Below are 72,089 nucleotides of genomic sequence, written 5' to 3'. Positions count from 1 at the left end.
TTATGAACAGCCATTCTAACAAATAGCTAATTATTTTCTCATTACTTTTGTTCCATCAAAAGGAGTACAGGTCTGCCTGTGTTTGGCTTTGAGGAAGGAATAAAAGCAGAGGAAATCCAGCACTACTTCATTGGTGGGGAACCTGTAGCCCTCCAGATATTGTTGGAATACACCGGGCATTATCCCTGAACATTGGCCATGCTGGCTGACGCTGTTGGGAGTTGGAGTCCAACAATACCGGTATCCAGAGAGCTGCAGGTTCCCACTTGCCCAAAATATGTGCAATTATATAGCGTTCTCCTTCAGCTTCTTCTGTATCATGTTAATAAGTGAGGCGTCGTCATGTTAATTCCAGGGGAAAGTATTTTGCCAGTCATCTCACCACTGTCATACTGGTGGCATTTTTTTTAGAGTAGAGTAGTGCTTAGGTGGGGCACCACTGGTTTAAATGGATGCCTCTCTTGCATTCTTGCCTCTCTTTCAGAAGCTAGAACCCAGCATGGACTAGGGGATAACTATGGGGTGCCAGTTTTGAATTGTTGCTTCGCAATGAAGCCCTTTACACTATCGTTGATGCATATTAATTGCAGATCTTTACTGTGGGTCCCTTTCAGGGGAAGGGGTGTACGTGTGATCCTGCTCTGGCATGGCGCAACTTAAAGTTGCTGTCCTTGTCCACCTATCTGTGCAAGCGCTGGACTTCCACTGCGATCCATTCCAAAGCTCGAGTGGGACTTCAGTGATGTGCGAGGCTTTGGCGTCAGAAAAAGCACCATTCAGCGGCCAGAGGCTTTGCAATAATAAAATGCCCTTCCATAACTTAGATAAATGTGTGTTCATCACACTGTATAGTGGAAAAGAGAGGAGGGATGCATCCATGTGTAGAATACTTTGGTCCATATCGCCCCTGACCTTACTTGATGTCTGCCTTAATGAAATGTGCAGTCGTATAGGCTGCTTCTGTCCAGCTGCTTGTAGAAAACTCCTGTATTGAATAATAATAAAAAAGATGACGGATTCCGGGCCAGTTAAATAACAACTGTAGAATAAACTTATCTCATTTTATTATGTATGTAATATATATTACATTTTGCCCCTTAGCGTCAGAGAAAAATACAGAAGGACCGACTTGTGAATGAGTTCACTACAGCACTGACAAACTTCCAGAGGGTCCAAAGACAAGCTGCTGAGAAAGAAAGAGAATTTGTGGCCAGAGTGCGAGCCAGCTCTAGGGTATCAGTAAGTATATACCAATGTATGTGTGATGTTTCCATTTACAGTTGTACCATGGAAGCCAAACGCCTTGGCTCCTGAACAAATCGGCTCCTGAACGATCAAAACCTGGAAGTGAGTGTTCCGGTTTTCGAATGATTTTTGGAAGCCGAACATCCGGCGCAGCTTCTGCGGCTTCTGATTGGCTGCAGGGTGCTCTTGCAGCCAATCGGAAGCCACACACTTGGGTTTTCGAACGGTTCTGGGAGTCGAATGGACTCCCGGAACACATTCTGTTCAGAAGCCTAGGTACCACTGTATAAAATCTGTTTCAGTATTTTAACTTTTGCATGTTTTAAAGTAGGTGTGTATATCTTTCTTGGTTACACTGTTTTACCTTTTATAAACCACTTTGAGGGTCTTCTTTGCAATCACATGGTGCATAAATTTTATAAAAGAAAAATAAATAAATTTCATAAAATAATGGAGGAATCAGGATAGAACATATCATTTATCTACTACTTTAGCAGTTATCTCCATATTAGGGTGCATGGGTCACAGCATCAGTGTATTTCACATGCCATCAGTTGCTAAGCTCCATTTGTGAAATGAATGGCAAGCTCTTGAATTTCACCTGCAACAAAAAGTTGTGGCTTTTTTAATGGTTATTATTAAAGCACCAGATAATCTAGGGCTGCAAGCAAGGGTGGAGCTTTTTGGTTGGGATGGAATAGAACACGGGAAGCTTTCATGTGGTCAAAGTTGGGTTTGAATACAATAGCATGCAGGACCCAGAAAACCCTGTCAGCATGCCTGATTCTGTCAACATGTGGCTTTGTGGGCAATTGCCTGGGGAACACGATGTGGTTTCTCATGTTTGTTGATCTGAAGCCGAGTGATATTTACGTGAGTAGGAATTACCATGTGATACTCCACATAATTGCAAACACGTCTCAGCTAGTAGCATCTACGGGCAGTAAAAACTAGCATAAAGGTGAAATAAGCTTTTGCAAGAATTGACACCCAAGGCGGGAGCTAGAAGCGTTTCAGTTTAAAGCGTTGTAAGTTTAAACAGGGGGAACAGGTAGAGAAAAACGGGACTCCACATCGCCAGCTGGTGGCACAATGTTATACCTCGCATACAACACATATAAACCACTTTTTCTTTACCTGTCTAGCTGAGTCCTAAGATCAGTGCTTTTTCTCTCGGCGTACGGAGGGGTACACATACCCCTAAACATTTTGCGAATCTAAGTTTGGCTTCATTGAGGGGCAGTATTTCAATATGAGTAGGAAAATGAGAGTACCCCTAAACATTTTATTTTAGAAAAAAAGCACTGCCTAAGACAATATAAATCCATCTTATTTTATCATGGCTGCTCTACTTTGTGCATTAAACATTCCATAACTGTTGGGTATGGTGGGTGTGCAGGTCTAGCAGGGCCCAGACCAGCCTAATGTGAGCAAGAAGTCAAGGTGGTTCTAAAAATTGTTATGGCACTGAAGTGGTCTTGCTTCTTTTCTGTTTGTAACTGAATTGGGGTGGGGGTGGGGCGACATTGACGGATCCTAAGATGAGTTAAGTTAAAGAAGTTCACATGAGGAAGTTTTCCCTCTTCTTTTTCCACTCCATCTACAGCCTCCCCAGAAACCTTTCTGGGGAGCCTTCCTGAACAATGTGGGAGGGATAGTCCTAAACTGGGGAAGAATTTATTCCAGTGTCATTTCCCCCCCTAGTGTAGAAACTTACACCGGCAACTGCATTACTTACCTCCCTTCAGGGAGTGCTAAGGGTATAACACGAATTAAATTGGGCTGATCCTTATACCTTCTTTTTTGTGGATGTGTCATACTGAAGCAGATGTAATTCCATGCCTCAGAATAAGTTGTTTTTCCATCTCTTAACTTTGCAGGGTGGTGCTCCAGAGGAAAGCTACAAAGAAGGAACACTTGTGTCCTGGGACAGGTAGGAAGTGCTATAAAACCTGACAGTGTTTCATTTATTGAATTAAGTAAACTCGGTAAAAAAAACTGCGTGCGGACATAATATTGCCATAAATTCTCAAATCACTCACAAGTAGGCAATAAAACCTGTTGAAGTTGTTTTTTTAATAATGTGGTGTCATAAATGTGGTGCTTTCATTGCCAAAGTGTGGTGTGATCTTAATCCTGCATTGTTCTCTTAGAAAAAAACTTAACAGCTTTTATATGTATTTTCTCTTAGGAGCTTACATTAATGACTTTCACTCAGTGGGTACTGTGTGTGGTATTCAGAAAGGTCCCAAAATGGTTGCCAGTGGCAGTTAGCAATCAATGTTCCCTGTGTAAAGTATATTGATTAATAATCTGCTTGGATATCCTGTGTGCTTTAACTTATAGCCAGCCTCAGACCCAAGTACTAGAAGAAGAAATCACAGAAGATGACCTTCGTCTTATTGAGGAGAGAGAGTCTGCCATCAGGCAGCTTGAGGTGAGCAGAGGGCAAAGTTTAGAAATGCACTGAGTGAGATCAAGAGCAGAATTTTTCTTTCCTTAATTTGACAGTGTATTAAAAAAAACAAAAACCTTCTCTTGTGGTATTGGTTCTCCTCACCTCCCAACCCAGTATTTGTTGCCCTTACGTTTTGTGCTTCCGTGTGTTTGATTGATTGAACGTCATCTTCTAAAACCAAAGAAAAGGTCTTATCCTACACCACCTAGTGAACCATGGTCACCAAAGTACATCTATATTTCAGAACTTTAAGTTTGTGTTCTAACTCTAAACCATAAATGGAGTGAAACTGTGTCTAAGTAAAGATAATGATTTTTAAATTATTTTTATTTTTTGCTAAATGGCACAGTCTAGGTCCACTTGATCCTACTGATTTCATTGGAGGAATTACAGCTCTGCTTTATCTAGCTAAAACAGGGAGACTAGATTGTACCTTAAAAAGGACATGGATTGCACAGGGTTAAACACTTTAGTGTCTTGTTAACACAAAGCTATCTGGACTGGAACTGATCGCAGTTATACCCTAATTAATCAGCTAAAACATTCCATATGCAAACACGTAACATCCAGTTTTCTTTTCCAGATATGTTGAAAGTAGCATGGTGAATGTTAAAAGGATTTATGTGTGCTGCTTGCTGTTTTGTGGTTTTGTAGTCCAACCATCTCTTTCCCCCATTTGTCCTGTCACTTTCTTCCATTTTTTCCCTACACGTTGCTGGGAGTGAATTCCTGCAGTTGTGCTAAGTGCTGTTGGGGGTGTATAAACATGAATATCTTCTGTGTTTGCAGGCAGACATTTTGGATATTAATGAAATATTTAAAGATCTGGGGATGATGATTCATGAACAAGGAGATGTGATAGGTAAGCAGAAATTAGTATTCTGGAGAGAGCTCCTTTTAACAGTTTGCGTAACATTTGGGCACAGTAGCTGGATTCAGTTAGCATCTAGAAATCTTCCAGGAATTTGTTAAAAGCTAGAGTTAGCTGTTTACCAATCATCTGGTTTGGCAAAATTTGGCTTGTGAAGAATCTGAATATGCCCATGCGCCTTCTGGATTTTATTATCTGACACGTAGCTGCCTTGTATTTCAGGCTAAAAGAGATACAATAAGAAATCTGCTTAAGGGGCTGTTCTGTTTTATTGTGGGGAAAGTGTATTCCAACTTGGTTTCTTGTATTACAACTTTTCAGCTTTTCAGATTTCGAAGGAGCTGTGCCCTCCTAGGATTAAATTCAGAGCATGTTCAGAATGAAGAGTTGACAGAAAAAGCATTATGCATAAGAAAAATCTATGTTTTAAGTATACATTTTATAGACCTATCCATTAAGCTCAGGAAGGAGCTGGACTTTTAAATAGATTTTTTTTAAAGAAAAACTGCCTGCATACAGAGTGGGTGAGCATTGCCACCATGGTGGCCTTAGCTGCAGTCATTTTTGTCCAGGATACAGTCTGTTTCCACAAGTTGGTTATGATCATATCTTGGGGGAAATAGCTTACGTTTTCCTTCTCTGCATGTGAAACAAAGCCTATTAGTTGGGGTGAAAAATCCTAAGCACATTTAGTAGGAATGGAATCACACCATTTTTTTAAAAAGAAGAAGAAGTGGGAGGACAGTAGAGGTATGCCGTTAAAAATGATGATCCTGCATTGAGTCCCACCCCCAGCCACTAAAAGTTACCCACTGTAATGTGTAGTCTCATGTCCCAATATCAGTACAATATGTATGTCCTTGCCAGTGCCTCATCTTTGACTACCACCGGCAGGAGCAAATAGTGCAAATTGTCATGATCTCAGCCGGAGGCTCAGGCCATTCCCCACTCCCATGTTGGAAGAAAGTGCAAGGCAGGTCAAAGGACTGCATGGGCTGCCTCTTGCTGCCGACACATGTAGCAGCCTCCCACCACAACTGCCTGTGCATCTGACTGGTATGTGAATCAGTCAGTTGGATCATCATAACCCTTCTCATGCTAGCCAGACACCAGGTTGCAGGGGTGTGATGGCAGTGTGTTGGTATTGTCAGGAGGGTGTATGTGTTAAGCTGAACGAGCCATTATCCGCCCCTTGTCCTTTGTTACCTGTAGTTTTATCCTGGTTTATTTCAGCTGAATGTTCTTGCAGATAAGTGTGCTTAGGGTTGCCCCCTCTTTCCTGTGTCATAGTCAACTAACAGGACTAAATATGTAAGGTTCCAGAGCAATCTGTATCTGTTACTGAGAATTTCACTCTGCCTTCAGATTAAAGTCTCTGTGGTTTATTTTTCTCCTCAAAGACAGCATAGAAGCCAATGTAGAAACAGCTGACGTCCATGTCCAGCAAGCAAATCAGCAGCTGTCCAGAGCAGCAGACTACCAGGTAAATATGAGCAGAAGCAGCTAGATTATGTTGGGAATTTTCCATCCTTTGATTAAAAAATTGAAGCTTATTTCTCAGACTTACTAAGAGGCTAGAAATGTGAGGTACAGGTGACTCACTCTCCTCTAGGCCATATTTTTAATGATCATTTTAATGCTCTGCTTTTCCAACAAAAAATCAGAGCAGTTTACAATCATATTAAAAAACAACAACCACATACTAAACATTCCATTTGTAATAAGGGAGTGCTATCGCAGGATGAGTTAAAGCACAAATATAGACCTCTGAAAATCATGCACGGACAGGAATATCTTTGTATGGTTCCTGAATGCTGACCTAGAAGGCAACAAGCAGACCTCTTGGTTCCACAGGCATGGGTTGCAGAGGTGTGGTGCTGAAACAGAAAAGGGCCTATCTTTCAACCCCCAAAGCACATTGCTCCATTGTCTCCAAACACAGATGGATGTCAGCAACAATTTAATCACCAGCTGCCTTATCTCAAAAAAGTGGAGGGATCCTGAGAAGGACTTTCAATTCAGATATGACAAAGGAATTATATGAGAAGGTGGTCCTTCAGATGCTTTGAGGCATGGCCATCTTGTGTTTTAAATCAAAACCAGCACTTTGAATTACACTCACAAACCAGAAGCCTTGCCAACTCCTTTTGGATAGGCAGAAAGCCTTTGAAGGCAGCTCCATGTAGAGTGCATTACGTTAAACCATGCCATGACCAGAAGTTAGATAACTGTAGCAAGCACTTTGTTGCAACTTTTCATGGATAGCCAAGTTGGGGAAATGCAGTTTGATCCACAGGTGCCACTTGGGCCTCTGAGAATAAGGCCCGATCTAAAAGCAGTCTCAAGCTGCAAACCTGATAATTTATTGGGAAACATTTCTCAGGCTGAGGGCTGCATTCCGTCATGGTCAAAGTTCAGGGGATACAGCAGAAGCAAAAGGTAGGTGAGAGCAGAGACCAAAGTGGGTAGAGCAACAAATGCGACTTTTACCTTTGTACAGTGAGAGTCGTGTGTTGCAGTCATAAGAAGGTCAAGAGATCTCTACACATGCAGCCAGGAGATCTCTACACACACAACCATCCTCTCTCCAGGCAAGCAAGAACTATGATCCCAGTTCAAGGATACATTTCAGCCATGCAAAAGCCCTCAAGGAAAGGGAAGCCCAGGACTGCTGACCTGGGGACAGCCCTGAGGCACAGATTGAAAACATTTGTTAACCGTAATGACCATGAACCTATTTAATACACTGCACTGAAATGGAAAGCAAATGGCTTTTAACAGGTGTGCTCTCATGTTTATTGGACAGACTGTCCCATCACATGTATAGTATTTATAAAAAACTAACTTTAGCACAGTTGTGAATGTTACACTCATCAAACCTACTTAGTTCTGATTCCCCAGTAGTAAGATTATTCTTTTTATGAGCAGAATAAGTCATAATCTAAAAAGTTGTTGAGAGATTTAAGTACCACAAATTTTAAAAAGTTTCCCTATGAGCTGGGGTATTTCAGGTTTTAAAAGCAAACTATTGAGTGTCTATAACTTAGTCTTTTCTTGTAAATCTAAACAGTGACTAAGGCTGCAATTCTAACCCAATTTGCCTAACAGTAAACACCATTGAATTATGTAGGACTTAATTCTGAGTAGACACGGTTAGGATCGCATGGTGGCTAGCTCGAAATCGCCAGAGACCTCTAACTTGCAAGTTCTCAACTTGCACTCTGTCTCTCAACGAAACATGTGAACTGTCTCAGTTTTGGGTTCTGTAGGGTTTTGTTAATGTTGAGTTTTCTATGTGGAGGGAATTTGCTTCAAAGGAAGAGCAATATTCAAACCATGGGTATCCCCGCCTGAAGTCTTTAAACACAATTTTCCATGCCACTGGTGAGAACTGGATTGTAGATCATCTGACGATGGAACACTTTGAACCATTCAGTTCAGGAATTTCTACACTGACAATCTCTTTTGCTTCTCCACAGCGCAAATCCCGCAAGAAATTGTGTATCCTCATTCTTGTGCTTGTTGCAGGAGCAACTATCCTTGGCCTCATCATCTGGGGAGCAACAAAATCATGATATGCTAAATTACATAGTAGAGTTTCCAGTCATGTCTCATTGTGAAGCTGTTCAGTAAATGATGTGCCCATCTTTATCACTTCTGCTTTGTCACAAGATGCATTTTTAATCCACGAGTGCTTCCCCCTCAGCTTGTGTAGTACGATTAATTTGAATTCATTGTGGCAATGTAACTTGCCAATACTCGATCAAGGTATAGGCAACTTCTTATATGGTGCTTACTACTCTTCTCTTTACCTCCAGGTGTAGATCTATTGATCAAGTAGGCCAGGCTTACACACACACACACACACACAGACTCTCTCTCTCTCTCTGTTGTCTTGCAAGGTCATTCAGCTGAACCCTTTGGAGGCCTCATAGAGGGGCTGTGAGCAGGATGCAAATTGTCAAACACACTGTTTGATATGTCAGCTTAACCCCCAACTTTATAGGGCCAAGTTAATTTACTGCAACAATTAATTCATCAATAAGTCTCAATGACTGTTACTATTAACCTGTATCTCTGGACTAAGTGAAACATTACTTGGCTTCACATTTCTGAGATGACACACACACACGTTCCCAAGGATTTCTTTCCATAAACTAGTGGAAATTTCTGTCCACTGACTGACTCTCTGCACAGTTCAAATCTAATAACTGGGTTACTGGAGGTTGGAGCCTTGCTTCTGTTGTTATCTTTCTGACTTAATCTTTCTGAAACTTTTTTGGATTAAATGTGCAGTTTCTGTTTTACAAAAGAACGGTATCTTTCTCTTCATATTTTGATATAAAAAAACCTGATACTGGGTATCAGCAAACTTGGCAAAGGCTAATCTAGCAAAAAGGGTTTGATAATGATAGGCTGTGTGTTTGTACTTATCCTTAAAAGATAAGTCTTTGGAATACTTTTTAAAAATTAGCTAAGATTTGCACCTTAATTTATGTACTTGTTAGGTATTTGAAGTTTAAAGTATATGGGCGAAATTAATATGTATAGTGGCTTAGCTTCAAACTTGGCTCTCTGATTCGAATCTCCAATAATGTACACATTCCTAACTAGAAAACTGTTTTTAGTTGGTTTGTGGCTCAAGACAACACAGCTGGATTGGGGCAGTGGGGGATTCACAATCATGGATTTGTATACCTGTGAATATCTACAAGATCCCCCACAGGACCAAAGCAGCCGAGAAGAAGGAAGCCATTTGGATTGGGAATACAGCATGGGAACAGGATCAACCATGTCCCATTTCATGGCCCCAATCTGAAGGGGAAAGGGTTTGCCTCTGCATTTGCCCTTTAAAAACAACAACAGGTGATCAGGTGATGGATAACCTCACTATCTTTACTACTTTGGTCTTCATATTCCTATATATGATGGTGACTAGTGAAAATTCAGAGTTGTGTACTGCTTGAATTCAGGGCTCTCAGGCCAATATAAACATCAAACCTGGTGTTTTTGTTTTTAACAAAGTGATTGATCCCTCAATGTATTAGTAAGTACTAGGAGTCCAGAACAGAGTTTGGAAAGTTTTGACTTCCAGATGATTAAGTTGAATTTAATTCTCTCAAGTCCTGAGGTTTTTTTTATTAAAAAATCTTTTTGATTATTATTATTTTTGGTTCCATTTTGTAGTAACAAATATTGGAAAAGTTATTCATTGTTATCTGCAAACTAATCAGGTTATTTTTTAATATATTATTGAAGTAATTAAAATGTATTGCACAAATATTATCTCTAGCTTATACATCTTTTGTATGCAGTTTGATAGAGAAGCAATGTTTACATGATAAGCTCTGAGACTTGTGATTTGGGGAAAACTTAAAGTATCTACAATCTAAATTTGGATTGCACCATCTAAATAAAGGCAATTTTGAAAGTGAATGCTTTGCAGGTTGTCCTTTGCCATTTAGGTAAAGGTAAAAGGTAAAGGACCCCTGGACGGTTAAGCCCAGTCAGAGGCAACTATGGGGTGTGGCACTTATTTCCCTTTCAGGCTGAGGGAGCCAGCGTTTGTCCACAGACAGTTTTCCGGGTCATGTGTCCAGCATGATTAAACCACCTCTGGCGCACAGAGGACCATGATGAGTGCCAGAGTGCATGGAAATGCCATTTACCTTCCCGCCACAACGGTGCCTGTTTATCTACTTGCACTGGTGTGCTTTTGAACTACTATGTTGACAGAAGCTGGGACAGCAACAGGAGCTCACCCTGTTGCGTGGATTCAAACCTCCAACCTTCCGATCAGCAAGCCTAAGAGGCTCAGTGGTTTAGACCACAGCACCACCTGCATCCCTTCCTTGCCAATTACCTTCTGTTCATACAGCTTACCAATGAGAAAAAAATCAGCATTTTGAAAGGAAGCAACATTAGGCTGGAACATAATCCAGGAAAAGCAATACACAGCACTAACTTTTTCAGCTATATATAAATTAATAAGAGCATTACGGTGCTAATTAGAAACATGCTTTAAAAATGCTGTAAGCTACAAGATGATTTGCAATTTCCCTAGTAGCTTGTAGGCAAAGAGCAATGTTTAGTAGCTCAAGGAACCTATGATTTGGAAGAATCCTTGTCCATCTCCGAAGTAATGGGAATCCAAAAGGCAACCCAACTGTCCTGTCCATCAATTCAGCCTATCTGATTCAGAATAAGCACATTTTTTAAAAGATGCTAGTACAAGTAGCTTTTGATGAACTAAGCTAATGAACAACCTAATGGACATGAAAGTAAACACTCCTGGTTGCTAGTCAGCCTGAGCTGGATTTCTCCTAAACCTCATATCTGATCATCGGTATATTATTCAGGTGAGTGAAAAGTTAGCCATATAGTTTTCAAGGGGAGAGATGCACTATTCTGCTCCTCAGATCCTATCACTTCTTGTGGCACTGTCTATGGCCAAAGGAAAGGGGTGCAGGAATTAAAAAAACTGCCCTAATGAATAAGAAACCTTTCCATAAATGTCCTCTAATATATGTGCAGTGAGGTATTTTTGTTCCCACAACTGTTGTGTAAAAATTGCTCTGGAATTTTGCAATTCAGCCTTCCTTATTTACAAGAATAATGTATAAATGCCCACTAGTTTTGTATGCCAAAGTGGCTGAACTAACCATGTTCCCTTTCAGCCATTTTTGAGGGTATAGCGTGGGGTGAGAGGTGGGGGTGCCAAATGCTCTTATTGCCTGGATTCTTCAACGTTCAGTTTGCCAACAACACACTTGGAAAGTTGCAAGCTTTTTTGGAACTTCTTAATATGTGGATTTGCTCTGATGGTATCCCATTCCCTGCGATAAATACTCCTTTCTCCACATATGGAAAAGTGGCCTAACCTTGAGGAAGCATGCGTTTCACGCAGCTCTTTTCAGTGACCTGTGCAGTTGAAGGAGAAACGTTGTCAGAATGATGCATTGTAACGCGAACTGGAGGGTTGTTACAGCCTCCTGGTTTTGCCATCATTGGGGCTTCCCTTGGGGAAGTGATGTTTGCACACCTTTCGTTAATTTATTACCCAAAAAGTAATGTGTGCGTATGTTTATGTAGATCTTCCTCCACAGTACAGAAGGGATAAAGGAATGCACGCTGCACAAGAGAATGTGGCTCTTTATACCTGCATTGTATTTATGAAGTTTTATGTCTGAGCAGTGATTTAAACCCTAGCCACCTAATCATAAGTTGTGGTATCATTTAAATGTGCCTTCCAAAAGGCTTCTGTTTTCTTTTGTCCTAGTATAATCCCATTAAATTCTTAAAGCAAGGGTGCCTTCAAATGGGCTGTGGCTTTCCTTGTTACCAGAGGTGTAGTGGACTAGGTACCTTTACCTTTACATTACCTAGTAGATTAGGGTTGCATGGGGGCTAAAGACCCACTACTGTTTCTTCAGCAGGGTCCCTTCCTCCAGCATCCTAGAGCAACCAATTCACCATAAAGGAGGAGAAGTCATTTTGCCCTTTGTGAAAGGAGATTAATCAGCGACTGTAGATTGGCTCCTAGGGTCCAACTGGGGAAGGTGTGTAGGAAGAGAACAGAGAAGGAGTTGTTCTGCATGCTCCAAAGCTAATCATTTAGGATCCCAGAAAATACAAGGTTTTTTGGTTTCAAGTGAACGGTGTGCTAGTTCTGTTACATATAAAATGGAACTTTGAAGAAAACATAACTTAAGTCGTTCTGAAGTAAGGTACTGGAGTACTGCAAATCATTTGCCCATGTACGTGCATAGAAAACAATAGAACTAGGTGTAAGGCAACATATGGAGACATGCACTGATCATTGCAGTGCATCCCTCATTATTGTTAGGGTATAACTATAAGATTACAGTATTGCATAATAGGGAGTGTAGCTGTGAGGGGTTGTGGCTGTGACCACCAAGAAGGGACCCTGCACTTCTAAGTTTGCCACTACACGACTGCTTGTTACTTCTAAATAATTTCTCAGTATCTCCCTTTCCTTTGCACGCACATGAAAAGTGGATATCGAAATTGCCTCTTATCCCCAGACTTGTTTTGCCTTCTGTTTCATTGCCAGCTTCATTAGTAGGCAAGACTTGTTTTGACTAGTTTCAGAGAGTTTGTGTTGTACATATTTTGGGTTTAAGGGATTTCTTTTTTTAAGTACCATTTTAATTCCAGGACAGCAACAGCAAAACCTCAGACATTGCAATTTAATTCCTTAAGAGGAATTTGTACCAATTTGCTTTAGATATTTAAACCCAATATCAAACACCTGGGATTTAATGTCGGAAGGTGGGGTTGGTCATGTCACTTAGCCACAAGCACCTATTTAGAATGAAATAAAAGACTTGGGTGAAAAAATGTCTACGTTCTATTTTAGACTCTGAAAAGTACTAGCCTTGTAAATATTCCCTAGGTAACCTGTAGCCGCAAGAAACCTCCAATGGTAAATAATTTCATGTTTGCTAGGAGATGAAGCTATAATGTATAAACTGGTTTAAAGAGACATAGTGGCATCTAGTGTACCTGATGACCTATTATGGAGATGGGGAACCTGCAGCCCTCCAGATGATGATGGACCACAGCTCCCATCATCTCTGATCATTGGCTATGTCAGCTAGGTTTGATGGGAGTTAGGAGTCCAACCGTCTGGAGGACCACAAGTTCCCCATCCTTGTCCTAAAGACCTGAGTTCCTATCCAAGAGTGAACCACACATGCAGCTGGCAGCTCGGAGGGAGGGAGGGAGGGAGAAGTGGAACACACCAAGTCTTTCTTGCAAGAGTAAAGGCTGAAGCAGAAATGTTTCAAGCAAATCTGCAAATGCAGGACTCACTCATGCACTCACAAAATGTCATTTTATGGTGTATTATTATTGTCTGTCAAATCACAAGTATAGAAGTGATCCCAAAGCTATACACTTCAAAGTGAAATTAAGCAATACACCAGTTGACAAAAGAGACGGAGGTATTCCAACATTTGGTTTCAGTTCACAGTCCTTCAGAGGCAGAGATTAGGACTGAATTTGAGGCTTATCAGCAACACACCCCTTCCCTTTAACATATCAGACAGGTGCTACCCTATTTCTTTTTGGCACCTGTTGAAGATTTTCCTTTCCCAACTAGCCTTTTAAGTGGATGATTTTATCCTAGCCTGGGTCTGTACTGGACTTGGAAATTGTCTTTTAGATATGTTGGGACGTGGTCTAAACCACTGAGCCTCTTGGGTTTGCAGATTGCAAGGTTAGCGGTACAAATTCGCATGATGGGGTGAGCTCCCATTGCTTTGTCCCAGATCATGCCAACCTAGGAGTTCGAAAGCATACCAGTGTGAGTAGATAAATAGGTACTGCTGTGGCAGGAAGGTAAATGGCATTTTTGTGTGCTTCGTCACACTGTTCCATGCACCAGAATCAGTTTAGACATGCTGGCCACATGTTTCCCTGTCTGTGGACAAACACTGGCTACCTTGGACTTAAAGTGGAGATGAGCGCCGCACCCCATAGTTGAATTCGACTGGACTTAGCTGTCCAGGGGTCCTTTACCTTTTACCTTACTGTTGATATTTTTTATTGTTAAATAGCTTCAGGGTGTTTCACAGGGAGCAATTAAATAAATGAATAAAATTAGCTGAATAGCTAAATTCTGGATACTCTTCCTAGGAGATTTTCAAAGCTGCTAAGTCAAAAAGACATCAATTATGGAAATGTCTGTAAAACCAGGAGTCACAGGACCCTGGCAAGCATGTCACTAGTGCATCATGCATCTTCTGTGTGTTTATGGACCTCATACAGCATTACAAACTCCTCATGCTTGCTTTTAACAAGTGAGGAACTTCTGCTGGACATCCCTATGTTTTCAGTGTTCTGTTAAAAAACTATAACAGAACTTTTCCAAACTAATCTGTACATTACACAGCAGATGCCATAACAGTTTTTAGTAGTAGTAGTAGTAGTAGTAGAAGAAGAAGAAGAAGAAGTAATATGCAGTCATGGGATGCTCCAAATGTACTAAAGAAATAGTGGTGAGAGGGACCACTAGGATGCCCCCAGCAGCTGATCACAATCTCATGATCTTTTTTTCAAATGAAAAACAACACAACAGGATGCTGTTCCATACACCTATCATTTAACTTTAGCCCTCAAAATATTAAAAAATATGTGCAATTACGTTTTGGCTGCAGGATTTCAAAAGAGCTCACTTAACCTAAAGATAATATCACAGAAGCTGCCTTAGGGCATAATAAACTTTTATTTTAAAAATACTACCATTAATAGGCATGATAAATCGCCATTGAAAAACAGGAGGCCCCTCTTTTCCCCAAGCTGTGTAGAGCTTTACTGTTTTTCTCATCAGTTCTATGAATGAGGACCAAACTGGATGTTGTACCACCAAGTCCATGGTCCTGAGATTTGCTGAGATAGTGGAGAATGGTATGACCAAGGGGTGAATGCTTATCAGAGAGGGTCCGTGGATGGAAAAGAAGAGTGCTAAAAACTTGTTTTAAGAACTCCCCCCCTCCCACACACATATAGTTTTATTGCTTCCAATGTATAACACTTACAAAAAAGAGGAAAAGATATGAAAACAAAACCCCAATTTACCCCTGTATCAATCTAGTTAAGTTTGCCAAAGGCTAGTTGGTCTTTGGGGGTTTTTAGAACTTGGTGTGAGAGAGAAAATATTGCTGGGGTGATTTGGAGCTAAGAAATGACAGGCAGAGGAGATACTGGGTTTTGCCTCTGATGTTTAGCATCATCACCTAATCATAGTTTCCAAGTCTACTAGTGAATTGCATATCCTCACCATAACTCCTCACTATTTCCAGAACCTACTCCCTTCCATATAATAAATTCAGTGAGAAACTCCTCCAGTGTGGTGTAGTGGTTAAGAGCGGTAGACTCGTAATCTGGGGAACCGGGTTCGTGTCTCCACTCCTCCACATGCAGCTGCTGGGTGACCTTGGGCTAGTCACACTTCTTTGAAGTCTCTCAGCCCCACTCACCTCACAGAGTGTTTGTTGTGGGGGAGGAAGGGAAAGGAGAATGTTAGCCGCTTTGAGACTCCTTCGGGTAGTGAAAAGCGGGATATCAAAATCCAAACTCTTCTTCTTCTTCTCCCTAATGCAAGAAAGCTGCCCTCACCCCCTTCCTTTACATCTTCTGACATCTTCACAGTGCAATTCAATACATGATCATTTACAAATAAACTCCGCTGAGTTAAATGGGATTTATTTATAGAGTATGTTTGTATTGGATTATCATTTGGCTTCTGCCTACTACCTGCGCTGTGTGTCTCTCCAATGTGTGAACGCCCTAGAGAAGCTAAGATAGGATCTCTTTAAAACACAACTTTCCACAATCATATCAAAGCGGGAACATATTGCTTCAAAACGCCCCATATTTGAAGCTGATTGCAGTTTTTAGATGAAAGCAGTCCAGTGCCGGGACACTTTAAAGCAAATGCTATTTTGGAAATATGAGGTTCTTTCCCAGCACTTGAAAGGCATCTTGACATAAGGGAACATCTGTACGTATCTCTCTGTGTCTACGTTTTACTGTTATGACGGATATACATACCAAAAGAAGGGGTGAAAAGCACAATTGTGACAGGAACAGACAACGCAGTCAGTTACCTCTCCCTGACCTTTTCTTTCTTCCCACAATTTAAGTTGGGGGGGTAGGGGTGGGGGTAGAGGGAATATCTCTGAAGGGCTCAAACCTAATTGCCTCTCCAAGGAAAGAGTGGGTCTTGTTTCAGCCTTAGAACTCCCTCTCATTGCATCCATCCACTCCCACACGGTCTCCAGTATAGATGCTGCCTTTACACGCAAAGCATTTACTTGTAGCTTTAAAAGATATTTTGCAGGATTTGGCCTCAACAGAGATCTGGAATGGAGGCAGCCATTCATCAAAGGAAACTATATCCCATGTGCTCATTTTTCAGTTGCAGGTTCATAATACAATCCAATGCTTTCCTTAATTTTTCTTCTGAAAACAGGGGGGGGCGGGACCCTTCTCTCCCTCTCCCTCTCCCTTTCCCTCTCCCCTTCCCTCTCCCATTAGAATTCACCCTCATTTCCCTATTTTCTCTCTCTCTTCCTGCTCATTCTCAAAAGATATTCAGGATTTGACTGTATTTTCATTCTTTTACATTTTTAATACCTCCCACAAAGCACCTTGCATTATTATGATAAATGTCTTTTTCAGTAATGTCCTTCTAGCCTCACTAAATAAGCACAGCTTGCCATAAATTCGTTTTATTGGTTGGTTTTGTGAAAGATTTTGAAATGGGAGCATATTTAAACACACATTTTTTTCCACCTGCATTCTGAAGATGTATAATGCCATGGTGCTATACTATGTGTCCTGCTGATAATTTGAATTGCCACTTAGACCTGCTCCCCCTACTAGGGATTTCAGCAGCATGCAGAGGTCTTCTGCCCTGAGCCACCTCGCATATGCATCCGGGAGAAAAAAATCAGTTTGGTTCAAGTTTTAATGCGAACTTATCTAATTTGAACTTGCTGAAACAATAGATGAGCAAGAACACAGCTATTTTTTTGAAACCCACTTTTCTCCAAATTCTGTTTTTTCAACAAACTCTGCCTGCTGTCAGGGTACACCACGGTGTTGCTCATGAGTAACGACAGAGTCCTTTTACACTAAAGACTACTTTATTGTGCATAACTATTTACAGTGCAGAGCTAGCTTAAAACATAACCACTCAGTCACTTGCAGAATCCGGAAGTGCCCCTCTCCTATTTCCCACCCAGCAGCAACGCCTCGGCACCCTGAAACAATGTCTTCTGTGTCCTCTGACCCCCCCCCCATGCTGTGCTGGCGCCAGAAGCTGCAACTCCCCCTCTGATTGCCTCTGCCTGGCGTTGCTGGGTCTCTGCCCAGCATCCCTGACCCTCGGCTCCTCCTCCTCTTCCGCGGGAGAGAGCTCTGGCGATGGGGTTGGAGAGGAGTCAGATGACAGCAGTGGCTGGGGCTCCCTGTACCTGAGCAAGACCTCCTCTTGAGGAGGTTCCCTACCCTGATCCTCCCCACTAGCAGGATCACCTTCCCCTCTCTCCCTGCGAGGAGTACTCCTGGCTGGACTCTCCTTGCGAGGAGAAGGCAAATCCCTGACACCTATATTAGTGAAATATATTATACTAGGGAAATTGCTAAGATATGCTGAGCCACTATTCCTGTAGTAGGAATCTGTGAATTCCCTTCCTTTTCTATTTCACTGTTTTCCCATTGGGGCACAGTACCTAAGGCGGTAGTGGTGACACTGACTTAAATACATTATCGCTTCTATATCTTCCGAATAGTGAACATTTCTGCTATGCCTGCTACAGTTACTTCCCCACTTCACACACACACGAGCAGTCACAGAGCTGGTGATTAGTGCTTTGAATTTGAAGGCCAGTCATCTACAACTCACATATTCAGGAGTAATACCAATGTAGCCAGTGTGGTGGCCTCCAGATGTTATCTAGCTCCCACCAGATCAGCCAGCACAGCCAATGATCAGGCATGATGGGATCTGGTGTTCCACAATATCAATGGAGCATCAAACTGAGCACACCTGGTCTAGCAGAACTAGATACCAAGCACTACTGTACCAAAACAAGAGGCAGTAAGGCTTCCATCCTATGCACACTTTTAATCTTATTTTATAAGTGTATTTATGAACCACCAACCTCATTCAAATAAATAAGATGAAGAATCCCATGGTGTCGTACACCAAATCATTCAAATATCATAAAATGCAGAGCACTTAAAGGCAGTCAGCCCCATTGGAACATTGCTGTGGTGGCTGGACATTCCCTTGGTGACAAAACACTATGCTTTGCACCAAAATCTTAAGATGAGATTTCAGCCTCTCATTGACAATTCAGTTCCTAACTTTAAAAGGCATCTGTCTCCCTGATGTCTCCATTTTCAGTGAATTCCTAGTTCCAGAATTCCTGAGCAAGTTACCCTTTACACTTCATGATGAGGACAAAAAGAGCATTATCTGTAACAGTGACAGTCAAGGTTTATAGATGCTGAGTTCATCACATTGCTGTTCAACATATGTTAAAGTGGATGTGCCTCCTGAATGGCAAAGGAACGGGTCAGTTAGATTCATCTTCATACACTATAACTCTGCTAATCACCCATACTTCCTCCCTCCCTCCTTCCCATTGCAGTTAAGTTAGCAACAAAATGTGTGTTTCACCCCCCCCCCCCAACCAGGGCAAGAAAACATGCCATAGGCTTTCTTTCTTCTGGAAGCTTTGAAAGGACATGCCATTGTCTTGAACTGCAGCAGACTAGAGATAAACCTAATGTTGAAATATCTTGGAAAATTTCATGACAGAATAATTACATGTTTGTCTTCACAATCTGTCAGCAAGACGGCATCTGTCAGTGCTGTCTCTGGGCTGCAGTATTTATGCAGCTGTCTTCTATACATTACATATTTTTATTAACCATTTTAGCATTTAAGAAACCAACAGGATTCTCACAGTGCACCTAAATGATATAAATTCCATAGGGTGTACAATATCCTTTGATTTTGTGACATGATTTACGCACACCACTTCTCCACAGTTATGCTACTTAACCTACAAAATCCAGCATCCCTGAAAGCTTTGGGGTTTGAGGCTTTTATGAGTTCCTTTTCCTGGGGTGGTGGGAATTATATCTTCCTCTGGGTGTTAAGAGATTGGATGCTGTTGCATTTTTTTGTGAGCCATGCCCATCTGGAATGTGATCAGGGCTTTTTTTTCAGCCGGAACTCAGTTCCAGCACCTCTCAGGTGGACACCATTGTCATTATAAGAGAACAAGGAAGTGTTCATGGTGAGTTCTGGCATCCCCTTTCCTAGAAAGTAGCACTACATTTGATGAATCATAGAACTGTAGAGTTGGAAGGGACCCTGAGGATCATCTAGTCCAAACCCCCTGCAATACAGGAATATCCAGCTGCCCCATGCGAGGATTGAACCTGCAACCTCGGTGTTATCAGCAGCACCAAGAAGAAACTTTACATTTGCAACCGCTACATATCATTTATTTTATTTCCACATACTGGTATGTTACAGTGAATCACTTTGGCTGTATAGAATTAAGACTGTTTTATGTCCATTTCCTTTCTGGAAGGCCATGACAAAAAAAAACTACCCTTAGAACAGAGTTTCTGTGTGTTTTGTAAAATGGTTATAGAGGATGTTGTTCACTCCATTACGCAGTGCCCTCCATATAAAGATCCTTATGAAAAATATCTGAGTATAGCTGGTGGGGGGGAATGCTAAATCAAGTGAGTTTGTGTGCTTTTTGCTGTTGGACAAGGAACATTATGTTACTTTGCATGTTTCTCTATTTGTGCTAGCCGCCAGAAAATTAAGAGCCCAATTTGTGGCTCGACTCTGAATGTCTTTTATCTTTGTAATGGCTCATAGCTAAACAAATAAAATTGTTACTACTGCTGCAGTTTAACACTTTTACGGCAGTAGAGCAGCTCAACAATCTCCAGCTTTTTGTCATCCCCAGAGAGCATTTTAGTGCTTTTTGAGAGCAGCGTACAACCCTGGGCTTTAGTTCAATAAAGTATTGAAGCAGATGTGTAGGTGTTCTTCTGCATGAGACCCTTGGCTATTGATTTCCCCACCCTGCAGTTTTCTCTGGCTCTGGTCAAAGCTTTTATTTATTATTATTATTATTAGTTTACCACCATGAATTTAAACCTCCATGATCTTGAATGTGATCTTCACTTGTATATGTGACAGCTACAGCCTAACCCACAATGCAAGGCTGCTTCAAAACAGTTAGTAGACTTTTGACAGCTGCTAGGGATGCAGGTGGTGCTGTGGGTTAAACCACAGAGCCTAGGGCTTGCTGATCAGAAGGTTAGCGGTTTGGATCCCCATGAAGGGGTGAGCTCCCGTTGTTCGGTCCCTGCCTCCCGCCAACCTAGCAGTTCAAAAGCATGAAGTGCAAGTAGATAAATAGGTACCGCTCCGGCGGGAAGGTAAACAGCGTTTCCGTGAGCTGCTCTGGTTTGCCAGAAGCGGCTTAGTCATGCTGGCCACATGACCCGGGAAAACTTCCTGCGGACAAACGTCGGCTCCCTCGGCCAGTAAAGCGAGATTAGCGCCACAACCTCAGAGTCGTTCGCGACTGGGCTTAATTGTCAGAGGTCCTTTACCTTTACCTTTTTATGTTGCTTCGAATGTTCACCTCTTCTCTTAACATAGAAACACATTTGGTAAGTTAAAAACAATTTACTTGCAAAGTTTTTAAACGTCAGATTCATGTGCTTTTCCATATGGTAGTCAGGACACACAGACAGTAATCCTTAGGTTTCAAAGTGGTGAGAGTTTCTAAATTATTGGTATAGAAACACAAAGACACTTAAGACACACAGTCTAAGCTTGGAGAATCTAGTTGAGACATCCTTAGGCTACTGGTAGGGTTCCCAAGATAAGGGGGAGTGATCTAGCTAAGCCTGGCAGGACAGCTTATTCTATGGTGTTAACCCCTTCATGCATTAATTTGACTTAAGCATGTTTGTTATATGAGGCTATTTAACCCACAAGCTGGTCACTCAAACATGTCTCATACTGCTCAAGATCAGGCTTATTGAATGCATTTGCAGGCCATTCCAGTTCACATGTCACGGTAAGTCTCTTTCTCTCATCCTCAATGGTATGGAAACAAATCCCTGACTTAATGTTATTTCTGCACCAGAAATTGTGGTATTTCTTGCTCCAGCAAATCATGGTCAGTAAACCAATAAACATTGGCTACAGACTGTGTTTTTTTGGGAATGAAATAAATTGTGATCCTTGATTTAGATGTAACGCTAAGCCAAGGACTGAGACTAGTTTCTTCCAACGCAAGTGGGGAGAAGCAAAGTGGTCAGGATTGAAACATTTGTGATGTTCGAATGAGACCACTGTAGGTTAGTAAAGGTAAAGGTAAAGGTAAAGGACCCCTGACAGTTAAGTCCAGTCACAGACAACTCGGGGGTTGTGGCGCTCATCTCGCTTTACAGGCCAAGGGAGCCGGCGTTTGTCCGCCGACAGTTTTTCCAGGTCATGTGGCCAGCATGACTAAGCAGCTTCTGACGAAACCAGAGCAGCGCATGGAAACGCCATCTACCTTCCAGCCAGAGCAGTACCTATTTATCTACTTGCACTTTTTGGCGTGTTTTGAACTGCTAGGTTGGCAGGAGCTGGGAATGAGCAACAGGAGCTCACCCCGTCGCAGGGATTCAAACCGCCAACCTTCTGATCGGCAAACTCTGGGGTTTAGACCAAAGCGCCACCCGCGTGATTAGTACCAGTGAGCTAAAACTGTAACTGTATTCATGGTGGCACTTGAATGTCTCTTCACAAGCCAATGCAGGCTGTAGTTTCAAGTGGGGAGTTTAAAAACCAGTGGAGCTAGCTTGTGCAAACAACTTCTGATTTATGAAAGCAATTTCTTAAATCATAGTGTCATAGAACTGTAGAGTTGGGAGGGACTCAATGGTCATTTAGTCCAACTCCCTGCAATTCAGGAATCACAGCCAACTGAATATTAGCATTCCTTTCTCCCACTGCAGGCCAAGGACACATCCCAGGTCTTCCTTGAGGGTGCTTCATCCCACAGGAGAGATTTTTAGATAGCAAAGAGGGCTACACTGGAGAGAAAGAAGCATGAAAACCTCATTGCATGAGTAGACTGCTGCCATGATGGATTCAACACAACAGTTCTCTACAATTGTTAATTAAATAAAAACAGTTACTTAAATTAACTAAATAAATGAAGTTTGTTGTTATGCATTTATTCATCAGTGATTCTATTTTAGACGTATGAAGACCACTGAGTTCTCTCTGCAAATGCATGGCAGCCTCTGTGCTAATAGCTTATTGCCATGATCAAAGTACCATGGCTTACCCTAATTATGTACTTAACATTTTCCTCAATTTTCATGTTTTGTTTTTAAATCTCATATTAGAAATCCTTTACCTAACTATCACAAAAATAGTTTTCTTTTACTCAAGCTTTTACAGCACAACACAGTTGTAACTGCTGTATGAGAACTAAATTTGGCAGATTTTTTTGTTGTTGTTTTAATCACTTGGCTGTGGAAAACTTCCAGGAACATTTTAATTTAGATTTAATTGTTGATATCAAGATGGGAGAAAATTAGGCTTCCCATTCAGATTCTAGCTTTGGGGCTTGCTAAAAGGCAGGGCCTGACTTCGCCTGCCTTCCATTAGAAGGAGGATTTGAGCAGGACAAAAATAGGAATCACAATTAATGCAAAGAAGATTAAGTTCTTGGGCTCATATCTTCTAAAGAATATCCCACAAAGGCTGTTAGGGGTTATTATGGTCCCATGTGCTGAGAATTCCCAAAACTACCATTTGACTCAGGTCAAATGAGATGTTTCAAGGCAGATGAAGTTTCATCTCCTGACATTTTAAAAAAATAAATAAAATAAAAACTTAATGTGTGGCCTAAGGATGCTGCAATTTTGAGCAGAGGAACAGTGAAAAGAGGCGATACTTAACCCTTTCCCCTCCAGTCTTGCCACTTAAAATTCTGTGCAATGTGGTTAAATACGTTCCTCCTGATGATGCAAACAGATTCCTCTGAATTTGTGTCTCTTTTTCAGCAGAAGAATGGCCAGAGGAGAAAGGGCTAAGGAGCCAATTCCTCTGCTCAGACTTGCAGACTCCCATAGCTTTCCTTCATCAAAAAGTTGAAGAATTGTGTGCACATATATTGTCTAGTTCAAGTTTCCCAAACTTGTGTCTCCAGCTGTTTTTGGACTACAGTTCGCATCATCCCTGACTACTGGTCCTGTTAGCTAAGGATGATGGGAGTTGTAGTCAAACAACAGCTGGATACAAGTTTTGGAAACTCTAGTCTACTCCAGTCTTTCCCCAAATTGGTGTCCTCCAGATGCTGTTAGAGTCTTAAAACCCATTAGCCTTTTTTAACGGGTTCCCCACCTCTGCCAAATCACAGACCACATCTGTTTCCATTGAATGAACATAAAGAACATGGATCTGTTAACTGCCAGTGCTGCAAAAACATAGATCTGAGGTATAGATCCTTATTTATTTATTTTTACCAAGAAACCCCCTCAAAACCACCATCTAATCATTGGTGACTCTTGTATCCACAAAAAAGCATCTGCTTTAACCTTTTAAGCTTCTATTGAGTTTTATGAGTAATTGTTATTTTGTGTCAACTGATTTGCTCAATTTTTATTTTTATTTTGAAATAGAGCTTGTACAAAAAACTATTGCTGACTTTTTGGGATGCCCACGCAGTTGAAACCTCTAAGCTTTCATTATTGATGATTTAATTTCTATACTGATTAATACGTTAAAAAACTTTAAGTGCTATACAAAAAACTTAAGCAACAACTTAAGCAAAATATTACAAAAATGCAGTTACATAAAAAGTTACATTAATGCAAAGTTACACACACACACACACACACACACACACACACACATCTCTCAGCTCACCCACAAAAGCCTCACAATTAGAAAAGTTCCTGCAAACAGCGGGCATCACTCTAGTCTCTTACTCTAGACTTGATTTTTATTGGCAGGCCCAAGGTGGATGCTACTTCCTCAGGTTGCCCACAGTTGTGCTGCCCACTCAGCTGAACTCTCCACACCCAGTTCCAGGTACAGTGGGTTTGTTGAGTTTTCCGGTGGGTCCAAAGGACGGGTAAAGATCCCCTATCCTCTCCCAGTTCTTCCTTCACCCTCTGTCCTCTACACCCCCACCTGCTTTTGGCATGTATAAGATGTTCAAAATATTTATCCCAGGAAACAAATGCAGAGCTGGGTATTTTCTGGCACATCCACACCCTAATCCCCTTTTATTTTCTTTAATCACTGTTATTAAAAAGGGTGAGTACAGCCGACTCACAGATCTGAACCAAGAGCTATACTGAACATTTACAAAGTCTTTGTGTCATAAAGACATTTGAAGATATTCTTCACTTTGTAGAATCAAGACTGTACTAATATTTTAGAATTCCCTTTTAATGCTTTACATCTCAGTTCTATACCCACTCTAAGGCTGCATTCAGATGGCACTTTATTTCTTCTTCCCAACATTTCCTTCCCTGATACCATAATTTTTGCATTTTATGTGCTCCTTGACACAGAAATTGTGGTTTTAGTTGCAGCTAATATTTGCTGGGTTATGGTCCATTGTTTTGTTGTATTATTTGCTGTTGCTGATTTCAGTGTGTGCAGTATTTATTATTGAATTATTAAAAGCTTTCTGCTTTTCTTTTTAAATATATACTCAAGTTAGTTTAGCACACTGGAAATAAAATTAATCAACCAGAAATAAATGTGCTAAAACTAAACCATTAGAATAGACAGGGACAGCAAATGAAAATTTAAAAAAGTCCAGGCAGTATAAAAACAATCCATACTCTATAGTCAAAATGCCTTTCAAAATCAAAAAGGTCATCATGAGATGGCAAAAAAAATAATTAACAAAATTAGTTGCATGTCTAGTTGCATAATTGCCATGATTTACATTCCTGAAACCATTTAACATTGATCAATCATCACGGCTCCACAGATCCTCTTGAACTGTGGTCCATTCTCTTTTCTTAATTGACTTTCCTGTTTCTCAATCAGCAAATCAAAACTTTAAAAAAAAAAATCTGGAAGTTGAGTGCCAATGGTAGTGTCACATTTTTCCTTTGTGGAAGAGAGCTTGGCTTATTAATGGATCATTGAGAATGTAAAGGCAGTGCTTTGCAAATTTGCTAAATGTATGGGTTTCATTCCTTCTTCTAAAACTAATGCAAAGTTGAATTTAACTAGCAGAGAGCCAGCTCATCTGAACCTTAATTCAGATACACGGGACTTTAATTCATTTCTGTTCCTTAAAAATTAAGCCCTATGGGATTGCTTGGATTTCTAGTAGCCTAATCCATGGCACACTTACATCAAAGCACTTGGATTAAAAACTGATTTTCAGCCACTTCACATGACCATATATATGGTTTGCTAGGAACACGGTTTGATCTGTGCAGAGTTCTTTGTATGGTCGATGACGCTGGCAGATTGATTCCCTGCATGTCCAGCTTACCAGCTTACTGATACATGTTTTGCCATTTGGCAAGACTGCTAAAGAGATTCTGAAATTTTGCAGTAGACAGGCAGGTGGGCAATGTTAAGTCTTACACTAGAAGCCTGGTACATAATAATTCCTATCCCCTTTAAAAACTAAATTTCCTTCCAGAATTATGTTGTGGTGAACTTTCGAACATGTTTTATGTACTAAAACGTGGGAAAGGAAATCAATCCCCTTTGCACACACAACTGAAAAATCATAGTGCGGAAAAGCCCCACACAGGTGCTCAGGTGAAGGTGAGAAAGAACCTATGTGCACATACAAGCTATGTGCATAGGCTTTGTCCAAGCAACTGCAGACCCTACTGGAGCACCCGTAATCACATGGACTACAGTTTGACAAGTTGAATGTGCATGGGCTCCTTCAGACCTTCACCAGAACATACATATGGGGCAGCGGGAGGGGCAACAACCATAGTCATGTTTCCTGCTCAACAGGCACTATCATTTGAATGGGTGAAAGGATCTATGAATGGATGGGGGACCTGTGGTCCTCCAAATGTTGTTAGACTCCAACTCCTATCAGACTTAGCGTGCACGGCCAATAGTCAAGGGAGCTGTGGTCCAACAACATCCCGAGAGTCACAAGTTCCATGTCCCTGTGCTAGAAAGAAAGGAAACATAATTTCTCATGAATGAAGAGCAGCCTTTAGAATGCTTTTTGAACCCATTATATAAACATATGAATAAGCTCTTTTGAAGCTGGCAACACCAGGCTGATCCCTGCTTGTGGTTTCTTGATAAATGTTTTTTTTAAAAAAAAATAAATGGCCTTACCTTCTGAGTCGGCATGGGTGTGTTAGGTGGTTGGCTGCAACAGTGGTTCACTGTTCATCATTGGAAAACAGTCTCTTTAGAAAACAGCAACTGCCAAGAAGGTGCTGCAATGTTCTGGGTAATCTCTAAAAGAATGTGACCTCCAGCAATGTGCTCTGACTGGAAAGAAGGATCGCTGCAGGGGGTTCCAGGTTTTGTGTGCTGAAGCTCAGATGATTAAAAAAGGTACCACCAAAGCCAAGAAGATGCCAACATGGTTCACAAGCAGAGTCAAGAAGACTGTTAGAAGCAAGAAGGCTTCTTTCAGAAAACAATTCTTGTGCAAACAAAAGGAATAAAAAGGAACACAAACTTTGGCAAAAGAAATGCAAGCAGGCAATAGCGGGGGGGGGGAGAGAATATGAGGAGCAAATTGCTAAAAATATTTAAACCAACAATTTTTAAAGGAATGTATTAGAAACAGGAAGCTGACTAAGGAAGCAGTTGGACCTTTGGATGACATGGGAGTGAAAAGTATGCTAAAGCAGTGAAAGGAAGTTGCAGAGAAGCTTGAATGAATTCTTTGTCTTCACTGCAGAAGATGTGCTTCAACTAACTTTCTGAGGAAGGGAACTCAAGGAAGTGAGGCAAATAGTTTGGAGAAGAGATGAAATTCTCCATCGGGGTTGGGAACCTTTTCTGCCCAGCAGGCCAGATCTTTATCTCCATGCTCCTAGCAGGCTGAAAATGACAGGTGGACAGGGCTGTCCACCTGTGAATCACCTGATGTCATAGGGACATCATGTGATACTGTGCTTTGAAGCCCCAGTTGTCAGCACTTCAAATCACAGTACAGGGGTGTTTGTGGGCAGAATTCCTGCATTGCAGGGGATTGAACTAGATGACCCTTAGGGTTTCTGCCAACTCTACAATTCTATGATTCTTGCACTATCCATGCTCCAGCTGTTGTCCAGTCTGCTTCTTTGTCTGGAGCTACCTAGAATACCAAATGGCAACATGAGCTCCACAGGCGCCCATGAGAAATCATGTTGATAACCCAATGAATTTGACCATTTCATAGTGAAAGTAGGGTGAAAGGATAGCCTGTTCACTGGCAAATCCCAAAGCATTCAGAAATCCATTGGTTTCCATATTCTCACATTTTACATTTGTATAGCAATACGTTGACCATTACAGTTACAGGTGGGTAGCCGTGTTGGTCTGCCATAGTCAAAACAAAATCGAAAATTCTTTCCAGTAGCACCTTAGAGACCAACTGAGTTTGTTCCTGGTATGAGCTTTCGTGTGCATGCACACTTCTTCAGATACGACCATTACAAGCATTCATAATGTCTCAAGAATCCATAGCAATGTACTGTTGCCCTAGTAGATCCCAACAGCAGTTGTTATGATAGAAATTAAGATAAAAACTGGTAATTTACAGAAGATACTTGGTGGTTCTTGAAATGTACCGGTGAACTGCATAAATGAATGAGTCACATTTTCAACATTTACCCCAGCTCCAATGAAATTATTGCCATCTACCCTAAGGTGATAATTCTTTGTTGGGGCAAATTGCTTGGCATTGAGATTCACTGTTAAATAATCAGAGATATTTATGTCACAAGGTTTGTTTTGGGAAAGTACAAACTAGCTATGGTGAATGTTGTCCTTTAATACTAAATGATGGAAATGAGGATAGAACTTGGTAATTTACTGGCAACGCTCAGTTGACCTTGAGATTTTCTGTAAATGTCAGAGTTTTCTAACATTTCCCACTGGCCTCCTAAAAGCTTATTGATAAAGGTCAGCACTAAACAAGATCTATTTACCATCACATTTACATTGCCTTCATTAAGACAGTTATTAAATCTGCAATTCTGTCACTCAAGCTTATATTTATCAACCAAAACTGGTCATCTTCTCCTACGCCTAAGTTTCACCCAACAAGCATTCAGAGCTGTAGTGAAAGCCAGAAGGTAGGAAATGTAATTAATTTGGTGAACTAGAACTCAAGGCCCAGCTTTGGATGCTAAGTGGATGACACTTAGCAAGAGACTCAGTCCCAGTTTTATTTCCCTCCATCTAAGCAAGAGGGATAATAACGATAAGCTATTTTCAGACGATCAGTGTGAGCTCAATGAACGCATCTGGCAGCAGGGATCAGGGCTGTAGTGGCAGGTCCCACATCCCACTCTATGTGCATTCATGAGACTGTGAAAACAGATGCAAGGCATGTGGAAACTTAAAAGCACAGGCTCTGTATTTGCAACTCGAACCTACAAAAAGACTTGAAAGTGTACCCTAGATTGATTATCTGAAAAAGATATAATATTGGAGAAATCAGAACAACAGTTATAGGAACTGTGATTACTGAGAATGTATGCACTCAGTAGATCCTTCTATAATCCAGGCTTCGTTTTAAAACCCTCGGATATCCATTCAGTATATCCTCTTACAGCCTCAAGTCAGTTTAACCTTGTAACTCAGTGTAAAGTGCACTCCCAAAGTTATGTACTGCTGATACTAGCAGCAATCCAATTTGGACCTTTTTTGTAGTTTACCCCTCTTCACTAGCTTGAAATGGCCCTTCTCCACTTTTATCCAAAGGTCTTTTACCTCTTCTCTGGATATAGTCCTGTACAGCTTGCTAAACTTCCAAACAAATTAGCACACAGGCCACTGATGGATATATGAGTTTTAAACTAGGGACATAAGTGTGTGAAAAAGCCTGATAGCTTGGAGGCAATGCTCTTTGAAGGCCCAGGGGACATTCAAGCTTTGGAGACATTTTCAGAATATCTGCCCCATTGAACCATGAGCCATGGAGGAAGGTGTTTGAGATGAAGATGTGAGCGTCTAAAGCAGGAACTATTTCAGCTGGAAATTTCTACATGGCACAGCTTTAAAGGAAGGTTTCAGAAAGTGAGCTTAAAAGACTAAGTGGAAACATGTGATCTCATCCCTTAATTTAGCAGTGTGGTGTAAGAAGCTCTGTTTGTGTACCACACACTTGGCATGAACCCCCACCTACCCCCCAGCCACTTCTAAAAGCTGGCCTCTTTCCTTCGTTATAGTACTTTGTTTAATAACGGTTTCCATCTCCTTAATTCTATGATGACATCATTTTATCTACAAACTAAAGTGTGAAAAGTGTACATTGTGGTTGAAATAAATGGCAATTCTCCCTTTTACTTTCATACAGGGTGGCGTCCCTTTGCCGCCCACTTTCTTGTGGATTAGATTCCACTCTCTACATGCTGTCCTAAAGCCTACATACACAAACAGAAAGAAAATATATAAATGTACTTCACAATGGGACATAATTCCAGAAGACATCGGCTATGTACACATTAGCAGCTTAAAATGCAGTGAGGCCATTCTCCGCTCTGCCCCATTGCATTTTTAAATTGCTGTTCACACTAGATAGACATTGGAGAGGTCTTCGCCCAATGTGCTTTACCTGATTGGTTTCCCCATGCCTGCAACCCCACTAAACTCCTATTCAATTAAGCAGTCATCTGAGCATGCACAAACGTTTTCTGAAATGTTCACACCTCAGCTCAACTCTCTCACCTCAGCTTAGGCTCTCAAGTCAGACAGAAGCTGATTTGAGGGCAATCACATCTCGAGAAATTTCAGGATACATGTGGATTGTGGCCAGCATCAAGCATACTCAGTTTCAAACACCAGCAGTGGGAGTGCACTGGAGCTGGAGTAAACGGCAATGTACACACAGCCATTGTGTATGTACTATTGCAGGGATCAGCCAAAGTGTGAGCTTTTTGGAAAGTCTGGCATTCCTCTGCTTTCTCTGAATGATGTGTGGTTTGTTGTTTGTTTATTGATATTTTTAAAAAGTGACCATAATATATCAAGCCTTTCAGAATGCTTTCCATTTATCATAAGTAGTCCTCTTTGCTGTGTGTGGAAACTTAGGTTCATACAGACATCAGTTTCTTCCACAACTGAGTTTGCACTAAAATGCTGTTAACTGTATCTGGATGAATATCCCACCTGTTCACAGTTGTTAATACAGGTAGTTAGAATCCCAAATTAATCCATACCCATGCACAGAAAAGCTGGTTCAAAACCTACCCTTCCCCAGCCTTACACCAAATATGACAAGGTTGTTATACAACAACAACAACAACAACAACAACAACAACAACTTATTTGTAACCCCCCCTCCATCTGATTGGGTTGCCCCAGCCATTCTGGTTATGTTTTTGATGTGCTTTTTATTTAAAACTTTTGGAATGTAGTTTTCACTATGTGATTGTTGATAGGGTAAAACAATTAATGTCCCAGTCCTACTGACTACATGATACACTAGGTCTTGTCCAGGCTGCAGCTTGGATTATTTTTCTCATATCACTTTGCTTCCACCACAGAACCCAAGGCAACAAGCATATGGTTCCTAGACCCAGGCCTGTTTTGCTTCAGCAAGGGGTTTGCGTCCCTTCATTCCATACCTATCTCTGGGTTCAATGCTGTGGTGCCAAGCTGCCTGAATGGGGGGGGGGGATGGGGCAACCGACTGAAAAGGATGTAAGTCACTGCAGGGGTTTTGTTTTAAGGACACTCTTTCATTTTTTTTCTGACAACCTTGTAGAATTTATTTTATTTTTTTTTTTTAAAAAAAACATTTTATTAATTTTCCAATAAAAACAGCCAATTAACATATCCATCAAATCATAATAATCCAATTAAAAACAATAAACTAAAATAAAAACCAACCAAATTACAATCAAATTATTGATTATTAATTTTTCTGGGGCTCCCCATAGTCTGGACCTTGAAGCATCTCTAATATCTTCTTCCTGCTTTGTTGTTATTCTCAAATTTTCCACATTCCGATCTTGACACTTTGTAGTTCATAGTTCTCCGTCCCTGGGTGTGTGATTCTCAATCATGTCAGAAATCAGAAATCCTTTCATCCATCAGGTACAGCTTTATTTGTATATATTCCACAGCCTGTTTGCCTGCACACCTTTTCCTGACTCCGTTCCATTCTTCCAGTCCAAGCTGTAGTCCAAATCTGTCCTTTGAAGTCCGAATCTATCCTTTGAAATTTAATGACGCAGCAACTGCCAAGTTATTTCAATCAGGGCTGTTATCCAAGCCTTAAGATTTATTGACAAAATAATTTCCATCTTGTTTCTTAGGCAAACTGCAATATTGCAATATAAATGAACTGTATTCCACAAATATAAATCATTGGGAAATTGATCAGCTTTTCTGGAGACCACACAGTCCCCCCCTCCGGGCCCTAGAGCAGGGGCTGCTAGATATCCATTAAGCCTTCTCTCTCACTCATAACGAAGAAATTCTGCAAACAGCTGCTCTGTGTGTTGTCCCCAATTATTATCTCAAATCATTATAAAGTCCGCTAACAAGTATTTCCCACTTCTCTCAAAGAAGGGAGGCTTTCTTATTATTTGGTGCTGCGTCATCTACAATCGCCATCTTGCTTCTTCTTTTGTCCTTATCAAGTCTTTCAAGTCTAAGAAAAGCTGTGCAGTTAAATACTTAATTTTAAATAGAAGTCCATCTGTACTTTAAAAAAAAAATGGTTCCTTAATGAGGCTTGGCATAGAAAACAGTTGTAGATATCAAGAAGAAAACAAAGAACGTACCAATCTCCTCCATAAATCCAAACATCATGTTGAGAATCTCTTTGTAGTCCAAGCTTAAACACCAGGGATTGTACAGTTCTGCAGGTTTTCCCTCAATCTTCTTCGGTCCAGACTATGTCTGTTTATTGTCCAAATCTAATTATTTTATCAAACAGATATTCCCGGCTATGGGAGTGACTTCGGAGAGTGCCAGCTGTGTCGTGCTTTGGGACCCAGCGCCCTGTCACTTGCGTCTTGTTGCAAGTTGGCAATCTCGGGCGATCCGCGGGTCATCGAGACAGTCCTCCCCCATCCTGGGGAGGCTGCCAGGGCCAATTACCCCCATATCGACCCTGAATTATCAGCACGGCTGAGGTCCGATTGTATGGGAGTCAGCCATTTCCCACCGCCGGAAACAGGAAGCCTGACAACCTTGTTAAGGACACTCTTTCAGACCACCAGTCACATGGCCTGCTAAGAAAGGATCAACCTGGATAGCTCATTCAGTTACAGTGTGGTGCTGAAAATGCCAAGGTTGTAGGTTCAATCCCCATATGGGACAGCTGCATATTCCTGCATTGCAGGGGGTTGGTCTAGATCAGGGTTTCCCAAACTTGGGTCCCCAGCTGGTTTTTTGGACCATAATTCCCATCATCTCTGACTGCTGGTCCTGCTAGTTTGGGAAACCCTGCTCTAGTCTCAATGATCCTCAGGGTCCCTTCCAGCTCTACAATTCTATGATTCAGTTCAGGGCAGTGGGGCCAAAGTGCAGTGCAGCCAAAGCAGCACATCCGACACCTGAAAGGGACCACCTGTGGAAACCACTTAGAGGTTGCACAGCAGCAGCACCTCTGGTGGAGCAAATGCACTGCAACACAACATGTTGACTCTGCCACCTGAGGCTTACAGGTTCTTGCCATTGACAGGCTCCCACTGGTGGCATCTCTTACTTCAGAATAAGGAAGATGTCTCTGTTCCTGCTCATAGTGGTAGAAGCTCAGTGGCAAGCACAAGTCCCAGACATCAGGATTCCAAGGCGCATGAGCAAGGCAAGAGGTCCATAAGCAAATGGAAGCTACAAAGATGTCCCAACAATTGACATTCCCCTCCTGCCAAGTTTTCAAAGATAAGGCAGGGCAAACTCTGTCATAAGACTGTCTTGTCCTGTGTGTCTGCCACATGTACACATGTCTGCTCCGTCTGATCTTATTGTGCCTGGTGCACAATAGGGGGGGAAGGAGAGAACTGGCAAATCTACTTCCCCTTCTCTGGCATCTAGAGCCAAAAGTGGAGGACGAACAGGTTGACTCTGTTACCTGTTGCCGAACCAGACTGTGTCCTGGCACCGCCCTGCTGAGGCTTACAGGTGTTGGATGGATGTGCTGCCTGTTACCTACCTGGTACCTGAGAAATCCTCCGTCTGGCAGGGCGCGCATCGCTCCTCTCCTTCCCTCCCTCGTCCACGAGGCACGTGCCACCTCTCTCCCCCGCTCCGTCTCGCAGCAGCAGGACTTCTCCTGTTGAACTTCTGCCTGTCCGAGAAGCTCTGAGGAGGGAGGAGGGGGCTCCTCGTTCGTTGCCCAGCCGCGAGCTTCTGCCCCCTCGCTCTTTCCCCTCAGGACCTTCGCTTCCCCGCCCACCCGGCTCTCCTCAGGGCTCCTCACCCAGGTCGTGCTCTCCTCCTCCTCCACCACCTCCTCCTTCTCCCGCGCTTTCCTCAGCCCTCGAGGCCCGCTGACTCCGCAGGGGCGGGGTGACGCCGGGCTCCCGCCCCGTCCAATGAGCAGGCGCGGCGCCTGGCGGAGGCGCCAGGAGGCTGCCTTGGCCAGCTCAGTCCCCGGCGCTGCTGCCGCCCCACAGCTTAGCGGTCCGCTGAGGTGCGCGCCTGGCGCGGGTTCAGCGGGCGACGAGGATGCGCCGCTGGCCGCTGCTGCTGCTGCTCTTGTGGGGGCTGCCCGCCGTGCCCGGGCGCCACTACCCGCACAGCGCCGTGCTGGACGGGGCGTCCCGCTACCGGCTCTCGTGGGCTGCGCAGGGCAGCTCCATCGCTTTCCGCCTGGAGGTGCGCGCGGCGGGCTACGTAGGCTTCGGCTTCTCGCCGACGGGAGGCATGGCTTCGGCGGACATCGTGCTGGGCGGATTGGACGCGGGGAAGCCCTACCTGCAGGTGAGGCGGACGGGCGCCTTGGACAGCGCTGGAGGGGGGGGGCAGAGTACTATCTGATCAGGGGAGGGGGGTCTGGCTCACAAGTGCATTGAGGGACAGGGAAGGAGAAGAAGGGCTGGCTACGCCTTCCAGGACCAGGGATCCAAGCTCCTTAGGGGTCCAGGCTCCAGCTGCTCAGTGGGATGGGCAGTCGTACACTCTGTGCATGCTCAGAGCACGAGGGTCCATTATAAAGCGGCTGGTGCAATGAAGGGCAACGGGACAGCCACCAAATCGGGACCATTTGGGGCACGGGAGGGCGGATGTAGGGAGCAAAATGGGATCTCATGCTTGCTTCTCCTGAATAGTCATTTAGTATGCCATTACTACTATTATCATTTTCGATTTATATACTGTCCTTCATCAAAAGATTTCGGGGCGATTCACAAAAATCAAACCTGGTGCCAATTATTCCTAAGGGATAGGTTTCAAAAAACCTCCTTTCGCGTTTTCAGTGAACTTGCTGGATTGTAAAAAGAAGTAATATGAGGAAACATTAAAACACGTATTGGAGTTATTCTGGCATGTGTAGGGTGTGTGCCAGCAATCCTATGCGAGACAGAGAGTAGTAGAAGACTTAAAAGGGTTTCAATTTTTTTAACCTATTTTATGAATAGCCTTATCTCCCAGGTTAGAAGCCTGGTGCTGAAGCTGGTTCTGAATTTGATAGGTTTGAGGGTTGATCCCTGAGCAAGACTTGTGTCCATCTAAGACCCTTCTAAGGTGAGCAGATGAGTGGCCAGATGGAGGAAAAGGCAATGACATACAAGTAATTTTCTGCCTCTCATCTGTCTGTTTCTCATCTGGCATTGACAGAGCGCTCATAGTATGTAAATCTGTGTTCAGTTGAGTTTAAAGGTGAGCATGTTTAGGATTGCAGCCCTAAGTTTTAGCATTGTTAATGATGACAAGCCCCAATGTTCACTTGACTTTGTTTGCACCAATTAACATTGAATTAACATTGTTAGTAATAGAATGTTGAATATTTGTCCCCCTGTAGGGATGGGCGAATCTGGAGATTTTGGTTTCTCTTCAGTTTCTCGTTTTTCCCACTCTCTTCATTTCATCAGATTTCTACATCAGTTTGCAGTTATGTAAAAGAACAAACCTTGACAAGCAGGACTTCTGCAATAGGAGGTTTTGTGTCACACACCTTTTGGAATTCTTTTAGTGTGTCCACAAGTATTCAGTCGGGGGAGATCTGGTTGGCATTATATACTTAGACTTCCAAAATGCTTTTGATAAAGTTCCTCACAAAAGGCTCATGAGTAAACTTAGCAGCCAGCCACATGATAAAAGATCGTAGGAACACAGGAAACTGCTTTATATCATCTAGCACAGATGAGTGACAATATAAAGGTTCGATTACCACAAAGTAAGCATTTATTTTTTCCCTTTAGTTATACTTATTTACTTATGTTTATATACGTAAACAAAAGTGAATTTTTATGTTTGCACCATATTGGTGCACACAATATGGTGCTCTACATGGTTTTATATATATATATATATAAGGCCCTGCTCCCAAGAAACTTGCAATTCATATGCTCCATTAGATAAAACTGCTTTGCTTCCATCAAGGAAGATATAGATCAACTTCTAGCTGATCAATCTGTGAAAGTTCATAGTGGAAGATCTGAACAGTGGAATTGAAGTGTTTTTACATAGTATTTATAAGAAAAACACACACATATATATACACAAACAAGCCGGAGCTTTCTTTTTCACAGACTTTAAAAAATGCCCCAGCAGGAATTGATTTCCCACATCCCCACCCCAAAAAAGAAAATATTTGCCAAGTACTAGAGATCAGGAAAACTTTTAAATAAAAAACATAAATAATTATCTCTCTCTATGTGTCTCTTGATGTTACCTGGGGCTTTTGCTTCAGTATCTGGTATGATGAAACAGAACTTGAAAGATGCTTCTACTAACTCCTTGTAAATAGATCAATCAGGTTGAAGGGTGCAATTATGTTATGGAGACCAAAAAAAAAAGAACTTTACAAAGGGTCCACACATTCTTTCGAAAACTGTGGTTGAGTGGAGAGGGAGCCTGGAATGATGCATTAGTGAGCGAGCATTCCAGGAGTTCAGAGATTAGAGTGGGAACCCAGCGTTAACTATTTGGAAAGTGCAAGACTTGTGTCTAAATAAGAGTGGTCTCTCAAGCATGCTTAATAGCTGTTCTATGAGGGGTGGGAAAAGAGTGAGAGTTGAGCTAAGGTGGTGGGGCGGGGGAGAGAAAGAGAGAGAGAGCGCTCACCACAGACACATTTGTAAGCCAATGGTAGCAAAGTAGCTGCAGATGGGTGGAGCTATTATTATGAATACATTTAAGCATGGAAAAAGCACATGTACCTCAGTGCAGTGAAGCGAAGATACTTGATGGAGCAAAGATTGGTGCTGCCTCAGAGAAATTGCTCAGTCTGCCTGTGCTTGCAGTTATATTGCCACTGCAATATTGCTGAAGTGGGTTTCTCGGCAGATTACTTGCCATGAGAGTGCTCAAGGCAGCTCTAATTTTTGCATCTGGCTTTTTAAAAGGCCCTCTCTTTTTTGCTCATGAATTGACACAGCTTACATTTTCTTGCCTCCTCTGTGGTCTCCACCCCTATCTGGAATTGTGCGTCCCCACCCCCAGCCTGTAGTAGCTGTGAGATCCATTTTTGCCGAGGGTAATCCTTCTTTATGAATGCTTGTTTTGTGGAAGTTCTACAGAATGTTGCATTGCAAACCCTTCTGTTGAATTCTTGCACAAAAATAGCATTTACTTGAGACATAAATCCTTTTGTGAATAGCTCTTCATTAATACTTGATAGTGCTGTGTTCATTATAACCCTTGCTTGTTAGCTGACACCCATAATGAAGAATATTTGTTTTATCAAATATAATCTATTTTGAGATGTTACAGAAGAACAATCAGAATGGATTTTGAAAAGCAAGAAAATGGTGAATGGAACCATATTCTTCTTTTAAATGCACACATGCCAACATAAACAAAGAAATGCTTAGAAAACAAATAGAAAAGCAGTTAGAGGAGATATGTCAGTGTGACACACACTTTATATGTCAGCTGTTGTTTGGCTGGAGGCATTTCAGTACGAAGCCTCCCTGTATTGACTCAACTTTGGGGTAAGTTTGTAATCATGTTGTGTAAGAGCATTCACACTTGAGAAACCAGAACAAGCATAGTCCTTAGCATCTCGCTTCATATTTACTGGCCTTCCACACAGCAGACCTGCTTCTTTACAAGAAGTGTTCGAATCAGCACTAATTCAACAACCATTTTGAAGAAGTGTGAGTACAGATAGAGGTTTTCCACACAGCTGAAACAAATTGTGAAGAGAGGACACAATTTCTGAACAGGTAGGTAGCTGTGTTGGTCTGCCATAGTCAAAACAAAATAAAAAATAAAAAATAAAATCCTTCCAGTAGCACCTTAGAGACCAACTAAGTTTGTTCTTGGTATGAGCTTTCATGTGCATGCACACTTCTTCAGTTACACACATCTGAAGAAGTGTGCATGCACATGAAAGCTCATACCAAGAACAAACTTAGTTGGTCTCTGAAGTGCTACTGGAAGGATTTTTTAAATTTTTATTTTGTTTTGACAATTTCTGAAGTTTTATTATTTTACCATGAGGTGTAGAAACAAGTGTTATTTTTAAGACAAGATCCCTCACACACACCCCCCTCTTCTCAGCTTTTTCACAGATATACAACATACTTCTAGCCCTGGTTGGGACCCTCTACTATAATTAATCGAGCCCTGCTGGGGAAACCCAGCCAGAGGGGGCAGGGTGTGGTCTCTGTTGTGTTAGGTTGTAAACCTGTATAATTCCCCAAAGCCAGGTTAAATGATAATAAAGGACTTGTCAGCCTGCCAATTATAAATGATTCCCCCCTAAAGATGCCTGAAGCAATTCTTTTTTGGGTTTTTTATTACATTTGAATCCTTCCAGTGAATCTCAGACTGACATTTTACCCTCACAACATAACCACGTGGGTTCAGATGAGAGCTTAACTTGTGCCAAATGTGAATGTGGACCTGGCACACTAGTCACTGTACTAGTCTGACTTGAGTGGTACAGAATGAAAACTCTCATCCATAATTTGCATTCACGTGGAACAAAATTAACATCTCACAAGCATAATGGCCCATATGCCCCAGTAGAATTGCATAATCAGGCTATCAAATAATCTTGTGTTCCTTTGTGTTGGAGTGCCCCAGCGTAGTTGAACATTTTATTCTCACTTCCTCTACTAATGGAAGAAGGCAACATATATTGCAGGTTGTCAAGAAGTTGGAGGGTATCTTCTCCATAAAAACACCTGTTCAAGGATAGAATGACAGCTGTGATTCCTCCCCCCCCCCAAGGTTCCTTGTGCAGCTCTGCTTACATTCTCCAAGGATAAAACAGGGCTTATTTACATATTTTTACTACATCCATAAGAAAGTACTCTCCTTGCCATTTTGTATAGCACTAATCAGAAACCATATCAACTGCAAATCCCTTTTGAGAGAGCGAGAGCAGGGTCAACAGCATGTGAGGAGCAATTCATCATCAATGCCTTCATCTGTAGGAAATTATATACCGCATCTTTTATGATCAGTAAAATCAACTTACCATGTGTTGCTTCAATTTCTAAATTACTTCCAGTGCATGAAAGACATCTAATTGTCTGACTACACCCACAAGCCAATAATTGCTTACGGTAGTTTTCTTTTTTTTAAAAAAGTGCTGTTTTTAGGCGGTATCATTACTTCAAAACATGCTCAACTTTGTTATTATACAGTCTACATCCAGGATGAACAGCACATCACATGTGGTCAGCAGGGATCTAAAGCTCTCTTTACACAATATTTTGAGCTGACATGGTTCTTGCCATTGATAGGCTCCCACTGGTAGCATCTGTTACTTCAGAATAAGGAAGATGTCTCTGTGCTCATGGTGGTACAAGCTCAGTGGCAAGCACAATTCCCAGAAGTCAGGATTCCAAAGCCATAAGCAAATGGAAGCTACAAAGATGTCCCAACAATTGACATTCCCCTCCAGCCAAGTTTTTAAAGATAAGGCAGGGCAAACTCTGTCATAACACTGTCTTGTCCTGTGTGTCTGCCACAGATACACATGTCTTCTCCCTTCTCCATCTCTGGGTGCCAACCTTCCAGCCCCCCCCCCCCATCATCTTCCTATCCTTCCTGTGGTTGCCAAGCCACATCCTGATGGAGCCAAGGAGTCATCATAGTTCTTCACATATATCTTTGCCAATGTGATTAGGGCAGACTACGGTTATATACAGTGCTGGGGGTTGCCACTGTGATGCCACACTGCCACATCATAGGCAGAGAATAACTCCTTACGCAAAGCTGCTATGATGATCATGATAATAGCATAATTCAAGGTAACATGTAAACTCAGAATATTTTGCCTCATAGCAGGTACGGGAGGCAGGTGAGTGAACTGACTGAATGTCAACATCTTTGTTGATCTGTTACATGATTTATCTTTTGCAGACTGGAAATGTTTGTCCACTAATATATACTTGTTTTCTTGGAGATGCATACCTTGGGTTATCCACCCAAGTTGTTTGTGTTTAGTTTCTGTTTATTTAATTGGTCTCTTGTCTGCCCCACTCCCCATCCTTTTCTTTTACAGGCAGCCCTGTTTAGGGAAGCTTTTAATGTGTGATATTTTAATGTATTTGATTTTTGTTGGAAGCCACCCAGAGTGGCTGGGGAAATCCAGCCAGATGGGTGGGGTACAAATAATAAATATTATTATTACTATTATTATCTCCAATAAAATTCTTTTTAAAAAAGAAACTAACTAACTAACTAACTGCTGGGAAAATGCGTCCGAAAGCATAGTAGCTACAGCTAACTCAACACCTCATTTTGGAGTGTGGACCTGGCAAACTCACTCTGAGCAAAATAGGAAACAAACACACAAATGCCCCCACAACCTAAGAACAGCAAATTAGATGACATTGCTTTCCTGGTCTCTAAGTCTGTGGAAGGTCTTTGTGAATTACCACCAGAGAGTTTTAAGTCAGTCACAGGACTTATGGTGACCTAGAGAGGAGTCAGAAAGCCAGCTGCACATTATGACAAAGAATTCAGAGGTGAAGAGGTTAATGACACTATAATGCAGCTTATACATTATATCATATGTCTGCTCACATTGAGAACTAGGATAATCTTTCCTCAGAAAAACATTAAAATATCCCTGTGGTTTGGCACATACAAAGTGTACAACAATATCACATTCCTATTTAATATTTCTTTGTCTGTCTGTCTGTCTGTCTGTCTGTCTCTCTCTCTCTCACACACACACACACACACAAAATAACCTGGTTATGAATAACTTCCTGCCATATGATTAAGCATGTGGACTGGGAAGTAGGTTCCAAGGAAATAGAAGGAACTAACAACATAGGTTTAGGATTGGGGTATTAGATTGTTCATTAATGCAGACACTTTATTCCTAGATTTTAAAACATGAAACAGAAGAGGGCTTTGAAATAGATACGCTTCAACAACAAACTTTTAAAAGTTAGTTTATACATTCTACGAAAGCAAAGCAAAACCATAATGGATACACTTCTAACCCACAAGTGCAATGCAAAGAAGTATCATCTGTACAATATGTTTCACATGGATCTTTTAATGCAGGGGTCCCCAAAGTAAGGCCCGGGGGCCGGATGCGGCCCAATTGCCTTCTAAATGTGGCCCACGGACGGTCTGGGAATCAGCGTGTTTTTATATGAGTAGAATGTGTCCTTTTATTTAAAATGCATCTCTGGGTTATTTGTGGGGCCTGCCTGGTGTTTTTACATGAGTAGAATGTGTACTTTTATTTAAAATGCATCTCTGGGTTATTTGTGGGTCATAGGAATTCGTTCATATTTTTTTTCAAAATATAGTCCGCCCCCCCCCCCCAAGGGACTGTGGACCGGCCCCCTGCTGAAAAAGTTTGCTGACCCCTGTTTTAATGTAACTATTTTGATTACAATGTGTCTTATGTGTTTGTGGTGACAATGTTGGGAAATTTGCTTTGCTTTCTTTTTCTGCTCTTGCCTTCCCTCTTTTGTAAGGTGTTCAGATGAAAATATATGCATACAGTTATAAAATAAATTCTGGTGGCTGTTGTCTGATGTTTTCCTGTTTGCTAATATAAAATACTTGCTTAGAAAATTACAACTTATCCTTTTACATTTCTTTCCCAGAAAACTCAAAAGGTTGTTGAGTTCAGATTATTTAAAGCAAAACAAAAAAGTAACAGCTGGATAATGTTCTGGTTTGTTTCTTCAACAGGATTATTTTACAAATGCAGACAGAACATTGAAAAAGGACTCTCAGCAGGACTACCATCTGGAGTATGCCATGGAAAATAGTACCCATACGATACTAGCTTTCAACCGGCAACTTCACACGTGTGACCCCAATGACAAGAGTATAACAGTAAGTCGTTGACAATTAATCTGACTCAGAGAGAGGGGAGTAAGACTTAAATCATGAATGAAGAGATAAAGCAGTCGGGGGGGGGGATCAAGCCATTTGTGGGCTTCACATTTTTGGATCAGTTAACCATTATGCTAACTATGCTAGAGGTTGCCATATTTCAAAAAGTGAAAATCTGGACAGAAAAGTTGTTGAGCTTTTCTTTCTCACTGAAAAGCTGTATGCCTAATAGAAGTTAGTTTAATTACAGATACTGGTGGCGGTACCTGAATAATTAACTCATCAGAATACAGTGGTACCTCAGGTTACAAACACCTCGGGTTACAAACACCTCGGGTTACAGATTCCACTAACCCGGAAGTAGTACCTCGGGTTAAGAACTTTACCTCAGGATGAGAACAGAAATTGCATGGCAGTGGCGGGAGGCCCCATTAGCTAAAGTGGTACCTCAGGTTAAGAATGATTTCAGGTTATGGACGGACCTCCGGAACGGTTTAAGTACGTAACCAGAGGTACCACTGTATCTCAATTCCACAAGGAGGCATTGCCTGAAGTACAGAACACTTTAGGATACGTGAAACGAATGTTCTTGGATTTTTAAAATGTAAAATATTTATAGACTGCTTTTTTGATCATATGCAGGCTGTATAAAAAGCAGCCAAACTATTTTAAACAGCCAATTTAAACAAAACAAAATGAAGTGCAGAGTGGTAGAACTACAAAAAGAGTAAAATGCAGCTATCAATCCTTTACTAAAGAATCTTTCTGGGCTATCTCTCACCAATCCTAACCAGGTGGCAGGGACTGATGAGAGTTGTAGTCTAAAATATATGAATATATATCATTAGGAAAGGCTGTTATAGATGGGCAGATTCATCTGGTAAGCTGCCACGATTGGCTGAGACATCTTCTTGCATACTTAATCAGTAAAGTTTTTCTTTTTCCTTTCTAGGAAAGCACAGTGAGGGTGATATGGGCATACCATGACAAAGACTTTAGGGAAGGAGTTCAAAATTACCATGGTTCAAATCGAGGGACAAAGAGTCTTCGTTTATTGAACCCAGAGAAGACTGCTATTATCGCTCCCTCATTGCCGTATTTTGACTTGACAAACCAAGGCGTAAGTTTCTTTGGGTTTTGCTTTTATTAAGTATCAGGGTAAGATGGGTGGAACTGTTAGCTACCTGTACAGGGAGCAGAATTCAGATGCTTTTATATTATATTTGCCTTTCCTTTTCCTTTTATTAAGACAGGTGCCTATACCAGACAAAGATACAACATATTGGTGCCAAATGTTTAAGATACCTACACTACATGAAAAACATCATGTGATACAGGTATGCCATCAAGATACATATATGTGGGTGTTTACAAGATAGCACTTTTTGCTAAGGCTTTCTTTTTTGTACACACGTTTTAAAAACAGTGAAGATCCTTGAAGTATAGGATCATATTTTTCATCTAAAAATCTGAACTGCTGCATTAACTTTAGTTCCGTTTTATGTCCTGCCATGGTTATGTGGATTAACTGTAGAGAAGTTTGAGGAAAAGGGGGGTTTGGTTGGTTGGTCATCCATGTGTGTGTGTGTGTGTGTGTGTGTGTGTGTGTGTGTGTGTGTGAGAGAGAGAGAGAGAGAATTAATATCAACCCCTAAATGGTTTTCCCTAATTTGGATAGAAACATGGTTATTTGAAAGTTCTCTTGAAATGGGAAATCCATTTCCTCAAAGTATTTAAGCATCGTCTGTTACCATCATTTCCTTTAGTATTACACTCGAGTAGCCAAATATCTATCAGCCTGGAAGGAAAATGAGGCTACCCAAAAACTGAAACAGTGGTTTCTCAGATTTTCCATTAATGCACCCCCCTTGACAGGTGCAGGAAGCCAGCTATTCTTACTGAGCTCTGGACTGACACTGGTCCATGTCAGTTAAATGGAACAGGATGGGTTCCTGCTATTTTTGGAATGTGACGATTTGGAGTACTGAAAAGTATTTTTAATGTATTTTTAATCTTTGTTGGAAGCTGCCCAGAGTGACTGGGGAAACCCAGCCAGATGGGCGGGGTATAAATAATAAATGATGATGATGATGATGATGATGATGAAATAGCTTCCCCTGCCACCCCCCAAATAAAATCCATTTTGGTTAAGTTTAAGAAATACTGTTTTTGAACATCAGCTGTTTTATTGCTGCTGGATATTGTGCTTCTTCAGTCGATAGGATGGAATTCCAAGACTTGCTGTTCCGATTCATTAATGTTCAGGATCTCATGTGCCAACATTTATGACTGTTTAGCATGATACAAACATGCTGGGACAAATGTACAGGAGCTAGGCAGGTAGTTCGGTGTTCAGTAAGTCTGCAATGTACACATATTTTACTTGGGTGCATTCAGGTTTATGTGCTTGGCAAAACAATTTTACATAATTAAAAAGGGTATTGAAAGGAGGCAGGCATCCAAGGGAAAAGATTTTGGCAATCCCACCTGCCATGGAACCCAATGTGTTTTGACTATATGCGATTTTGGCTTTAGGCATGATTCCCAGAACATAACCCCCATGTAAATTGCGGGCTTACTGTAATCTCCGAATCACACTGTGCAAAGATGGCTTTATGTAACTCCAGAGTTTTTGTGAGGAGTGGTGGGTTTACTAAAGAAGTTGTAAGATTACAGAAAGATTTGCTTCTTATTCTGAACTTCTTAATCTGCTACTTTTATCTTGGAAGTAAATGCATATCCAGCTAAATATGTTACATGAATCAAAAAGTTCATATGAGTTATGAAATTTTACAAATCTTGAAACCCAAGGTAAATGCAATTTTCTCAAGGGAGCCAATAACACTTATTTATGCCTGCAAACATGTCTTGTGGCTAGATGTGCACTTGCATCATGCTTTAGTCTGCTTAAGTTGCAGGACTCCACAGATGCCAGAGGCACAATTCCATGCATATGATGTTTGCCTATATATAGTACTAATGTCCTGAGTGTTCTAAAATAAAATAAAATAAAAAAACCCAGCCTATGCATTATGTATACCACTCAAGGCTTTCTTAAATACTAGCTCCCATGTAATGAAAATTAATATTCTCAAGTCCTTCACTAAAACTATTAAATAGCCACTATCGAAAATATTGTGTGTGCCTCTCTTATTGTTTTCTTGGGTATCTGGTTTTATTTAAATGAATATATGAAGATTACAGATTGTATACTTTTTATAGATATTGAAGATGGGAGTATCCTCTGTTAGACAGAAATCTAAGGGAGGGGGCTATTGTTTTGCCCTTCATATGCCAACTGAAGATGGTATAAGGGGGTCTTATATGGCTGGCACAAATAGCTTTTGTGATGGAGGAAGATTTTTATTTCTCCATTCTTAGATACAGACTTCATTTTGATCTTGGTACCTAGATAATAAACAGATACCAGGCGTATATGTTAACAAGGACACACATTTTTAATAAGTAACCACAAATTATGAAGTACCACAGTTTGACATTAGTTCACATGATGAAAGTATTAAGACGCAGCTGAATGAGTTGAAAACTGTTTCTTCTGTGTATTTCAACACTTGTTCAGTCTCAAGTTAGAGGGTGGGGGGAAGGATGGGTGGAGCTAGCCCACCTCCCAATCTGCCATGCTGCTGGTGGGGGAACTCTGGCACCAGCACGTGAGCCCTGGCAGCAAGAAATGTGCCCTGTGCCCTTTCCCCAATGGCAGGTGGATTGGAAGCTACCACTAGTGGTATCCCTGTGGGCAGAAGCCCATGGAAAAAACCTGAAACAGGGTGTTTGGGGGATGAATTGGCACAGTATGGTTCCAGTGACAGGGCTGTGGATTACTGTGTTTCATCAATGCCAACTACTTCCAGCCAGAGGTTCTGGTTGCCTCTGTAAGATCACTGTAATTTGTAATTTAAGTAGATTCCACTTCATCCAAGTCACAAACTTCTTCTGAACCTGGATAGGTTGAAGGGGTGGGGAGAGAGAATCTGAGGTGCTGATCAGAAACACAATTATGTTTTATGGCCAGTAACTACAACCAGCTGTCATGGCTAAAAAAGTTGACCTCCTAGGTGCAAAAAATCACATCGGTCTTTCACCAAGTTTATATCATTTACTGTAATCTGTACCCACCTAGTTTTGGCAAGTTTCTTAAATCAACAAATGTCATGAGTGGTCTTTGACTTGTGTGCTTGACTTTTTAACCATCCTAATTGCAACTTCCAGATGAGGATGTGGACATAACAGGTGTTCTTCATAATTTCCAAAGGAATCATTTCTTTATTTCAACCTTCAACCTTCCATTTTGCACTCCTTCTAACCCCATTTAACCCCATCAACATTAGCCTGCAGCAGGAGGCTATGCATGTAAGGACATAGATGACTATCACAAGCACATGTGATACTATTGACACATGTTTCAGTTACAGTTACAGTGTTGGTCTGCCATAGTTGAAACAAAATTAAAAAATTCCTTCCAGTAGGTGCTTTTATTGACACATGTGATACTATTGGCAACCTATTGGCCCAGTCACTTGGGCTAGTCACTGTTTCTCAGTCCAGTCTGCCCTACAGGGCTGTTGTGAGAATAAAATGGGAAGAGGAAAAAAACCATGTAAACCACCTTGAGCTCCTTGAAGGAAACATGGGGTATAAATGTAATAAATACAATAAACAAATCCCAGGTAAAGGTAAAGGGACCCCTGAATATTAGGTCCAGTCCTGTCCAACTCTGGGGTTGCAGCGCTCATCTCACGTTACTGGCCGAGGGAGCTGGCGTACAGCTTCCGGGTCATGTGGCCAGCATGACTAAGCTGCTTCTGGTGAACCAGAGCAGTGCACAGAAATGCTGTTTACCTTCCCGCTGGAGTGGTACCTATTTATCTACTTGACTTTGACGTGCTTTCGAACTGCTAGGTGGGCAGGAGCAGGGACCGAGCAACGGGAGCTCACCCCGTCGCGGGGACTCGAACCGCCGACCTTCTGATCAGCAAGCCCTAGGCTCTGTGGTTTAACCCACAGGGGAAATCCCTGTTTGAAGCTCTGAGGAGCCACATTCATCTAGTATTGAGAAGTGGTCTGACATGGTATATGACAGCTTTGTAAGCTAGTAGGCTATCCATCTGTTCAAATAAGCCATGTTCGTGAATGACACCAAATTATTTGGCAGTTTGTGCAAAAAGCTCCAAAAGGAACTGCTTAAACTGGCTGAAAGGCAACAGAATGGCAAAAGAGATTCGGTGTAAATTCTTTTGTTCCAGATTAACAGTAAAGCACATAAAACAGTGTGAAAATGAGTACCAAATGTATTGATGGCTGGCAAGAGAAGCAGATAGACATGTTCTGTTGCATTCTTATTTGTTTTTGTTTTTACTGTTGGCCTGTTCTATTGTATTTTTTAGCTGTTTTTATGTTTGTTGTAAACTGCCCCCAAAACTTCCTCAATGGGTTGCATATAAATACTTTTAAATAGAGGCAGGCAGGCAGGCAGTGCAAAATTCTGTGCCTCTGACAGGGGCCAAGAACAAGTTGCCAAAATATTTTATCTGCCCTGGAACAGGCTAGCAGATGCTACTTAAGCATAATTTTTAGATTCATAGTAGAGTCTCATTAAAAAGAGACTCTCAAAAATCTTGTTACCATGGGTAACTAGGCTTTTTGACACAGGAACGTATTAGTAATGCCAAATCCCACAGCGTGCAAAACACAAAGGGGCTCCAGTTTGAGAGCATGATTGATCGGAAGCCAAAGGGGCAGCCACAGCATTTGATACTTAATGGGAGCTCTGTTTCTTATCTTGAATGATAGACAGTACCTACTTATTATTCTGTGGCCTGCCCTGCATCTTGCTTGATGCAAATTGCATCACTTCCCCCCCTGAAAATGACCCCCCTCCAAAAAAAGTGATGTGAAGTTTTGCATTCTAAGCATTTGCTACCTGTTCAAAGTTCTCACAGCTCCATAAAATCAAGTTGTCTGTAAAATGTTCAGCTGAATATCACAAATCTTTCTTATTTGTTTATGGGTCCTTTGATCTGATGGATTTTCTCTTTGTTGCAAGCTTGGCTATGCCTTTTAAACTTCCAAGATTATTTATTTATTTTGACTTACAACCCACTTTATCCTCAAAGGCTCAGAGTAGCTAAGAACACTGAAGATGATCAACAGCTGAAGGTTCTAAAAGCATTTAAAAAGATTATGCTCAAGATGGGCAAAAGATTCTGATTCTTTCACAGTAAATTTATATGGTGATATCTAAGTCAGGCTAGACCCATTGAAATAAATTGATTCCAGTAACTTAAGTCCATTGAGTTGAATGAGCATTGTGACACTATAGCTGATGTGAGGTGTAGGGGTCTGAGAAGTGGTCCACAACCCAGGCAGCTGATATGATGGCCTCCAGTCCAGGGGCAGGGATGTCAATCAATCAATCAATCAATCAATTAATCATTTTATTTGTATGTCACCATTCCAAAGTTAAAACCATGCTCAAGGTGGCTTAACAACATATTTTTTTAAGATTATTTAACTACAAGCATAGAAAAAGTAGTCATTAACAATCAACAAAGCATCAAAAAGTGCACAACCAAATTGAACAATTTCCACATAAATCATAAGATCAAAATAAAGATACAAAAATAGCATTAACAACAGCAACAGAACCTCACAACAGCACCCTCTCAGACCAGGTGGGAAAAGGCCTGCAAGGCAGGTAGCAGGTCTTGCAGGTTGCAGAGCCAAGATGGTGTCTGGCCTCTTCAGTAAGCCTCAGCAGTCCAGACCCAACATCTCCTAAGATCACTGGCAGTGTGGAGATCTGCTAGAGCAGTGTTTTTCAACCACTGTTCCGCGGCACACTAGTGTGCCGTGAGATGTTGCCTGGTGTGCCGTGGGAAAATTACTTTATATATAGTCAATATAGGCACAGAGTTAATTTTTTTAACATTTTCTAATGGTGGTGTGCCTCGTGATTTTTTTCATGAAACAAGTGTGCCTTTGCCCAAAAAAGGTTGAAAAACACTGTGCTAGAGGGTCCTGCTGCAGGATCTAGTCAGCAAGGCAGAACACTTAGCATATGACTTATCGGTAGTTACGTTCCTACTTTCAGTTGACCAAATCTTCCAAATCATTTTTGGGAGATGAGATTAATGTTGAGTATCATTTTTTCACTCGCCCAAATTTTGGACGAATAGTGTGAATACACACATCTTACAGCTGCAACTTCAAAAGAAGAAAAGCAAACAAGGGGGGGGGGAGATGGGGAATTATAATAAGCAAAGTTCCGTGTCTTTCTGATGTCACCCTGGAAAAGGGTCTGGCTTCCATGTATACTTTCATCCATCTGAAGTTTTCTTTTTTGTTGTCTAATGACAAATTCCTGATTTTTTGTTTGTTTGCATACCGTGCTTGTAATCCTTTCTAAATCTGATACCCATTCCAGCTGACATTTTAAATGCTACATTAAAAATAATAATAATCCTATTCAGTATGCCCTATTAGTATTTAGTAACACAGAATATATGGAACGCTGTGACATTCACCATTGTCACGTCCTTCCAGTTCTGTTATTTCCTCCCTATCCAACTTGATCCAAACCTGGATCCATTCTTTTTTCTAATGTGGTAATCATGAAATAATATGGAAGTTAAAAATTGCAGTTGATCTAGATTCTTACTACACATACTTAAGTCCAGCACTGATTTATTTATTTATTTATTTAGAAATATATCCTATGTATCCTTTGTGCCTGTCCCTTTTCAGCCCTACCTATGTTGGAAGTGTGACATCAGTTGGACCAGGGCCAAGGAGGTTTCCTCAGTGTGGCGGAGGCATCCAATGTCTGATCTCCCTCTCTGGTTAAACCTCTTTCTCCATTCTTGTACAGGGAAATTTCATGCTTCCTGTGAGCCCTGGGAAATCCCACCAGGGACCATAGGATTGCAAGGTTAATTAGTTAAATATAACAATAGGATATATAGAGAGGGAGAGAGAGATTAAAACAGTTTTGGAATCTGTCTAATGCTGAATAACAGTTCAAACCAAATCTCTCCCTAGAAAGCTTGTCATGCAAAACAAATAACTAGACATCTGGCTGTTTTCTTGTTTCTCATTTTGCAGTTATGTAAAGGACTGTAATTTTGATGAACTGGCCAGCCACAAAGAACATTGTTTCTCTTCACTGCCAGTAAGCAGTGTTTATTTCAACCCAAAAGGAACAATTTCTGGTAAAATGTTGCATAAATGTGCCTTTGGGAAAGTCTCTGACATGTTATTTCACAATCTCTTTGAAGATGGAAAGACAAAATAGTTGTGGCACATACATTATTGTTTCTAAGAATTGTATTGATTTATTACAGCATGCGGCATAGAGCCCTACTAAGACTTATGCTTTCTATTGGTTTTAAATGGGGGGGGGGGAAATCAAACGACAAATTTTACCAATTTAATGAGGAGCACATAAACATCATGATGAAAATGTGCACCTGAAACCCCACTGGCTACACACACACACACACATGCCTACTTGCACACATAGATCCTTTGGGTATCTTAAAAGACGGTCCCTGGTCCCCAATGAAATATATTTTGCTCTTTTCATATGGGAAGTTATATGGATGCACCTATAATTTTGCCCCCCCCCAAAAAAACACCATAATCATCCACCCAGATGCTCTCCCATTGATACAGATATGACTTCATCTTGTGTCGTTGCAGTATGCATAAAACAACCTAATCAGAACTAGTATCACACATAATTTTGAGGTGTCTTATAGGGAAGGGAAGAATATTTTTTTAAATGTGTTTTTCATTCTTTGACTCCTTTAAATTCATACTAATTGCCTTTTGATAGTACCGGTAATTGTTTGAGGGTCTCAGTGCCAAGCCTCTAGCATCAGGGGATGTCAGGCAGACAAACAGCATTGCCTATGATCAGAGTTATAAGTGACATTACAGTATTTCTTGCCAACTTGTTCATGGAACTTGAACTTGGCAGCTGCTTTTTTATCTTGCAATTTTTAGCAAGGTATAGAATGCAAAAAGTATTTTGGGGAAAGCAAGGGAGTAAGAGGGAAAAAATATTCATTCTAAATACAAACACAAATACTTCATAATATATAAAATCAGTCAACACATAGGAAATACATTGCAGCTTAGAAAGACTGTATATTTACTCTCAAAAGGGGCACAGCCCTCAAGCAGGCTATATTGCTTAGTCATTTAGTTTATCACCCAAGATTGATATTGTGAATTATGAAAGTATGCAAATTAATTGATTACCAAATCCTTATTATTTTGCTTAGTACACAAAACTTGGGAAATATAATTGACAATAAAACTAACTACATAACCATGGTGGGACGCGGATGGCGCTGTGGAACCACAGAGCCTAGGGCTTGCCGATCAGAAGGTCAGCGGTTCGAATCCCCGTGATGGGGTGAGCTCCCGTTGCTTGGTCCCTGCTCCTGCCAACCTAGCAGTTTGAAAGCACGTCAAAGTGCAAGTAGATAAATAGGTACCGCACCGGTGGGAAGACAAACGGCATTTCCGTGCACTGCTCTGGTTTGCCAGAAGCGGCTTAGTCATGCTGGCCACATGACCTGGAAGTTGTACGCCGGCTCCCTCGGCCAATAAAACAAGATGAGCGGCACAACCCCAGAGTCATCTGCGACTGGACCTAATGGTCAGGGGTCCCTTTACCTTTACATTTACATATCCATGGTGTCATTATTCCTTTCCAATCTTAAAATTGCATACATTAAACCTGCAAATTACCTGTACACTGGGGTTAGGTTCCTGGGATTGCCAGAATCTCATATAGTTAAAAACCATTGGATTCAATGGCGGGTGGGATTGCCAATGGCATTTTCCCCAGAAGCCACCTCCTTTCCAGCCTTTAAAAAAAATGTCACATGCTGAATGTGGCCAAGTTAAATGTGTGTAAGTTATGAGCTTACTGTACTGTATAATTATTGGAATAGAACTGTTTGGAATGATTTTGTAAACAGAAGAACAAATTAGTTTCATCGCCATTTCTTCTCCTAGAAGTCCTAGATTAGTTTTCATCATGTGTCTTGTCAATTATGGAGAACCTAAGAAGTCTGTCTGTCTTACTTTCCTTCCAACTTAAAAGACATTTTCTTGTAGTTTGCGGTTGTTATAATTTGTTACTGTTATTACCAAAGCCACTTCATATACCAGGCTGTCTGGAAACCTAGTACGCACAGTGGAGTACTAGATTTATAAAAGCTTCTAAACCTCTTCCTTCTCCCAGTTATTGATTTTCTTGTCAACTTGTCTACACCACATATACTAAGTTACTGTAAGTACAAGGAATTTAGGTGGCTTCTCCCAGAGAAAAAAAAACAAGTTAATACACCCAAAGCCTTAACTACTTCTGGTTAAAATGAAAATGTGCTTATTAAGAAGGCAAACACACACTCCAAAGCATTTCAGAGAGTACAGAATCCTAGTATTACTTCAGCACTTACAGATGTCAGCAGCAAGGTGTATAATATTTGACCAGCTTGTTTAAGGTTAAGAAAATAATGCAAGAGAATCTTCTTTATACTAGGGACTAGTAAATAAAATGCATATGCCCCCTGGCTGTGCATTCATAATATAAATACCCCAAGATGTGCCTAGGAAGATGAAGAGTCAGAAAGGAGCTGACTCTTCAGTGATGGGGGGTCACGATGTTAGGGTTGTCATATGGCCACTTTTGATTTCAAATATTCCTCTGGCTGGGTGGGCCTTGGGATGTGTAGAGGGAAAAGTCCAGCGGGCTCTGCAAAGGCAAAGAATAGAGCTAATAGCAAAATATATTTGTTCCTGAGGCTGTGTGGGCAGAATTGTGGACTAAGCCTTATCTGAGTTTTAGTATGGCATAGAAGAGTCATGGAAGGAAGTAGCTGTGTAAGCAATCTCCACAATTGCCACTGTACCATCTCCTACTTTTACTGTACTTTGGTAGCTAAGGAAAATATGGCATTGCACCTGAGGACACTGGGATGGAAAGGGAAGAATGTGTTTGGCTGCTATGATAGCAGGATGCTGGACTAGATAGGCTATTGGCCTGATCCAGCAAGCTCTTATTATGTTCTTACCCAGTGCCGGATTTACATATAAGCTAAACAAGCTATCGCTTAGGGCCCCACTCTCTTGGGGGGCCACAAAATAAATTTAAAGGGGGAAAAACCTGGATGTACATTTCCAAAATATAAGATAAAAACAAATAAAATGAAACCTACATACAGCAACAGTGGCAAATGGCTTTAGATACCTTTTGGGTCCATAAATTACCATATAGCATATATTCAACACAAAAAACAGCAACAATTTGTTGTTGACAAAGGACAGCTGGACATATAAAGGGCCCCATTACCTTCAGTAGCTTAGGGCCTCAGCAAACCTGAATCCGGCCCTGTTCTTACCTATCTCTAGCTCTATCTAGCTCTTTCACTCCTCAATGCAGACTGGGTTTTTCTGTCCTTGGAAGAGGTAAAAATGCCTCTCTTGTGATATTCAAGTCTTCCCTATAGACACATCCACAAGCGTATACACTCAAACCACTTGTCATTGCCACATTTAATGGCTGCTGATATTTTTTCTGGCCCAGGGCTCATTATGCCTCTTTCTTTCCATGGGAGAAGTACAGTAACAGCGATTGGTCTTTGATACATTCTTATTCTGCAGCAGGTGTTGACATGTACTGGAAGTGCTCAAGTGCTCAACATGGCAATGGGCCTGTGTGCAAAGAGCATCAGTGAGACACTCTTGATACCACACCTGTGGAGTAAGCATTGGGAGGAAGCTGTTGCCCGACATACTAGCTCTGTGATAGCAATAGCCACACAGATAACAGAAATGTAGAAGGGCTGCTTGCATTATGTCTCCTCACCCACTTCAGTGCTGCTCTTGAGTGTACTTTGAATGTATAAATACAAAAGTGCTGGAATAGTCAGAATTGGATACTTCTCATGGATGATAGCCCTGTAAAGCTCTTACAGTACATTTCATAAAACACAACATATAACCATCAGATATTTAAACAGTTCTGTAGAAGAAAATGTATGCATGTCTCTGTACCCTCAGATAAAAGTCTCATTTTATTATGTCCTGAAATTCTCACCCTTGTCATCTTAAGCTTGAAAGGATTTTTTTTTGTAACTGCCATATCTTTTAATGGGTAATGAAAAATATATTTACAATATATATATTTGCATGCATTTTTACACAAGTCAGATAATTAAGGGGTTATTTCCAGCCTCTTGTCTCAGGTATCCAGATGTAAAGACAGTGATTTGTCACCTTATATAATTATTATCAAATTAATGTGCTGATGCTTCTCATGAACCTCTCTCTCTCTCTCTCTCTCTCTCTCTCTCTCTCTCTCTCAGAGAGGGAGAGAGAGGGAGAGGGAGAGAGAGAGACTACAAAGCCTCCTGCAAAATGTCTGGCAAAGGCAGAAGGGCGTTACACATAAACTGTTTACTTTTTGGAAGATTCTCCTTTTCAATAGAAAGGGAACTGAACAAAAGAATACTTGTTTGAATTGATGTTTAGGAAACTGACAGTGAAAGGATTGCCAACTTTGGTGATGACCCATTGCTTTGAAGGAGAGGTTGTTGTTGTTGTTTTAAGTTCTGAGTAGAAGAACAGCAGGTGTCGGTGTCCTATAGAGGCAGGTGGGTGCATCACACATTTGGGCAAGTACTCCATTATTTCAAGCAGAGATCAATAGAACATCCTCCTAGCCTTTTTGCTGGTTCCCATCTTATTTTATTTGCATCAAATGTGGGTGGATTTTGTCTTCATTGTTACACTGTAGCATTCAGTTCAACCATTGGTTTTAGGGCAATGTGACTGCGGCTTTCATTTATGCTTCTACTCTTCCCTTTCCAGATAGCTCAGAAACTAGTTATAGTGTGAGCACCTGTCCTTTTTACGTGGGGGCATGTACAATGGTGGAAACTACATCAATCTGAGATACAATCCTGCATCTTTACTGTGCTTACTTTGAAATGATCAGTGTGTGAAAACTGATTCTAGTTTTATTTCACTTCTGCGGTACCATGATAGCTTCTACAGGGCAGAATAAAGCAGTGAGGAGGCCTTACTCAAAGTCTCCCCAGTTTAACTATGAATCAAGGTCCTGCTCTTGTTCACCACACCTATACAAGTCTATGTTGTTGCTGTTATGTCATATTATAACATAATTATATTATTAAGAATTATATGCTTTGCTGTGCCATATCACACTCCCCAGCCATCCATTTTACATGTATCCACAGACTCTCTTCGGGTTTTTTTTTGCAGGGGGTTGGACTAGGTGATCCTCAGGGTCCCTTCCAACTCTACAATTCTATGATTCTATTATTTCCCCCCCCCCCCATGCTTGCAGAATGGAAGCATGCATATCCAGGATGTCTTCAGGTTGGGAGAAGACAACATTCTGGTTAGATGGGTTGGCCTTAGCTAACAAACAGGGATGCAACCTGAAAAATAATTCATGCAAAGTGTGTAATCTACCATTGAGTTATGATCCCTCCCAATGTGTAAAGCACATTAATAATCTGCAAACCAGACACCAAGTCAGGGCACAACCCCCCCCCCCTTGTGTTTTCCAAGGAGATTTACATGTCTGCCATAACCCTTCCAGCTATAATCTGTACCATAGTATCTCATAGTAGCTTCACCAACCTAAGTTCAGTGCATCCTTTTAATGAATAACACCATTAAAAGATGTGTAATTTGTGTGTGGCCCCCTCACAAAATGATTTAAACATTTTCATTATATCACTAATATATAATTGTAATTGTAGCTATTTTGACTGGGGTCTGCTTCTTCAAATGCTGTTAACATTTGCTAAGATAAAACAGCATTAAATTCATTGACTTTTATTACATTAACAGGTTGAACCATTGATACAGAAGGGCCATGAAAATTTGGTTCATCACATTCTACTCTATCAATGTAGCAGCAGTCTGAATGATAGTGTATTGGACTATGGTCATGAGTGCTATCACCCAAACATGCCGGATTCATTCCTCACCTGTGAAACAGTCATTTTTGCCTGGGCCATTGGAGGAGAGGTAAGATACAGTGGTACCTTGGGTTACAGATGCTTCAGGTTACAGACTCCGCTAACCCAGAAATAGTACCTCACGTTAAGAACTTTGCTTCAGGATGAGAACAGAAATCGTGCGGCAGTGGTGCAGTGGCAGCGGGAGGCCCCATTAGCTAAAGTGGTACCTCAGGTTAAGAACAGTTTCAGGTTAAGAACGGACCCTCCAGAACGAATTAAGTTCTTAACCCGAGGTACCACTGTATATGTGACTTGATCATTGCTGGGGGGGGGTTGAGGAAAACTGACAAGTGTTTTTACAGTAGTCTGTATTATTTAATCGATTAATGTGATGTGCTTGAAGAATTTTAGCTGTTGGTTGTTTTTTTAAAAGTAAAAATTACATTGTTCTCTAAAATGCATTGAAATCTTTGAATGCATTGAAAGGCAGGCTATAAATCTATGAATTTGGAATACAGTACACTGATCCTAGGCTTGATTCTGTAGTGTCTGATAGTGATATACCTTCATTACACTTTGGCCAACAACAGATAAGGAGGTAAACAAGGTCCAAGTATCAGTAGCAGTTTCCCCCTTTGGTGGAATGATGGGAGCAAATGTATGTATAGTAAAGAAATATGAAATATACCCAAAATGTACACAAAACCGCAAATTACTGCATGTTTACATGCAGGCATAGATATATTTAGCATCAGCAATTTCTGGCAAGTGTCAGTCCTAAGGGATCTGCCATTTTCTCTAGTTGACATATGACCTTGAAATACGTTCCATACTAAATTATTAGAACTTTTGGTAGAACCTGGTTAATTGCATTTGCATGTTTCAAATTCTAGGGCTTTACATATCCTCCTCATGTTGGCTTATCCATCGGGACAGCATCAGATCCTCAGTATGTGCTTATGGAAGTCCATTACGACAACCCATCATATATGGAGGGTATGTTTCTTAACTACTTTTTTAACTTTCTAAATTAGTAAAATATGCCAAATGCATAGGCTTCCTAGCCTGCTTATCCCAGTAAATGAAACAGCTAAAAGGGAATGAAATCCCACTTTTTCTTAAAGTGTCAGTGCTGGTGATTATCTTCTATGTGAACATCCTAGGGCTTGTCCTAGCTCTTGCCCATATTCACGTGGAGAATGCACTGTTTGAAATATTGTACATGGAAGCACAGGTTGGCATATGCTCCAGTACAAAGTGTATGCTGTACTTCCAGGTACAGTATTTATGTGAAATTGCAGCTCTTCTTTTTGGAGCTATTATGGCCAATAGAGCTATTATAGTCAATTCTGCAATAGTGCATAGTCATGTATGCATATATATCTGATTCACATGGTGCTTCATCTCTGCACAGATGTTGATAAGTCCAAGCCTGAAGGTATCTACACATCGGAGACTGGACAGTGTTTAAACTAGCTAGTGTAACAATTTTTGCACTGCACAACTTAATCTGAATTTCAAAAGGATAAAACTTTTCACAAACACACACACACAGGGGAAACATGCACATCTTTTAGTTCTGGATCTCTTAAAGATGTGATGGGTGGTAATATTTTTGCATGGCATCAAAGTCGTTTTTACAGATCAACATTTGAATGAGATTTTGAAGCTGTACTGTTTTAGTTATCAACATATTGTGAAAAGGAATAATACGATTGTTTATTAATTGCACCAGTCACCCAAACAAGGCAGTCTCCAGGTGGCTTACAGCACAGTTTAGAAGCTTTTCAAGTTCCATCAGTTTTTGTAAATGCTGATTTACAGAAATTCTGGCACGTAGGCTGACTGCCTCTGAGCATGTGCTGAGTAGTTTTCCTTTCCAAAACAAATGCTTGCTTGCATGTCTGGGTGTGTTGTGCAGCTGGGTTTTCCACACTTCCAACTTGACCCACCTGTCTAGGGTAACAACGACCTCGCAGATACTATCTTGATACTATGAGTAGCTACTTGACTGAGGAGGGAGGGACTTGGGATTTACTCCGAGACTGGCTGTCTGGCTGACTCTCTTGCACAGTGGCTGTGAGAAATTAGCTTCACTCAAAACAGCCCATAGCATGTTAAAAGACAAGAAAAATCCAAACAACAATTAGCCACTTAAAAACTTTCAAGTCTTAGATTTTAAAAGATTCATATTAATGAGAAAGGGCTGTCTGGACAAGTAAAGATAAGAGATTTCATAAGACATACTGTGATAAGACATGCAGTGATGCTGATAGCCAACTACACTTTACTGTCTGTCCTGTCATATTACAAAAGTGGAAAAACACTGCAGAGCACTCCTAGCATTGCTGATTTGTTAATTTTGTTATTCCTTTAAAATCACCATTGTATTGGACAGTCCCCCCCCCCTTTATAGATATAGTTCAGCAAAGGTTGTTAATATTGAAGTAAGTGGGACCTGGACTCCAGTCCTAACTTTTACTGAGTATAGCAAGTTACAGGTGGGTAGCCGTGTTGGTCTGCCATAGTCAAAACAAAATCGAAAATTCTTTCTAGTAGCACCTTAGAGACCAACTGAGTTTGTTCCTGGTATGAGCTTTCGTGTGCATGTATCTGAAGAAGTGTGCATGCACACGAAAGCTCATACCAGGAACAAACTCAGTTGGTCTCTAAGGTGCTACTAGAAAGAATTTTCGATTTTGTTTTGAGTATAGCAAATTAAACAATAGCATAACAGAAAAACAAACCCCTCACGGTCTGTGTATCAGGGAAAAGGTAAACTTCACTCATGATGGATCTACGTTTATTTAAGCATAATTTTAAGATTCACAAACTAGACTCAGATCAAAATGATGCCACAGGCAAACTTCTGTACACTTAGAATTTAGGACCAGGATGCCTTAATTGGCACATTATTACCATTAAATTAAACATGTTCAGCCAAATAATTTATTTTTAGGACCAGAACTGTTCTTACAATCCTTTTACATACCAATCAAGTCCTGATTCCTCCACTCAGGAATCAGAAAATATTTATTTTGGCAAGCTATCTTTTTTTTTAAAAGTATTTTACTGTTGCTATTGTTGAGCAGTTGGGGTTCAAAATGTTTTGCTGATCTGCCAGAAATCACCCCAAGATCCTGACCTACCACCACTGTTATATATGCTATTATATATATATATATATGTTATATATAAGAAGGAATAAATAAAAATTTAAAAACATCACAAAATGGAGAGAACATGGGACAGAAAAGAGTACTATCAAATACATATCCCTGACACTTGAACAGCACTCCAGATCATTACAGAAGGATCCATTCCTCCACCCCCTTGATGAATACTGCATCTTAAGTGCTTGTCAGTTCAGATGTGCTTCCTTGGTGCAGGTGGTGGAGAGAGACACTTAGATGATACCCCACAACAACGAAATGATAACTATGTGTTTATCGTGCTGGAGTGGCTATTTGGAAAGGCCTTACAAGGACACAGATGCATACTGTATATTCTAGCGTATAAGACTACTTTTTAATCCAGGAAAATCTTCTCCAAAATCGGGGGTCGTCTTATACGCCCGGTGGAGAATCTGCAGTCGAGTATATCTCAAACTCTTTATTTTAACTGGGAAAGTTGGGGGTTGTCTTATACGCCCAGTCGTCTTATACACCGGAAAATACGGTACATTTTTTGTGTGCAGGTCAGAGAAGTACAGAAGTCAGCCTGCTCTAATTACCCGCTTTCTTATGACAATGCCTTATTTACCACTTCCCCAGTTTTTGTGACCCCCTTTGACCGGTCTTAAGCACAATTCCTCCCTTGTGTTACTTTCTTGCATAAACTTGACAAGTGGGTCCCAAAGCGATAGGATACTTTATGTTGATTTATGGTTGCTTCTGACAATTGCTCTTTTGTTCTCAGGCATGATAGATAACTCTGGGCTGAGGCTATTTTATACCCCAGATTTAAGGAGCTACGATGCTGGAGTTATTGAAGCAGGTCTCTGGGTCAGCCTCTTCCACAACATCCCACCGGGCATGCCAGAATTCACATCAGAGGGTCACTGCACTTTGGAATGCCTGGAGGAAGTATGTCTCCTCTTTGTGATTCTTTGCATTATCTGAAAATAGCACATTTGATACAGTCATTACTATACAGACATTTGCAGTACAGTAGGTCCTGGATCAAAAGATGGGTTGTGTGCACATGAGACAGAACTGCACGTGTAGCTCAGCCTTTTAACTTCATTTTTCTCTGCTGAATGGACAACCCTTTGCACTGGAATTAAAACTGGCCTATTTCTTCAATAGTTGTAACGAGGGGGCAAAAAGTCAAACTCCTGAATCCAAGTTAACTCTCAGGCACATATACCATTCCTTTGGATCCTTGACAGTAGCATGCAAGTTGTTTAATGAAATCAAATGGAAATAGAACAGGAAATAGTGAAAGAAATACTTGGTCTTGATTTTTCTTTTCCTGCTGATCTTCACAGAATGTGCTTTCAAATTGACCAACAGTTAATAACTCTGACTTTCATTCTGTAGTGCTTTGTTATCAGTTTTCTGGCAGCTGGGCAAATATATTCTGTTCAAAATATTGACAGTGCTTTGCTGTTTTCTTGGGGAAGAGAGTTCCACTTTGAATAAATGGCACATATGCAAAACAATGAATGAACAATGCTATTTAAAATACTGAATAATATTGTGTTTAGAAACTCATAGAGGGAGGGAATAGACTGGTCCGGAAGGGCTGTTGTGGAGCTGGGATGTGAGAACTTACAAAGCAGGAATGTTAAGGACTGAGTTTGCTTAATTTTCTAGCTCCCAAAACTCCCCCTCCCCACCTTGCAAACATCTGATTCTTTTAAGGAAAGCAAAAGCAGCTCCAAAGTCTGTTCTGCTGGTCAGCCATCATAGGAGAGTGACTGTTATGTATTGAAGTTCTAAGCTGACAACTTGAATTACTGCTCTATAAATCTACACATGCTTCCATGGTTTTTGCTGTGAGGTTTTTTTTTTAAAGGATTCTTTCTTTTCCCCTTTTGTAGGACTGTGTCTGCCTTAAAACAATTATTTTGAAAAGGAATGAATTCTTATGTGTGGAGGAATTATTTTAACTTTCTGTCTACAGTGTGTGTGTGTGTGTGTGTGTGTGTGTGTGTGGTGAGGGGATAATGGGTTTTGTAAGCATATTACAATGCAGTCTATATGCTCTTCTAATACTGAATGTCCTCTCACCCTCTGTGGTAATCTGATAAGTTTCACTGGTCCTTTTCAGGCCCTGGATGCTGAGAGACCAAGTGGGATCCATGTGTTTGCAGTGCTCCTCCATGCACACCTTGCTGGTAGAGGTATAAGGATGCGTCATTTCCGCAAGGGTGACGAGCAGGAACTTCTGGCCTATGATGATGAGTTTGACTTCAACTTCCAGGAGTTTCAGTATCTGAAAGAAGAAAGGACCATCTTGCCAGTAGGAATCAATGCTTATTTCATTTAATAATACTTTTGCCATTGTGCCATTTCTCCAAGCTGAGCTGTCCCCCATTTCCCCCCCTCATCAGCATGGACCAAAAGTTCATGTTTGCCATTGCAAAACACACATTTTGTTCTATGCAGGGTTGGGGGAAGGGAAAGAGAAGCTTCCATTTGGAGTAGAGAAATGACAGGTTAAGTGCCCCTCCTCCTCACTTCTCTCCCCAGCCCCAGTCATGGCCCCACCCCAAACAGTATTTCTTGTTAAAGAAGGGTAATTAGGCTACAATTACATACATTTGCACGTCATGTGCTGTGGCTTATCAGTAAAAGTTTTTACTTCATATTCCAATGAACCTAATGTTTACTTTCATGAATCATTTTCGAGCTGTTTTTTTTTCCCAATTCCTAATTCTCTGTTCACAGCCTTTCATTCTAAACTGATGTTCTGTTTAAGATAAGCTTTTCCTTTGGGCTGTTGCTGTTTTTGTTACTGATAAGAACTTTGGGTTGCCATAAGAGTTAAATATTAGTTGCAGAAACTTGAGACTGAAAGGCTCCTCACCATATAAATCTGTCAGCATTTGTCAGTTGCAGCCAGTCTGATAGACCTCAGGGCTCTGAGGATGGCTAGTCATGACAAATACTGTTATGCATTTTCAAACATGGAAAATTTGCTGCCTGTAGCAACTTCATTATTGTGGGGAGATCAAATATTACTTCAAATAGTCAACTTGTTTCTAAGCTCCCAAATAGACTACTAAATAACAAAAGAGATATCAAGAGAGAGAGAGAGAAAGATGCATGCAGTGGCATATAGATGACCCTAGTGCCATTGATTGAGAAGCGTTGTCATTATTGTCCCCAATAATAACAGTATTAAGATTCATGAACATGACCACTGGGCATGTGCTGGCCACTTTATAATCCTCCAAAAGTTATCTGCCTGCTTTGGGCAGCTGTTTTGTTCTGCTACTACCACTCCTCACAGTATTAAGCTTTTCCCACACTATTGCAAATGAATATTTAGAAGTATCTGCAGTGACCTACAAAATGTTTAATCCTTTGTGTGGTGGTGACTGGACTGACTTTACGCAAGTACATTCGAATGAGCTCTCTGCCACAAATGCCTCACAGGCCCACTTAACATATGCATTTGATGTCCCAGTTTCTATCTTTTTCGGGCCATAGTGTGCTTCCACAGTAATGTATAAGAGGGGTCTTATCATTCATTGGATGCCACTGAGAACAGAATCCATCCAGATGAGAGGCACACCTCATCCCTATCCCTAACCCAGTTGTGCCTCTTTTGCCCCCAGTCAGATTGCAGGAACGTAGCAGACTTACTGGCTCCAAGGCACAGCCTGCTGTGTTACCAACACAACCCCTTGCATATATATTTAGATATAACTTCCATTGAGTTTTATGACCCTTACTCCCAAGAAAGTGTGTAGCTGAGCTGGCCAATCCTTTCCATGTTTACACAGAAGTAAGTTATGTTGGGTTCCATGGGACCGATACCCAAGGAAGCATACCTGAAGCTCGCTGGCTGACACTGGGCCAGTCACTGTCTTTCAGGATTATTGTGAAGATTATTGTAGGGAAGAGTTGAACTTGGCTGTTCAGGAACTCTTTTCCAAAGATGCCACTTTGCTACATTGCATGCAAGCAAGGTACATGCAACAACTTGCCCTTGATCAGAGAAAAATATTTTGTTCTTACCTATGAATGTCCTTGCTGAGAATAGTATCACAGGTCTTGCTTTTCTGGCAGACTAAAGTGGCCCTGAACAATTACATTTAGCAGGGAAGAGTATTTTGCCTTTTCTGTCTTCATTAGGGGCAACTACTTTCTAGAGTTTTACATGAACCTGCTGGTGTAGTTACAAATTAAAAGCATTGCTACCTCCTGGCTGAAATAATTCATTTCTGCCCATGATCCAGTGAGAGAGATTTGCCACTCCACTCAGGGATTTCTTAAGCATATGTGGCGCTGGAGTGCAAAGATCTGGCCGGCGCCCCCCCCCCCCGGGTGCCCAGTCCCAGGCGCGCAGGAGAGCGGAGCTGGCTGGCCGCCTCAGTGTCTTGCTGGCTCGGTTGCCCCCGAACTCACGGCGCAGAGCTGCCCACAGCAGAAGAGCCCTGCACGGCACTCTGACCAATGGACAGGCTCTTCCCCGGACTTAACTCTCGGACCCCAGACTCTCGACTGGTGCCCCTGAGAGTCTGGCGCCCACGTGACCCTCACCCCTAGCACCCATGGGTAAGACGGCCCTGACTCTACTCTGCTGCTCCCTGGCTGGGATGGCTCTATAGGTCTACTATCTTCCTAACCAAACCCCAAATATTCACAGCAACAAAACCTTTCTTTCTATGGTCTTTGCTGCTTCTGTTTTAGTATTGAAGAAAAGAAACTATGCTATAAGAGAGAATGCTGTAATTCAGCAGTGAAATGCATTGCTGCTATTTGACCACAAATCCAGAAAAAGGTGTGATTTTTGTGAATGTGTTACTTGTAGATTTTGGTTCTAAGAAACAGTGAAAACTGGAATCTGTGTTACAATGTATTTTACAGCTCATTTTAACAAATTAATTGTTACATATACTTTTACTGATAAATATAGATGCCACGTGGCACAAAAATTTCAGCCTACCCTCTACATCTTCAAAAATCAAAATATTAAAATTCAAATTCTCAAAACTGTAAAGATCTTTTAAAACAATCACAAAAAATGACATAAACATTATCATTTGTAACAGTGTTTGCCTTAAATGTTGTGTTTCAGGGTGATAATCTGGTCACCGAATGTCATTACAGTACCCTAAATCGATCACATATGACTTGGGTAAGAAACTTTATGACATGGCAGAATGAAAATGTCTTCAGATAAAAATGTTGCAGGAAATGTTGTTTTGAGGCATTTAGGTACTCTTGGCAGATAGCTGCAAGACTGCTAGAGCTTTGCTGTAGGTTATATATTAAACTTGAATTGGGACATAAGACTCACCTGCGTGGGTCATTTGTATGGCAGTTATACAGCAAATAAGATATTAACCTCCCTTTAACATACTTTTTGGGACTTAACTGTCAGGGGTCCTTTACCTTTACCTTTGCTTTGGGACACAAAATCCAACTTTTACTTTGAGGGTACAGAGAACAAGGTTATTTTGGCAGTGAGCTTTGCCATATACCCTGTGTCATATATGCTTAACTGCTACTCCTTTTTCTTACCATCATTTTAGTGTTTTATATACATAGTATACATAGTGGCAGCAGCAGCAACCATGATGGATATACAGAGGTAACACCAGAGGGCAGTAGTAGTTAGGTTTGGGAACAAGTAGAGAAGCTTAGATTATAGGACTGAATTGTCTGTCACCACTACCTTTCTAAAATTTGCACGCACAGTCCTAGTTCAGAAAAAACGACACGGCAGGAAGGCTTCTAGAAGAAATATTAAAAAAAAAAAGTTTTGCAGTTGCCTGGCAGCACCTGTTGTGAATAATCCATCTACTGTTTTACTTCAGCTGTAGTAAGAAAAGAATAAAAGTTCCACAGTCAGCAAACAAATTAACAATGGCTTGGATGCCATTCATACAGTTTATAGTTTTATTTGCTGCTCTTGCTTTGGACATTATCTGCATTTTCTTACAATTATTGATAAGAAAATGAATAATTTTAGGAAGCATTCTTGATAAAGCCTCAACAAAGGTACCAAGAGATCTGAAAAAACCCTGAAGTGTGTATTGTTGATTTGTTCACATTTTTAGGGTGGTCTTAGCACCAGAAATGAAATGTGCCTATCCTACCTTATGTATTATCCAAGAATAAATCTTACCCGATGTGCAAGTATTCCAGACATAATGGAACAACTTCAGTTTATTGGCGTTAAAGAAATATACAGACCAGTAAGGTAAGCAAGGTGGTTTTGTAGGCTGCGGTGGTGCAAAACTATATATCACATTTGATATATTGCTCATTGTTATATCCCTCATGTGAGATAAGGCAGTCCTTAAGATATGTAATATTTAACATGAGAGCCAGTGTGGTGTAGTGGTTAAGAGCGGTAATCTCGTAATCTGGTGAACTGGGTTCGCGTCCCCACTCCTCCACATGCAGCTGCTGGGTGACCTTGGGCTAGTCACACTTCTTTGAAGTCTCTCAGCCCCATTCACCTCACAGAGTGTTTGTGTGGGAGAGGAAGGGAAAGGAGAATGTTAGCCGCTTTGAGACTCCTCCGGGTAGTGATAAAGCAGGATATCAAATCCAAACTCTTCTTCTTCTTGCCGTAATCAATGTATTAAAATTTGGAGGTGTGGGTGAGATGCACCATGCTTCACATCCTCTAGAGTAGTGATTTTCAACCAGTGTGCCATGGCACTCTGGGGTGCCTTGGGTGAGCAACACTGGCCTCTGTCCCTCTTTCCTTCGCTCCCTCTTCTGATACTCTCTCACGTCTCTGCCTCCCAAAGGCTTGTGCGGCTGTTTGTTGCAGCAGCCCTGGCTACAAGCTCCCCAAGTGAATAGTGCCTATGAGGCTGGCCAGGGGTGCTGGTTGCCAAGAGCTGAGGCGGCCTTGGAGTAAGCATGCAAGCAGGCAAGGGAGCCCAGCCAGCTAGTCCACCAGCCCTTGCTGTTGGGAATGGACAGACAAGTGGGAGGCTGGGCAGACAGGTGGTGTACTAGCCTTTCTTCTGCTTGCTGTGTGTAAGGCCTGCCTGGGAGCTGAGTGCCCAGGGCTGAAAGGGAGCCTTTCCACCATGCAGGCCCAGCAGTGCCTGCTGCCTCCCAAGGTTAGACAGTAGCCTCTCATTCACCTTTGGCCAGTCTCCATTGGGCCGCTAAGGCTGGGGACATCCTCTTCCCAGGCCCCTGTGGGGCAGGGAGGCAGCTCAGAGACCAGAAGTGGCAACAGCGACTGCCCAGAGGACTCCCAAGTAGAGGGGAGAGGAGAGGAGGTTGAAGGAACATTCTATAAGGGAGGGTGTTCAAAAAAGAGTAAGAGCCTGCCAGCTCCTGAGCCCCACAGGGATGATGCAGAAAGAATGTAGTTGTTCAAGGGAGCCATGGACTCAAAAAGGTTGAAAACCTCTGCTCTATAGGGTTCCCTCTTCCATAGGTTGGACAGGGACTCATGTGTAGGTTTCCTGGTTAAGGACTGCATTTCCTGCATAAGGGCTGGCTCATTGGAGCTTTTCATTATACGGTAAATATTGACAAGAATGGATGCATTAGTCATTCTGTTGTTGCTGGTATTAATACTGTAATACCTCAGCAGATAAAAATATTTTTCTTTCAGAGAGGCATCATTCTAAATACTTGGTACTATTGTTGTAATAATGGTGGGTTTTGTTTCATTTTGCTTTTCATTCAGGACTTGGCCATTCATTATCAAGAGTCCAAAACAATACAAAAACCTGTCTTTCATGGATGCAATGAACAAGTTTAAATGGTCCAAAGAACAGGGCCTTTCCTACAATGACTTTGTTCTTAGGTTACCAGTGAATGTAAGATGTACCAAGACTGACAATGCAGAGTGGACAGTAAGTGCAATCCTTTTTTTAAAAAAACAACCCACCTGCTTGAACTACTGCAAATATGTATATTTTATTAATGTGTCATGGTTGTAAGTTGGAAAGAGTGATTGGAGTGCATCAGATATTATTATTATTATTATTATTATTATTATTATTTATTTATTTATTTCATTTATGAATCATTTATCATGAGGCATGCCAAAGTGATTTACAATAAAATGGCATGTGTGTGTGTGTGTGTGTGTGTGTGTGTGCTCTATATAAAAAAACATTTTAAACAATTGCCTATGAATTTTCTTCTTTAAAAGATAGTTTTTAGTAGTAAAACAACATGTACATAAAATCAATTCATGTCCAGAACAGATACTAACTGGGATAAAGGTTTTAGAAGACTTCTTGATAGAGGAACACCTTTATCAGGTGCTAAAAAGCCAATACTGGAGGCACCTGTCTGATATGTAGTGGGAGGGAGTTCCAAACGGCAGATGCCACCACACTAAATCACACCACAAATCATCATGAAGGAGGGGTTGTAACTCAGTAGTCAAAATGCATCCTTTAACAATGTAAGAATTGACTTGCCTGATCAAACCAAAGCCCATCTAGTTCAGTTTTCTGTGGAACAGCAGCCATCTGGATCCTTTGGGAATCTTCGTAGGCAGGATAAGATGGTGATAACAGTCCGCACCCTGCCAATACCTGGTAATCAGTTTTGGACAATCATATCTGCGATTAATAAGGCAACATATAAAAGACCCATTTGAGTGTGTGCACCCAGCTCCATCATTCCTCTCTTTGCATGGGTGAGTGAGCAAACCAGGAAGTCTTCCATTAACTATTGTTTCCCATTTCCTTCCAACTGGTTAATGGCATTAGAACATGCCAGGATATGAAGCTGTGGGTGAAGTCTGATTTGTTTGAAAGGCGTTTACTATCATTTCCCAGTTCAGACAAAACTGGAAAGTATCATTAATGAAAGACTTGCCTGCTTGCCTGGCAGATGGTGTGAAGACTAAAGCAAAAGGTGCTTTAAAAGGGCTCACATATCTTGGCTGAATATACTGATTTGGTGTATGAATGATCTTGGGGATTTGCAAAGTACTTGAGTAACCATAATATTCTATAAAGGAGGGATAATGCAAAGTCTTGTCAAGACACATAGTAGCCAGAAGGTAGCAAGGATTTAGATCAGGCATCCCCAAACTCGGCCCTCCAGCTGTTTTGGGACTACAATTCCCATCATCCCTGACCACTGGTCCTGTTAGCTAGGGATGGTGGGAGTTGTAGTCCCAAAACAGCTGAAGGGCCGAGTTTGGGGATGCCTGATTTAGATAATAGATATTAAGGGCATTAAGAAAGTAACTGGCTGTTGATTACGGCCATCGGGTTTAGTTGGGATGAATAAATCTGTGTAAATAAGTGTAAATGCTTAATAATAATAATAATAATAATAATAATAATAATAATAATAATAGATTGCCAGAGTATTCTGTGTTGTTGGCATTGGTGCTTACTTAGATCAGGATTTCCAAACTGGGGTCTCCAGCTGTTTTTTGGACTACAATTCCCATCATCCCTAGCAGGACCAGTGGTCAGGGATGATGGGAACTGTACTCCAAAAACAGCTGGAGACCCAAGTTTGGATCTGCACCCTGACTTAAACTATAATACATAAATAATATAGATAAGGCACAGGTGTCAGCTAAATTCTTTATAGAGCCCAGTAGTATATGCAGCTTATAATTTTATTTCATTTTAAATTTCAGATACAAGGAATGATAACTTCACCACCTCAAATAGAAAGACCATACAGGACAGAACCAATTGTCTGTAGTTCAACTTCCTGCTTAAACTGCAGTTTGTTTTTAACTCTATTGATTGTTCTGTACACGTCAACCACTGCTGCAAGAAAGAGTGGGCCTTTTGTATAATAACTCTGATTGTACTCACTTTCATTTTTTTGTGCCATGCAAGTCCTGAAATGTTTGCACTGTTGCTCTTGTAGATTTATTTTTTTACATATTAATAAACTAATTTCATTTCAAAATAGTGTTCACCTCTTTTGAAAGGGTGGGGGGGATATTTCTTTTTTTGCAATCTAAATTGATTGGTATTGTTTCATTTTATTCATCCTGGCACATCACACCATGAAAAAAGCTGCTCTGTATTTGGATACCATTGTAATAAACTAAACTTTATCTATGTAACCTTAATAATCATGAAGTTTGTTGAATTATTTCACCTCTGCTCTTGATAAATGTAAGTTTAAAAGGTGATTTGCTGTAGAGCTGGATCTTGCTAGTGCCATATTAGTTCTGCAAACTTTTTTACTCCTTCAACAAAACCCATAAAAGTGTTGTAAATCACAAACATGAGTGAAGCAGAATCACAGAAGTCTGTTTCCTTGATACTGGCTGGTTGTTATCCACATAAGAGGTCCTGTGTCTGGGGGGGGGGGAACCTTCACTCTTCACTCAGATGCCATTCAAGTGTACTGTCATAATGTGTGACTTTATGCTTTAAAAATTGCCAGCTTACTTGACATGATAAATACTATTTGCTTCAGCCGCATCATTTGGCCATAAATGGAAATGCTATTTTATACAACTTTTATAAATGTTTACTTGGAAGGAATCCCATTGATCTGAGGTAAATGTACTTCCCAGTAAACATGCTTAGCAGATTGCAGCCATTCAAACAAATGTTCTCACTTCACTTTTCCAATGGTTTTGGAGAAATTTACAGTTTAGATACCTTACCTTCGATTTCCTGTTTACTTTTCACTGCTAGCCATATGAGGAGAAAAAGCTTCTTACCCTTTCTGAACAGCTATGCAAATGGTTACAAAGTAGGTACTGAAAGTAGGTGTGTTTTACCAAACAATATGGCTTTTCATTGATTGGTAAATGTGTGTTTATGGCATAAGGCCTTTGTTGACTTGGTTTGGAATAAATATAACGAAGCCCCATTCCTTTTTCATGAGCAGTCAACCTAACAGAATATGAACAAACGCAACTTTGTTGTTACCAACCATTCTGTTTTGGTTCTGAGATAATGGAAAGCCATCCAGGCAAATGGCATTTAGAAGATAAAACTCCTAACGTTGATAGCAAGCAGCACTGTTTGCTAAACAGGATCGTTTATGGCATCAGGCTTTTTTAAGATCACAGCTGGCAAAGAAATAGAAGTCTGATTCAGCAATATATGCAAATATGCGCAAAAGGACATTTCTAGCAAAACGATATGGAAGCAAATGTGTAAATACTAAATTCTCGGCAATGGAGGGAAAGAGCTGGAAATCAGGATACAGATTGCCAAAAATCGAAACTCAGGTGGAAATGGAATATGTTGGACCTAAATGCAGCAGTGAGAGCAAAAAGGTAAGAACTCGTCGCCTAACATTCTTTGACCTCGTACACTTGTACAAAAACAGGCAGTAAAGTATAACTTCTGTCAGTTGCTTGTTCAGTTGTTTATTGGCATGTACAGTTTCAGCATATAAAATCTACATCCCTTTACAATAGCTGTGAGTAATAAACATTGGTAAGCAGAGTTCAGAAACGGTGCCTATGGGAAAGGAGCATAATGGTACATGTTTGTGTGTGATTATCATAAATGGACTTTTGTTTCTACACACACACACACACACACACACACACTCCTATAGAAACAGCACAGAGGATGAGGCACTAGAGACCTCATCTGAATGTCAATGTCACACCCATATTGGAGTAACCTGTTACGCCACGGCAGCAGCCCCAGAGCAGCGCACAGCGGAGGAGAGAGAGGAGATCCTTCCATCAGGCAAACAGAAATGCTCTCAGTGACAGAGCAATTTTCTTATGGTTATGTTGCATTCCTCCCAAAGCTCTGTCCCACTTAATACAAGCACAGATTTGAAGCAGATAAGAGTTGTGTTCAGTCATACCTTGGTTTTCGAACAGCTTAGTTCCCAAACGTTTTGGCTCCCGAACGCTGCAAACCCTGAAGTGACTGTTCTGGTTATTCCGGGAAGCTGAACAACCGACGGGGATTCCGCGGCTTCTGATTGGCCTCAGGAGCTTCCTGCAGCCAATCAGAAGCCACATTTTGGTTTCCAAACGTTTTGGAAGTCGAACGGACTTCCAGAACGGATTCCGTTTGACTTCCGAGTTACGACTGTACTTTACAGTTAAATTTAGTGTGCACTTTCATTCATAAATTTAGTGGCACAAGGGTTTCGATCAGAGGAAATATTAATGCAAAAGAAATGCAAAGATGTAATCTTGCATCATAGGAGGAGGAGGGGGAATGCCACCTTTAATTTCCTTAAAACTTGTTCATCCTTGGCCAATGCTGGGGGCAGCTAGTATGCTGCCACAGAAACAAGAGAGGCTGAGATATCTGAGGACTACAGTCATGATATGGGGCTGATGTGGCCTGCTTTTTTTAGAGACTTTGAGCATGTCCTCCTTAAATCTTAAATTCTTCTTGTCAGAGTCTCAACAGATGTTAACTTAAAACAATTTATTATTTTCTTTCTTTAGGTTCACAGATGCTTTTCCTACTTGTGGGGAGATATTTCAAGGTATGGTTGTGATGTGATAATACATTAGATGTTTGTTGGGATGAAGAAAAGTGTCTTCCTTTTCATCATGCTTATAACTCCTTACCTGGAAGGTTTTTTAAAAAAAATAAAAAAAATCCCCAGTCTCCTTGTATTTTGCTGATTGGCCAAGATATTTATATTCTGGCAGCCATTTGACCTGCAATGTTAACTTGTTTCCGATGTACAAGTTTCTGAAAGATGCATTTTGGTTTAATACAGAGAGATATTGATCCTTCAGTCCATAATAAAAATAAAATAAAACGTCCTTTTCAATTATTATTTGCAATTTCAGCTAATTTTTATAATGTTCCTAACAGTATATGGATCAATATTATCCTGTATTTAGTTACGTGTAGAATAAATAAACAGACTCCACTTCTCAATAAATGGATTGTTATGCCTTTTCCTCTCACATTCTAACCACATTTAACAACTTACATATCTCCACTATGTCCCGTGGTTTCAATAACCAATCGTCCAAATGTAGGAGGGTTAGGCTTTTTTCCAGTTGGGACTTATTACCATCCACACACTTCTCAGTAAGTGAATAACCATCTCTCTGACTTCCATGTGAACCATATTATAACCATGTGAACCTTTGAGGAGTTAAGCACCAATGAAAAAGCAGCTTGTACAAGTCTTCTTTCAGACTTATACTTACCAGGTTTGGCACATATCTCCACAAATCATTACA

The 72,089-nt window shown here is 41.1% G+C and overlaps 2 protein-coding genes across 3 annotated transcripts in view; both read left to right on the top strand.

Annotated features, from left to right (window-relative positions):
• STX7 (syntaxin 7) overlaps window positions 1-8,231 on the top strand; it is a 25,127-nt gene extending 16,896 nt beyond the window's left edge. For both annotated transcript variants that reach the window (XM_033143796.1, XM_033143795.1), the window contains exons 5-10: window positions 1,102-1,239; window positions 3,126-3,178; window positions 3,592-3,682; window positions 4,493-4,565; window positions 5,975-6,057; window positions 8,054-8,231. In XM_033143796.1, coding sequence (XP_032999687.1) covers window positions 1,102-1,239; window positions 3,126-3,178; window positions 3,592-3,682; window positions 4,493-4,565; window positions 5,975-6,057; window positions 8,054-8,149 — 534 coding nt within the window. In that variant the 3' untranslated portion in view covers window positions 8,150-8,231. The remainder of the gene's footprint in view (window positions 1-1,101; window positions 1,240-3,125; window positions 3,179-3,591; window positions 3,683-4,492; window positions 4,566-5,974; window positions 6,058-8,053) is intronic.
• A 25,726-nt stretch (window positions 8,232-33,957) lies between these two features.
• MOXD1 (monooxygenase DBH like 1) lies at window positions 33,958-69,023 on the top strand. Its single transcript, XM_033143793.1, has 12 exons — window positions 33,958-34,266; window positions 41,626-41,772; window positions 42,725-42,892; window positions 43,026-43,109; window positions 55,690-55,869; window positions 56,696-56,798; window positions 59,721-59,887; window positions 61,077-61,268; window positions 64,056-64,115; window positions 65,041-65,183; window positions 66,645-66,813; window positions 68,574-69,023. The coding sequence occupies exons 1-12, from the start codon at window positions 34,012-34,014 to the stop codon at window positions 68,736-68,738; spliced, it is 1,833 nt and encodes a 610-aa protein (XP_032999684.1). The 5' UTR covers window positions 33,958-34,011; the 3' UTR covers window positions 68,739-69,023.
• Window positions 69,024-72,089: the final 3,066 nt, after the last annotated feature.

The sequence above is a fragment of the Lacerta agilis genome, chromosome 3 (genome assembly GCF_009819535.1).
Source record: "Lacerta agilis isolate rLacAgi1 chromosome 3, rLacAgi1.pri, whole genome shotgun sequence".
NCBI lineage: Eukaryota > Metazoa > Chordata > Lepidosauria > Squamata > Lacertidae > Lacerta > Lacerta agilis.
Note: the sequence above shows the minus strand (reverse complement) of the source record. Positions and strands in the feature narration are given on the sequence as shown.

Coding starts and splice junctions, on each gene's coding strand:
- MOXD1 (XM_033143793.1), top strand. CDS start 34,012: ATGCGCCGCTGGCCGCTGCTGCTGCTGCTCTTGTGGGGGCTGCCCGCC. Junction 34,267..41,625: donor CGGGGAAGCCCTACCTGCAG/GTGAGGCGGACG, acceptor TTTCTTCAACAG/GATTATTTTACAAATGCAGA. Junction 66,814..68,573: donor CTGACAATGCAGAGTGGACA/GTAAGTGCAATC, acceptor TTTAAATTTCAG/ATACAAGGAATGATAACTTC.